This window comes from Helianthus annuus, chromosome 10 (genome assembly GCF_002127325.2).
Source record: "Helianthus annuus cultivar XRQ/B chromosome 10, HanXRQr2.0-SUNRISE, whole genome shotgun sequence".
In the NCBI taxonomy this organism is placed as follows: Eukaryota; Viridiplantae; Streptophyta; class Magnoliopsida; order Asterales; family Asteraceae; genus Helianthus; species Helianthus annuus.
In genome coordinates, this window is record NC_035442.2 from 25,545,174 (window position 1) to 25,617,262 (window position 72,089).

Sequence of the window (72,089 nt, forward strand, 5' to 3'; positions counted from 1 at the left end):
CAATCATCACCACAGTTTCTCAAGATATGGTTAAAGTCAATAAAAAAAATCACAAAAATTATGGGGGGATTGTGAGTGGTTCGACCGTATGGTAGGGTGGTGATTTGATTGTGATTTACACAATATCTTGGATATCTATACAAGTAATGTATCTAATATTTGGTGGGGATTTTTATAGAGAATTCTATAAAAACTAATAAAATATATACATAACTTGATTTATAAAGTGTGTAGAATATTTAACTCTTCTAGTTATAAGACCTTTATAAACAAAGCTAAGAATTTGGATGTGTATATATATATAATTTTTCATGATATGTCGGTTCGGTTTTAACTAATACAAATTGTATACACATGTTTATATACAAGTCCGAGTGATTGTTGTTATACGGCTTCACTAGTTGGTTTGGTTTAGAGCTTGGTTCTACGCTAAAAACAATGATAATATAACTGTATAAGTATTCAAAACGCGTTTGTCAAACATTACCAAGTCTCGATACACGTGCGTTCCGGTTTGACCATTGACCCGAGCTTGACCACATTGACCGGCAGTTGACCAAATTGACCGGCTGACCCAAGACGCCGAATCTGACCCATTGACTGAGTTTGACCGCAGTTGACCCGAACCCGAACCGAGCTGACCCGTGTTGACCCAAACATCGTGGAATGTCGTAAACAAATTTTTTTTTTGAAAGTCAAAATTACGAAAAATGTTGTTGGTAATCGATATTAGTTGCGTACGTTCGTCCGTAGCGTTAAAATCACGTCAGATGCTTCGGTTGTCGTCTCTAGTCCATTTTTCGATCCGATTTCGACTGCGAATATTAAAATTTTATTATGAAGCTAAATATATCATAATATTTCAGTTTTCGAGATAATAAACGAGTCTGATGCTCCCGTTTCATTGCCGGTGCGTTCCCACAGTCGCGTTTTTCGTTCCCGTATGCGATTTGTGACCTTCGAAAGCGTTGTCAGTATCTTGTACGGTGTCAGTTCGTTACCGCGTATCGTTCAGTAGTCTTCTCACAAATCCACATTCACATGCTGTAGAATTTAATAGACGTTCCTAGGCATTATAAAAGCCTAATTGGGTTAATTCATGCCTTAAACACTATTAATTATCGCCTTAAATGTTCGTTAATCATGTAATTAAGAGGCGTTAATCACCGGTTGTCACATTCTCCCCCTGTTGCAGAAATTTCGTCCTCGAAATTTAGTCTATGTCATCTCCTCAAAGTTGTGTCATTCGCAAGTAACAAAGTGAATGACCGCATAATCGAATCAAGACTTATTCAGATTACGTGAATGTAAGGACATATTGCATCAATAAGAACCCAACGGTTCAACTGAGTTTGTTCCAGAAATCGAGGTCAAGTGAACGAAGCGTAGTGATACTATCACCAATGTGAGTAAGTTTACGAGGGTCCAACAAAAGAGGAAATTCAACCAGTGGAATTCCAAATGAACGTTCACTAACTGCAAATCAATTTTTGAAACAATAGAATTTACTACCAACGGAATCTAGCGTTGGTTGTTGTATAAGTGAAACTCGAATTCAACAAACTTAAATAAGTAGGATCATAAAAATGATTTATCAAATCTTGAACCATTAAATGAATAAAATCAAAGTGTTGCAAGAATACACCGAAATGAAATACAACCGATCCTGGTGTATCATTGTCTTAATACATAGTTGCATTAAGACCATTTAAATGATGAGTCAAACAAAAAGTATATATAGTTTCGCATGAACGACTGATCGTGATCAAAGAAATGCTGCAATGAAGTCGAAGACCAAACAAGCCTTTTATGGTTCAAAGCAAATGAAGTGCTTGTTGGGATTATTTCGAATATAATGGTCTCAATCCATCATGTGGAATCTTGAATCGAATATATATTAAGAGCAAGTTCAATCAATTGAACTTGGTTGAAACACAATCCAACAATGGATGCATGTATCAACAAGAAAATTTCGACATGGTTACAATGAAAAACCATGTATGTAGCTTGAAAGGAAATGAGTTTCAACGAGTTCGTTGACCCGGTATCAAAGAGTCAACGTTTTACAATAATACGGTTATCCAAATCACAATGCAAGAATAGACATAGCAAAACAATATTGAACGTTGATATAGCAACAATTTCGAGTGAAGCCACATGCGTAACGAACAACGCATATGTAACATATGGATTTGTCAAGAATGGAGCAATTAAGTGTTCGTTATCATGAAATAAAATCTTCGTGATGCAATGGCCATTAAGGGGAGTAGAAATGCAAAAATCTACTCACTATATGCAAGAAGTCGAAATTTCAACAAAAGAAATGTAAGGACTTTACCTGGAATTCCGAACATAGCGTAATCTCCATTAATGAGGGAGGGGGAGTGCGAAGACATGTGACTTCTTATGCAGTGCCCATAGTTGTGAGTCTCATTAGACTAAACACCGACTGTTATGAAATCTTGTTTAAGCATACCTTAGCAAGATTCGTGTCGTTTGCAGGATCACGTGACTAAGTGTTGCATTGCAATCTGTAGTTCTCCCGCTGCCAGGATTACCATGGTTGTTATCATGCCCGATCATGTTTTCCAAAGGCCTTGCCTCAAAAGTCACGTATGATACACTTCGACTTCCGCTGACGTATAGTTTGAGTTTCATGTATTCGTGTGCACTAGCGTTTCGTTCCACGTAGAATGTGATGTGCTCCGACATCCTTTGACGTATAATTTGAGTTTCATGTATTCCTGTGCACTAGTGTTTGTTCCGCGTAGGTTACCTGCTCGGGTAAGTAAGATAGCATGAACGACAAAATATAATGGTGTTTGCCCGAGTCAATAGTCGCAGTTCCTACGTAATGACCTTTAATGGATTTTGACATAAATTCTCCAAAGGTCCTAGACGCATGTTATCAAAACTCTCAAGGTTTTGCTTACACTATGTAATCGTTCCGTGTATCGTGTATCAAACATAACTCTTGTGCATGTTTAAAATCAAAATAGTTGACTCATTGTTCTTGGCAACGGTTGGAACCCATATTCGAGTCCTAGGCGTTCTGTATGTGTTCAAGTCTTGATATCTAAGTCCCCAGAGGATAGTGAGGTTAAAGCCTAGGTATCTCTACAGAAACCTAATTCGCTGAAACCTATAGCTCTGATACCAATCTGTCACACCCCGAAATATCAGAGCATGGCGTGACTGGACTGGTATCTTCATTGCACAGCGGAAGCAAAAGGCTAAGACTTCTAAACAGTGAACGCCGCTAAGTACTCGAATTCCCATGGGTTCTCCTATTCCAACCGTTCCATAGTTTTGAAAATGCAACCTGAGAAAGAACATGCGAAAAAGTCAACATAAAGTTGAGCGAGTTCATAGTTTGTTTTGAAACGATTTAAAATAAATCTTTTTGTTTACCGGTTTAAAATTTGTTGAGTAAATATAGAAAAAAAAAACATTTTCTCGGCATGATATATGAAAGTTGTGAGTCTAGCCCACGAGAGTCTTTGTAAGTAGGACTAACGCGTCCTCTTATTTGTACATAAGTTGAAAGCGTTGTCAAAGTTTGTAAATACATGTATTATGAGTTTGCGTCAAATGTATATTAAAAACATTTGAAAGTTTTAGTGTTGTAAGTTGGTATGAAAAGCGTCTATGAACATGTTGATCATTAATGTTTCGCGAGGACATTAATATATGCGACGACATAGGAGGTACTCAACCCGCGTAGGCAATTTAAGTGTCGAACTCTCGACGCTGGACACAACAGCACTCTAAGTGGTCACCCATGGACCGTGAGTGGGGCTCGCCCGTACCCATTAGATCTAACCTTTGTTCCTTGGTCCTCAAAAGGATTAATGGCACCTCAGTTACAGCCTATGCTCACATGATCTAAGAGTTCATTCCATAACTTAATCATACCCTAGTTTGACATGTATTTCCCCCCGAAAGTTGTAAACCGAAACGTTGAAAGAAAAAGGGGGACATGGTCTCACTGAGTTGTCTCGTTTTTCGTACGCAGGCCAACCCAGTCCCGTTGTTGCAACTAGGACATTCTCGTCACTAGTCATGAAAATCATGCATGTTTTGTAGAACCGGTATGTTTAGTATAAATCGTTCGTAAACCATTCAAGTACGTTGAAAATCATTTGCAACATGGTTTATAAAATATGTGTTTTCGTTCATCAAAATATTGTTTGCTTTTGCAAAAACTTGCATGTCTTTCCACCCCCGAAAACATATATAAAAATGTAAAACAATAAAAAGTGGGGGTTAAGAACTCACCTTGCCCGCAAAGCATAATAGTCTATATTTCAACCAAACACAAACAAATCCGAAAGCTTGAAATAACCTTGTTGTAACCTACTACAAGTAAAGACCACCTTAAAATCTAATGGAAATACCCTAACATACAAGTTGGTCATGTATAACATTCACCCAACTAGTTAGACTCAATAAGATTACATGTCGTGTCTCAACGCTTTAACTCGATGAACCGTTGGTGTTATAACTTTGTTTTCTAGAATATATATATTCATGGAAAATATATATAATATGGATAATAAAATTATCATAACTCATCCTTGGATTCTCGTATGAAATTCGTGTTCTGGTCTATAAAACAAATAATTATCTTAAGATGAGTTGTAACTCGTCTCGATCGGAAAATAAATATAGACTATTTTTTTTAGAGATATACTATGAAATAAGTTAGTATTTGTGTGAAAATAATATATATTACATTTCCACACCCATATTTCCACAAAATACCATACTTCTAGAAAATGGATATCTCGCTTCTTGAACTCATATAAATATATGTGTCATAAATACATTTGTACATGGTATAGATGCTCATAAAAATGCAACTATATATTTTAGGGTTTTCTAATCGTGGCATGGGATCAAATACAAACTCTTATGTTTGTAAGAACCATAAGAACCAATACATAAATGACAAGTGTTATTCAATTAAAAATTAGTTTAGGGGTAATTTAGACATTTTGACCCTATATATTTATAATTAAAATTAATTATCAAAATATCCTTAAATCCATGGAGATAAATTCAAACCAAAATTTGAATTTTTGTAACATATTCAGATCAAACCAACCTGCAGGAATCACCAATACAAAAAACATAAGCACACCTACATAAACGACATTAGCACAATAAAAAAAGGAACTTCCATTATTAGCACTCTCGTTTCAATAAAAAAAAGGAACTTCTATTATCAACGACCTTAGCACAATCAAAAAACGACATTAGCATAACGTAAGACCATCTACATTATCAGCATTCTCGTTTCAATCAAAAAAGGAACTTCCATTATCAAAGATATTAGTACAATCAAAAAACGACATTAGCACAATCAAATAACGACATTAGCACAATCAAAAAACAACATTAGCACAATCAAAAAACGACATTAGCACAATCAAATAACGACGTTAGTACTCTCTTAACACCACCGTCTGGGCATCCGACGGTAACACCAACAAAACAACATTAGCACAATAAAAATACAACATTCCAACGAATTTATTTCTAAATAGGCTCTCAGTAACAACACAAAAGGGAAAAAAAAAATAACAACATATACTATTACATTACTAGCACAATTTCATTTTTTTTTAATTTTATAAATAACACATATTGTTCTATACTAGCACAATTTCATTTTATTTTATTTTATAAACAACACGTACTGTTACATACTAGCACAATTTTATTTTTTTTATTTTATAAACATATACTAGCACAATTTCATAATTATTACATAATTAGCACAATTTCATTTTTTTTATTTTATAAACAACACATATTGTTACATACTAGCACAATTTCATATTTTTGTTTTAATTTTGTAAATAACACAAACGATTACATAACTAGTAGAAAACAAAATTATTTATAAATAGGCTCCCAATAACAACACAAATGGAAAAAATAACAACACATAAGAATTACATAATAAAACAAGAACATAAGTATAGATTTAGAATTAACACAATACATATTCATATTAGCACATTCTAACTACGTAACTAGCACAATTATAAAACATCTTTTTGTAACTTTTTAAAAAGTCATTTTTATAAATAAAAAAAAAGTATAACAATATGGTACTCATATTAAAGATAAAAAAATACTTGATTTTATGGTATAATTTTTTTCCAAAATTAATGAAATATATAAAAGTTATTTTAGTTTAAAAAACTTGGTGGAATTAGTATTTTATGGGAAATGACTAAATGACTAAAATACCCTAACTTGATAGTATTAATTATTAATTATAGGGGTTTTATTTGTAATCAATATCAACCCTTAATTTAAACTATCAACGACTCAGATCTGTTCTTACGGTTCTTACAGTTAGCACTGTTTGTACAGGATCTCAACCCTTCTAATCGTAATAACTTCATAAATATATAAAATAAATACTTAAAGTATTAAAACGATTTCTTGAACCCACTAATTTAACCAAATATCTATATTTATGACCAAAGGTAATATTTATATCTATTGTTTTTTTTTAACGAGTCTCCCAAAAATAGGCTTTAGTCCATTAAATACTATTTTTAAGAAAATCAAACTTGGGTTAAAAATATATATATTCATCCAAAATATATCATAATCGCTAATCTCGTCTAAAAATGTTACATAATTGATGGAAACATATTTTACACCATAAATCCGTCTAAAGTTTTAGATCCATGTTCTAGTACTTCAGTGACATAAAATAATGTTTTCCAAACCATCTTTACTCTTAATTATCACAAGATTAGCACTTTTAATGTTCCAAAAATTATCACTTTTATTTCAAGTGTAATTTGATGAAGTACACTTTTATGTAGGAACATGATATCTAAAATGATTAAATAGCGTCCAATTAATATATGTATATACTAGTAAAAAAAACAAATACACAACAGAAATGATATATTTTTCCATTTTTAGCAAAACTACATGAAATATGTATGAAACACCAACACCAGATCTTTGTAAATCACTAAGAAAACTATAGAATATTATCATGTATCCTTTCATGAGAACAAGTTATTTAAGTGGTGGTTCTCGTTTTTTTTAACAAGCTTTAGACCATAAACAACTACTTGGGTGAATCTTTATATATAATCCAACTTGTAACATGTAATATAAAATAGAGTTTAGAAAGTTAGACACTCACCTAGAGCAAGCCAGAAGAAGGAAAAGAATAAATTTGAAGCTTGAAATACTATGAGAACACTTGAGTTTAGCTAGATTCTAGAGATTTAACAACAAAAAAAATGGAATTGTGGGGGTGTATGAGTTCAGACGAGAGAGTGAGAAAGGGAGGGTTTGGGTGTTGGTAAATTTTGAACTTTAAAGTGGTATGATCCTTGAAATAAATGAGAATGTGATACTTAAATCCAAAAAATAAAATAAAATAAAATCCATGTCAATCATCACCACAGTTTCTCAAGATATGGTTAAAGTCAATAAAAAAAATCACAAAAGTTATGGGGGGATTGTGAGTGGTTCGACCGTATGGTAGGGTGGTGATTTGATTGTGATTTACACAATATCTTGGATATCTATACAAGTAATGTATCTAATATTTGGTGGGGATTTTTATAGAGAATTCTATAAAAACTAATAAAATATATACATAACTTGATTTATAAAGTGTGTAGAATATTTAACTCTTCTAGTTATAAGACCTTTATAAACAAAGCTAAGAATTTGGATGTGTATATATATATAATTTTTCATGATATGTCGGTTCGGTTTTAACTAATACAAATTGTATACACATGTTTATATACAAGTCCGAGTGATTGTTGTTATACGGCTTCACTAGTTGGTTTGGTTTAGAGCTTGGTTCTACGCTAAAAACAATGATAATATAACTGTATAAGTATTCAAAACGCGTTTGTCAAACATTACCAAGTCTCGATACACGTGCGTTCCGGTTTGACCATTGACCCGAGCTTGACCACATTGACCGGCAGTTGACCAAATTGACCGGCTGACCCAAGACGCCGAATCTGACCCATTGACTGAGTTTGACCGCAGTTGACCCGAACCCGAACCGAGCTGACCCGTGTTGACCCAAACATCGTGGAATGTCGTAAACAAATTTTTTTTTTGAAAGTCAAAATTACGAAAAATGTTGTTGGTAATCGATATTAGTTGCGTACGTTCGTCCGTAGCGTTAAAATCACGTCAGATGCTTCGGTTGTCGTCTCTAGTCCATTTTTCGATCCGATTTCGACTGCGAATATTAAAATTTTATTATGAAGCTAAATATATCATAATATTTCAGTTTTCGAGATAATAAACGAGTCTGATGCTCCCGTTTCATTGCCGGTGCGTTCCCACAGTTGCGTTTTTCGTTCCCGTATGCGATTTGTGACCTTCGAAAGCGTTGTCAGTATCTTGTACGGTGTCAGTTCGTTACCGCGTATCGTTCAGTAGTCTTCTCACAAATCCACATTCACATGCTGTAGAGTTTAATAGACGTTCCTAGGCATTACAAAAGCCTAATTGGGTTAATTCATGCCTTAAACACTATTAATTATCGCCTTAAATGTTCGTTAATCATGTAATTAAGAGGCGTTAATCACCGGTTGTCACATAATATATACACTGAATGGATTCATTATCATCATCAACAGCCGCTCTCAACTCCCAATATCATTATCATCATCAACAGCCGCTCTCAACTCCCAATATCATCATCATCATCAACAGCCGCTCTCAACTCCCAAGATCATCATCATCATCTTCATCGAAGAGATCAACAGATCATCTTCATCATCGATCAGGTTCATCTTCATCCTGTCATTCGATGTGTTTATGTGCTTATATTGTGAAAAAACAGAGCGATGATTCTGGGTTTGATTTTGGGTTCCATTCGATAATTTTGGGTTGATTTTGGGTAACATTCGATGATTTGGGTTGATTTTGAAAAAACAGAGGGTTGATTTCATTCGATGTGTTTATGTGTTTATATTGTGAAAAAACAGAGCGTTGATTTTGGGTTCCATTCGATGTTTTTGGGTTTGATTTTGGGTTCCATTCGATGTTTTTGGGTTTGATTTTGGGTTCCATTCGATGATTTTGGGTTGATTTTGAAAAACAGAGGGTTGATTTTGGGTTCCTCATTTTGAATGTGTTTGAATGTGTTATTTGGGTAACAGTTATTGATTCGATGTGTTCCTCATTTTGATTGAATGTGTTCCTCATTTTGATTCGATGATAACAGTTATTTGGGTATGGAATTTTGGGTATGATTTGAATGTGTTATTTGGGGTTAGGGTTTAGGGTTGAATGGATTTTTGGTTTGATTCTTGTGGGTTTAGGGTTGAATGGATTTTTTGGTTTGATTCTTGTTCAAAATGCATCAAAACAGAGAGTTGGTTTGAATGGATTAGGGTTTAGGGTAGCAATGTGTTTTGGTTTGAATGTGTTTTGTTTTGTTGTACAGAATGTGTTTTGGTTTGAATGTGTTTAGGGTTTAGGGTATCAACTGAGTATTAAGAACTGATCGGATGTACAGAATGTGTTTTGGTTTGAATGTGTTTAGGGTTTAGGGTATCAACAGAATGTGTTTTGGTTTGGTTTGTACAGATTCTTGTGGGTTTAGGGTTGAATGGATTTTTGGTTTGATTTTTGTTGTATAGAATGTGTTTGGGTTTAGGGTTGAATGGATTTTTGGTTTGAATTTTGTTGTACAGAATGTGTTTTGGTTTGAATGTGTTTTGGTTTGAATGTGTTTTGTTGTACAGAATGGCTGCGGATGTAAAGATACGCAAAACACCAACTACGAAGGCGAGAACACTTGACAACCTCCTAGAAGATGGCGCGGTGCACATAAGGAAGTGATTGATATGAATGAATATAACCCTAGTGGCAGATATGTAATTAGCCAGCTCTGGAATTTCATATCTACCGCTTGGGTTATATTCATTCATATGAATGAATATAACCCTAGTGGCAGATATGTAATTAGCGAGCTCTGGAATTTCATATCTACCGCTTGGGTTATATTCATTCATATGAATGAATATAACCCTAGTGGCAGATATGTAATTAGCAAGCTCTGGAATTTCATATCTGCCACTGGGGTTATATTCATTCATATCTGCTACATTCCGAAGTGCACCCGTCAGTAAAGATCCACAATTGCTTGTGGATCTTTGACGTTTTGTCTCTATTTGTATGTTTCGATCTTTTGTTATCGAGTCTGTACGTTACGGTCTTTTGTTATCGAGTCTGTACGTTACGGTCTACGGTCTTTTGTTATCGAGAATTTTATTATGAATGAATATAACCCAATTGCTTGTGGATCTTTGATATATATATATAGGATACATTTAATTATTATATAAAAAATAAAAGAGTTAATTTAATTATTATTAGATTTCTTAAGAAAAAAGCAAAAAAATGAATTTAGGGGCTCAGGTTGATATTTCACTCATACCATAGGGACGTAAAGTGTTATTAATATATGTCAAAAGACGGTCTTACCCCTGCCTCAAACAGTCAAACTGATGGCAGGGACTCAAAGTGTTATGAATTTATATGGTCAGGGGCTCAAACATCCAAAAATTTAATTTAGGGGCTCAAGTTGATGTTTAGGACATACCACAAGGACGCAATTTGCATTTTTCTCAAATGATAATGATGTCTACTAGATTAAATATAATTAAATAAATATTTAATCTTACAGTTATGTAATAACCAACACCTTGTTCCCTTGAGCATCGTGCGAACACCTCTCTAGTGTATCAGTATCATAATATATATTAGTTAGTTATAAATCATAAATGAATGCATGAGTGTAGCAGTGGTCAATTTCATTCGCTTTTGAAATAGTTATAGCAAAGGTCAGCAAGAAAAAATAAACGTCTCTTGGTCACGAGTTATGGCCACCAAGTGTCCCTCTCAAGTCTCATCCCCTATAAATACTGTTTATGCTTCATCAACGCCCACAAGAACACAAGTTTTATAGCTTACGTCGGTCATTCAATCAATTCTTTATCGGACAAATGGCTAGCGCTAAGCGTATCTCATCTTTCATCGTTGATCAACTCTCTGGTGTTGCCAGGTGACACTTTGTTTGAATTTTCTGTGTTTGAGGATAGTTTTTGGTTTAAAACTCATTAGTTTGATTTTTATTTGTTTTTGTGTTCTTATATTGCAACTCTTCAGTTTCATCCGTGGTAAACAGTGATATTATCAAATTTGCTTTTGTGTTTCCAATTTTTTTGTTTTTGTTTTCGGCTAGTGGCATCTTGGGGTGAGATAAGGTTTAGGGACCATGAGATCATAGGTTTGATTTCCACAACGGGTTTTATCCTCGATTTATTGGGTTTCCTTCTAAATTGGTGTATAGACATTATTATCTAATGGATATGAATATGATCGGGTGGTTCCGCTAGTGGCACGATGATACTCCAGTGGTCCCCCAACTCCTCAGAACTTGGTAAATTCAACTCCATTAACAAAAAAAAAATAATAAAAAAATAAAAATAAACACAAAAAATTAACATATACTTATAAAGTTCGGTGATCTAAATTTGCCGTTCAGAAAAAAAAGATATAAAATTCTTTTGGGTTTATTTTATATCGGAATAGGAGGCAAACGAGCAACAAGCTATACCGCCAACCCCTTTTGAATAACAAAACTAAGTATTTTAAAAACAGATGTTTATATCGATGTCAAAAAATCGCAATTATCTAAAGATTTATTGTCAGTGTCTTATTATTGATTCGGAAAGTTTGATTTTGATATGATTTGTGTTTTAATTATTTATAATTACAGACGCGGATTTGCAACAGGGAGACAGGGGAGCGTGAATGGTGGCGTGAAGGTAAGTGGAGGTGCTATGATGAAAAAAGCAGCAGGTGAGGAATCGAAGAAATCGAGTTCATGGGTTCCGGATCCAATAACGGGTTACTACAAGCCAGAGGGCCAAATAAACCCGGTTGATGCTACTGAGCTCCGTGAACTACCGTTGAAACTGAAAAACCGTCGGAACTAAAAGTTTTATTGAGAAATTGATCTTGATATCAATATATGAAGATGAATGAAGCTGATTAGTCTTGTTCACTAGATAAAGAGCATACATGTGTGTGTAGTTCAAAAGTTCTTTATGATTTATGATTAAATAACATTACTATTTTAGGAAGATTTTTAATGTCACTAAATTTTAACAGTAAATTTACATAAAACGTTGTGACCAAGTTTCAAAGGCTAGTCACTATGAGGGGGCGTCTGGGCTCGTCGCCGGCCCTCAACACCATTTCCGGCGGGGCGTCTGCGTCTTCAACGTCCTCCCCAAGACGTCCATGCCTGGCCTCCCCCTTCTCACACACACACGTACATACAGCACACACACACACACACACACACACACACATATATATTAGGCTCATCCTCCATTTCCTTAAGTCCATCCTCTTTGCCCCATCCTCACACCCATCTTATGTGACGGAGCATCCTTTAAGGACTACCCTCCTCCTACACCATAAAAGTCAGAAGCATACCAAAAATATAAACACTTTATGCTGTTCTAACAATTTTTTTTATTTTAAATTTGGTTTTGTATTAATTTTCTCTTTATACACACTTGATAACATTTAAAAAGTTTAATGTTTTATAAAGACATTGACTTTTTTAAAGGAAAACTTCATTAACACAAAAAGACCAACCCGAAAACCGGGCGACACACTACAATGAAACTACATAATTACAAAATTACACCAATTTCCCCGAGATAACTGTTTCAATCTCGACCTATTCTTGACCCAAATGTACCCTATGGAGCGGACTTCACTAAAGATGTCGACTATGTTAACTTGTCTGCCCACTTCTTGCATTCCAAATGCTCCGGCATGTAATTATAAAGATACCTTGAAGAACCTCTTTACTCGCTCCATTTAGACCACTAACTTCGTGCACCTCCAGAATAAAAGAGAACACAGTAAGATTCGGAATCTTGCACCACGCACACACCTTTTGCCAAAGAGCCGAAGTCACCATACATCCGGTAAATAGGTGATCAATCGACTCCTCTTCAAAATTACAAAGTTTGCACATATCATGGGAGACCAAAATATTCCTTCTCCTAAGGGTTGCCATGGTCGGGATTCTTTCCATCTCAGCCCTCCACGCAAAGATATTACATTTTAACGAAACCCACCGGCACCACTTCATCATGAAACGATTACTAAAATACTCTCCATGCTCGATGATATGTTTGATCGCCGCCACGCGAAACCCGTCAGCACTGTTAATTTGTTACCATGCCAACACCACACATCTCTCAACCCTGACAATTGAACCGAACGCATGAGGAAGCTCAGTTGAGCCCATTCGACAAGCTCAACATTAGAGCTAGGGGTTGTTCTCCACTTCCAAGTACGTGCAGGATTAGAAAACGACCGAACGACACGATCCTTAACATAACATTTCTTTTCCGTCTCCAACTGAAACAAAAAGGAAAGCAATCCTTCAATGGCTCGGTCTTGAGCCACGGATCCAGCCAATACTTAATATCGACGACGCCATCTCCAAGTTCCCCTTCACAAGATTTCTAAGGAGGATATTTTGTTGTCACCGATTGCGAAATAAACTTGACGATGTTAACCCAGACGCTATTGTAGTTAGATCTGAACAGGAAGAAACCCAGCAGTTCCCGTGCGAGTGTAAAGACATTGATGATTGAACCGATAATTTCAATAGTTAACTAATTTAAGTGTTTTAACTGGTGTGACAAAGTAAATACTTTCTATAAAGAGGAGGCAAACATTGATAGTTTTTATCTGGATTGCTTAAAACCTACTGATTCATTTATTTCGTTTTTATTAACTTGTATGACATTGTCAATTCGAGCATTCGATTTTATAACATTAGGCAAACAACTTATACAAGCTCGGCTTCATAACTTGTATAAAGGTGATCATTTTATTGAAAATGATTATCTTTTTGTGATCTCTTCCATATGATAATAACAAAATGTGATCAGAGATGATATTTATATACGGTCATCAATTCCTATCTTATTGAGAAGCGAAGAGGCGATCACTATTATACTAGTGAGAAGTTTACAACGATCTCTGACATTTAGAGAGAAGACTAGTAAAACTCTTAGTGGAAGACCAAGAAGTAGATTTGTTAATATCCATCGAAACCACTATATATCATTTGCTTCTATGGTGATTGCTTCTATGTCTTGCTAGTATAATTACGCATCGCATATTTGCTAGTGGATTTATAAGCTGATTACAAACCTCATCAAGATGATTAGTAAAACTTCCATGAAAAAAATATGAAGAAGAAACAACTCCTTCAACCTTGTAGATTCTTACACACCGGTTAACCAAATTACGCTAACTGCCTTCCTCTATATCCAAAGAAACTAAAACTGTTCATAATCACAACTAACTGGTTATGATTTATGAAGATCTTAAAAATGTAGGGTGCTAATACCACTTAGTGATTACAGCTAAACTGTTTATATCAAAATTAACCAACATCATAAGATAACAGCGATCATGTATAAACTTATTACGAATTCAAAGCATGATTCATTGAGAATGATCGGAGTGGCATTCCAAACATACAAGTTTTATTCGAACCGCAAATACTAAACAACTCGACCTCTAAACCGACGAAACAAACGAATTCGATCTACTTCCCCGTACCCCCTGACTCCGATCACTACCAACACCACCATCACAATCCATTCCACACCCACACTGCGGGCACATTTCAAAATTCCCAATCGGAAAACCAGCAGAAGCAATCCCAACCGAAAACCCTAGCTCATCATCAGTAACATAAACCTCAACAATATTCAACCAAAACAACCACACCTTCACACTAACTCCAGTTAAATTCGTTAACCTACCTTTCGAAATGGTTCCTCCAATAGTGGATTTGTATCTTAGATCATACGTACCTTCTAACGAGAAGCTGCAAGTGTCGTTGAAGAACGCTTTGAATTTACCAGTTGATTTGTCCAGTTCGTAGCCGGTGACGCCGATCGGGAGAATGCCTTTTGGGAAGCCGTATGATTCGATGACGTCATAGGCGGTGAAGTTGTCGTCATCGCCGCCGTTAGCGGTGGTGAGTGGTGGTGATGAGATTAAGAGGATTAAGGAAGTGAAGATGATGATTGATGGCATAATTTGGGGATTTGTTGATTTTTTAGGGTTTTGATTTGATTGGATCTTAATTAGGGAGATTTAGCATCTGGAAATAGTGTTAGGCTACTAGCAGAGTCATGTTGATGGATCTTGAAGTAAGTTAGTTTGATTGAAAATCGGACTATAATTTTAGGGGATTTCATTAAATCTAATCTAATTTAAATATTTATATCATGTGACAATTTCTCATTGAACTTCACAATTATATTTTTATTTTTATTTAAAAATATTTTATTTTTATTATTATTATCTATAAATCTCTTAATTTCAATTTTAATATTATATTATTATCCTTATTAATATTAATATTATTATTATTATTATTATTATTATTATTATTATTATTATTATTATTATTATTATTATCAAATCTCTCAATTTTAATTTTAATAATATACCGAGGTATAGTATCTTTTTTTTTTTCTTTTTGTCTTCTTTTTTTAGGCATTATGATTTTTCATTTTGTAACAACTTTAGTTTTTATAATTTGTGTCCCAAAGGTTAAATAATTTTAGTTTTTTTATTAGTTTTTGTTTTACGTTTTCTCGGATTTATTCGTCGTTCGTCACTATTTAGCACAGTGTTTAATAGTAACATTTGGCCCCTCTGGGTTTTTTTTTCATTCGTATTCTGTGGTTACATTTGGTCTTTTAAGTTTTTTACCCCCTCCACTTTCTAATACACATTGTTATAAATTCGATTCCTTCTACGTATTACGTCACGTAAGTCACTTTGTGTTGGAAATTCGTGTTTTTTACGCTTTACCCGGTTTTGGTCTTCGTTCGATGCTACCTAGCATGGTTTTACGTCCCCATCTCCTCAACGTTGATAGCACGTTTTTATGTCCACTGGCCCGCAACGCGGGTAGCTTAAGACTAGTAATACTAATAATAAAGAACCCGGTCCACCAGGTCCCCCACCAACGTCTTCATCTTGGTCCTCCCAAAAATAAATCCTTGCTATCTGTTGTAGAAAACTTGGTCACATTGCAAATGAGGACCACCATTGAGTTGACTTGACTTTAGGTTCTAGAATTTTTAACCATTTAAGATGAATAAAATGTTGTCTTTGGTTTCATGTTTTGGATCATCATGGAGGACCAATACATGCATACATACATTATTCTTTTCCTTTTGATCTTGCTGTCATTAGATTGTACTGCACTAGATACAATATATGCAAATCAAGATATCAAAGATGGTAAAGCCACCCTTGTTTCTGATGGAGAAACGTTTGAATTGGGCTTTTTTAGTCCAGGGAAATCCAACAACCGATACCTGGGGATATGGTACAAGAAGATATCACATGGCACTGTTGTATGGGTTGCTAACCGGGAGCAACCAATCACAGATACATCAGGCATGCTCAAACTCAGCAGACATGGAAACCTGGTGATTCGTAGTGGCGGCAACCCCATGGTCTGGTCATCGAATTCAACGGGTAATAATACTGTGGTGGTGGCGCAGCTTTTAGATACTGGAAATTTTGTTGTGTGGAATAAAAATAAAATGATTTGGCAAAGTTTTGACTATCCAGGGGACACCTTTCTTCCAGGAATGAAAATAGGGAAGGATTTGGTAACTGGGTTGCAGTGGTGCCTGACCTCTTGGAAGAGCCCCGATGATCCTTCTGTTGGTGAGTATAGGAATATACATGACACGAATGGATATCCACAAAATTTATGGTGGCATGGTGAAATTTTACAGGGAAGACTTGGACCGTGGAATGGTCTCGGCTTTAGTGGTTCTCCTGTTGAAAAAGAAAATCAGATTTACTCGCCTGAGTTTATCATGAATGAAAAGGAAATCTATACCGCATACCAACTTAAAAGTAGAGTTCTTCAACGGGTGGTTTTGACATGGGATGGCAAGACACTGATTTTGCAATGGATTGAGCGAATCAAAGACTGGATTGTGTATGCAAACGCTGTAGTAGATATTTGTGATCGGTTTTCTCTCTGCGGTCCTTTTGGAATCTGTAGCATTAACAAGCACCCACCTTGTATTTGTATGAAAGGGTTTGAACCAAGAAATCGAGAGGAATGGGAGGCATCAGATTGGGCGAGTGGGTGTATACGCAAAAAGCCTCTGCAATGTGGGAATGGAAGTGGTGATGGTTTTTGGAAAATTGCAAGAGTAAAGGTACCAGACACACGACGGGTGTGGTATAATGTGAGCATGACCCTCAAAGAATGTGAGATGACTTGCAAAGGAAGCTGCTCTTGTACAGGGTATACAAGTTTAGATATCAGAAATGGAGGAAGCGGATGTTTGTTGTGGCTTGATGAGCTTTTGGACACAAGAGAATACGAAGCAGATCAAGATATTTACATAAGAATGGCAGCCTCTGAGTTAGAAGGTATGCATTTTTTCTCTATAAAAGTGGACCATTTATGTGTTTTTAGCTTATGTGCTAAACTATTATCATTTCTAAATGAAAGGTCTTGTGGACTCTCTGTCCAATTTCAACAAAAAGAAAAGAACACTTATAGTGGTGTTATTAACTTCAACAGCTATGCTACTTCTCTTCGCAGTGGCATATGCCTGTAGAAAGATAAGGAAAACCCCTCACATGAAAGGACAAGGTAACACAAAGGGCATTTAGTGTTGACACTTTTGCATGTTCATTGGATTCGAAGTTTAGATAAGTCATGTAACAAAAGCATTTGTAGGAAACTGGTATGCGCTTGATGCAAAGAATACAAGTCTGCAGATGGAACAACTTGATGATTTACAATGTTATAGTCTACATGAAGTAGCTAGGGCCACAGGTAACTTCAGTATCTCCAATAAGATTGGACAAGGCGGTTTTGGTCCGGTTTACAAGGTAACATCTTCATGCTTCTTATATGGCATACATTGCTTATCCCTATCATGAATCGAAAATGTAAACTCTACAGAATTATGAGGTATCATAAACTCTTAATCATAATTATAATCGTAATTTGTTAGGGTGTGTTGAAGGATGGAAGAGAAATAGCTGTGAAGCGGCTCTCAGAAACATCCCAACAAGGGCTTGATGAGTTCAAGAATGAAGTTATCTGTATTGCAAAACTTCAGCATCGAAATCTTGTGAAGCTTCTTGGATACTGTGCTCATCAAAATGAACTGATTTTGATTTATGAGTACATGACTAACAAAAGCTTGGACTGGTTTCTTTTTGGTTTAGTCACTCTCCATGATTTCACATAGCATCTTACTTTCAAACGTTATATAAAAACAAATGACATAGGACTCACCTTTTGGCAGATGAAACCAGAAGCTTAATGCTTAACTGGCCTCAACGATTTAAAATAATACATGGGATAGCTCGAGGTATCCTCTATCTACATCAAGATTCTCGCCTTCAAGTTATCCACAGAGATCTCAAGGCAGCTAATATTTTGCTAGACGGCGACATGAATCCAAAAATATCTGACTTCGGCCTTGCTAGAAATTTTGTAGGACATGATACCATTACTAAGACAAAGAAAGTGGTCGGAACACAGTAAGAACATCCTCCTGAAGTTTAATACTTTTTTCCCTGAAAAAAAAGGAAGATGAGATTGAACTATAATTTCTAAATTTAATTTTGCTTAACCTGTTTGTAGTGGTTACATTCCTCCAGAGTACGCAGTACACGGGCGTTTTTCTATAAAATCTGATGTATTTAGTTTTGGTGTTCTCGTGTTGGAGATAATCTGCGGGAAGAGAAACAGAGAATTCTTTCATGCAGACCATAGTGATAACCTTCTTGGACATGTAAGTTAAGTTGTAAGACCAGATACCGATATATATGTTAACCGGATACTAGCGATTTATATGTGTTTTGGTTTGATATGATGTAGGCATGGAGACTGTATAAAGATGGAAGGTCCATTGGATTGTTGAGTGCATCTTTACAGGCCTCATGTGTGGTCTCTGAAGTACTAAGATCAATACATATTGCGCTGTTATGTGTGCAGCATCATCCAGAAGATAGACCAACTATGTGGTCAGTGGTTTTGATGCTGGTTGGTGAGGGACCACTTCCTAAACCTAAACCACCTGCTTTTTTCACTGAAGAGAGCTACAATGAACTTGAATCTCTTCCATCAGTTGATGAATGCACAATAACAGTATTGTATGCCCGATAGCATGTGTTCTCAAGCCTATTTTCACTAGATGTTATTGGAATTTTCCCAGATTTTGTTCAGCAAATATTTGACTCAGATTTTACTTTTGAGAGGGAGTTATTAATAAAAGATACAAGACTCATATAACTATGTATTATATTTAAATGATATGCCAACTTGCTACTGCTTGAATATTATTTGAAATGTTCTTTCTCCTGTCTTATCTTACCTTTAGCACCAAACCTAGGTTGGACCATTACTCGAGTATGTATGGTTGACCTTTTTGGTCGATCAGGGCATTTAACTGACACGCATGTTTTAATCGATAGCATGCATGCCGATGGAGCGCAACTCTAGTGTTTGGGGAGCACTACATAACGGTTGTAAGGTTTATGGAGACATAGAGCTCGGTGAGTTAGTTGCACAGAAGTTAATAAATTTAAATCCGTCGGACCCAAGAAATTATATCATGCTTTCAAGTATATACTCTAAAGCGGGCCGTTGGGTTGACTTTTCAAGAGTCAGAGCGTTAATGAAAGACCAAGGTCCTATGAAAATCGCGGGTTGTAGCTTTATTGAACATGATCACAAGATTCATAGGTTTGTAGTGAGTGATCAAGCGAACACCGACATCGAGCGTATATACGCAAAGTTAAACGAGTTAATGAGCAAAATTGAGAAGGTTGGGTATATAGCTAATACCGAGTTTGTTCTTCATGATGTAGAGGAGGACGTTAAGGGCGATTTGGTAAAAAGCCACAGTGAAAAACTTGCTATTGCATTTGGTCTTTTGGTGTATAGTGACAATGTGCCTATTATAATCACTAAGAATTTGAGGATTTGTGGTGATTGCCATAACATGGCAAAGTTTGTATCGAGTGTTGAAAAGCGCGTGATCATCATTCGGGATACAAGGAGATTTCACCATTTTGCTGATGGGTTGTGCTCTTGTGGAGATTATTGGTAATCTTTATTATGATGGCCAGCTCGATTAATCTAAGGTGGCAAAGTATGTGACCCGAGTAATGGGTCAAACGCGAGCGGGTTTTTTCCAGGTCAAAATGTCTCATGGTAGATTGTGTTTAGCCACAAATGCTTTGTTTTTCTTCAACTAAATGTATTTGGAGCAACCGGATAAATACAAATTGGATAGAAAAGATCCAACTTAAAACGAATATAACTTTTCATCTGTTGGACAAAAACGGCCTAGTAAGACGGATGTTAGTAGGGATGAGCATTTGGTACCAAATACCGTCCTGATCCTTAAAATACCGTACCGAATTTTTTTCGGCACCGGAACCTGTATCAACTTTTTGTCATTTTCGTTTCATTTAGTTTGTGCAAATTGAGATCTATGGATCAATTGCAGGTCAATTTTAGAAATGGTTGATTGAATTGAAGTGTTGCATAAAAAAGTCATGATTTATGTGATACGTAAATTCCTTTGTATTTAGCATAATTTATAGATTTTTTTAGTCATATAAATTAAATTATCTTTTCGGTTATTTTAGATATATAGTACGTTGGTTCGTTGTTTTTTCATCTTCAACTTCATATTTCCATAGTAATTCAATGCGTATGATGTGCACAAAATGCAACATATAAATTACATCATTTGTGGCATAAAACTAACCTCTTTTTAGTACTAATGTTGGAAAAAGTGTGCTTTTGTCTTCCTTTTGTATTTTCAGGATTAAATGAGCTCAAATGAACAAAAGAAGCAAAAATGCAGCTAAATCTAACATAAATACAAGAAAAGGAACAAACGTGGCATGCCCGACCTCCGGACAGCATCTTCCCAAAGCAAAACAAGAAGACAGAAGACTGAACACGCCCCGTGCTCAGTGAGCACGGGGGCGTGCCCAAGTGTCAGCAGAAAAGACAAAGTGATAGAAGCTTCTACTGCCCACCACGGGGCCGTGCTCAGCGGACACGGGGGCGTGGTCAACTGTTGCAGACGCATTTTATGAAATTGCGAATTGCACTTAATGAAGAGAGAGAGTCGGATGGACACGGGGTCGTGCCCAGCGGACACGGGGCCGTGCCCAGCGGACACGGGGCCGTGCCCAGGCTTCTGTTCAGCCTATAAAAAGGAGTGCTTGGAGCTCTTGCAACTCATCCCTTGGCACACCACCTCTCTCACACTTCACCCACCACCCACCACTATCACAACACCATCATCCACTACCATCATCCATTGTCCATCATAGAGTGTGTGAGTCGTCTCAGGATCCAAGATTGATCGTAAGAGTTCTTGACAATCAAAGGCCATGTTTGCCTAAGTCTCTTACATCACTTGGTGAAGACAAGTGTTTAGTGTAATACTTTTTATTTTTAATCTTTTGCACTTTTTAATTGGTTTTGTATTAATGATTTTAATTACTAGTTTCTTATGTTGAAGGTGATTCTTCCTTATCGTTTGTCTGTGGTGTCTTGGCATTATTTTACTGTCTATATAAAATAAAAGATTTTAACCATTCATATCTCCACGGTCTATATGGAGGTATGTTGGCTACCTGGTCGGGGGTTAAGGGAACGGTTTGGTAAGACTCTTACCATTGTTCAGTGTATAGATCCTGCAAAGGACCTGGGTCAAATTTAGTAGGACCTCCTTCAATACCCAACGGTATTGGATGGCGGGGGTCCAAACTCTTTGATCCCCTCATACGTTAAACTACTATTAAAACTTTAACCCGGCTACTTAGGACTGTATCCCTGCTGACTCAGACTACTTAGCCGAGGGTAACGTCGCCTTCAAAAGAGGGGCCTACCACATTATGCATTAATAACTTAATTAATTATCTTTCAATAATCCGATCCTTTAGGATTGTATCCTTGTTGACTCAAACTACTGGGTTGAGGGTAACATCACCTTCAAAAGAGGGGCCTACTACAATAACTAAGATAATCTCTTAAACAAGTAGAAAAGTGCGAAAATAATCAAAGGTTACACTACACACGAGTCGGATCCAAGTGATTCATCTTGTCTATATGTTTTACTTTTATTTTCTTTTTCAGCATTTTAGTTAGTTTTATTTTTCTAGTTTAAAAATCTTTTCCTAACATTTTGATTTGATTAGACGTTGAGGATAAACCGGTACTAAAAGCTCTTGTGTCCTTGGACGACCTCGGTATCTTACCAACACTATACTACGTTCACGATGGGTGCACTTGCCCATATGTGTGTTCAGTGTTAGTGAATATCGTGTTTATAGATTTAAAACTTGGCTAAAAAGTATAAAAAAGGCTTAAAATATACACCTAAATTATATACACACTGACACGCATCAAGTTTTTGGCGCCGTTGCCGGGGACACAAGGATTTTAAGAAAGTTAGGAATCAGCGGCCTAATCATTTTTTCTATTTTATTTTTATTTTTTAGGATTTTCTTAGTTTTTCAGCTTCTGCAGAACTCAGCACGGCCGTGCCTGCTGAACACGCCCCGTGCCCAATCATTGGAACTGGCAATCCTGTTTTAAGTCAGACAGTAAACTGAACACAGGGCCGTGCCCACTCAACACGCCCCCGTGCCCAAGATTCAGTTACTGAAAACAGAACCGCAAGATCCCGACGGTTGGTAATTTCTGACACAAACATGAGTGATAATGATACTTTTTTACTTTCGGCACTCTTATGGTACGTGGTGTCAATTATGTGGTGGCGGTCATAAAGAATTAGAATGCTATTTTCTAAACTATAAGCCCCACTATATAGACCCATCGTTTTCCTGTAGCCTTAAGAGGGGCGAAAGTAAAAATAATCCTTATCTCTCCCTCGAAGCGCTCAACCAGATATTCTAGGAGAAATGCTCCTCGACGAACTATTTCAACTAGAAGATCTAGTTCTTAATTGGTTAAAAGAACTTAAGATGGATTTCCTTAATTCATCTCAAGACGATGACCAAGAAGAATTGTTGGGTACGCATTCAAATAAAAACAACCTCGTTGCTTCTAACAATACCTTCCACTCTAGCGAGGACTTGGATGATAGTCGTCCCTGTGCCGATTGTGCCGTGATGGACTCCCCATTGACTTCGTTCGGTGCATACATAGACCTGAGCGATTCGGCATACACCTTCTTTAACGAGAGCCCGGAAATGGGTTGGACTTGTCCACCTACATTTAGCATAGGAATCACCCTCACCGACAACCTCTTGCGTTCTCGTCTTAATCTAGAGCAATTAAGGTATCTTAGGCACTTTGGGGTTGTCCCATCCAGTAAGGAACCGCCCGATCTGGATAAGTTCCTTGAAAATAGACAATCTTCATAATCAGCCTTTCGACACGGGGCCGTGCCCAGCCAACACGCTCCCGTGTCCACCAAAAGATTCTCTTCTGACTTTACGTCAGAATACGGACAAAATGTGTCAGGATCTTGCCTGCACACGGGGCCGTGTCCAGCGGACACGGGGCCGTGTCCAGCATGCTATCGTTTTCTACAAATGCAGCCAAGAATCCTGCACATTTGGACCATCCAGGGACGGAGATTTGAAGGGATCTTCTCTCCTACCATCCTAGGTATGTTCTAAAAGAAGGTTCCAACAACCATCTTGTCCTTTCCTCTTTTATCCATTTCCTTCTTCTTCATCTTTCTCCAAAACCTCCATTAAAGCTTGAGATTTCAAGCTTTATTGTAAGGATTGTTGAAGTTTTGTTCAAGGAATCTTGTTAAAAATAAGTTGCATAACATTGTTTTAAGTTATTATTACTCAAAAAAAGCTTCACAATTTGGAAAAATAACTTAAAACTTCAAGGTTCCTTGATCCAAAATTCTGCAGAAAGGTGAACACGGGGCCGTGCTCGATGAGCACGGGGCCGTGTCCTAGGTACTGTTTCATTAAAATAAGCTATTTTTGGTTTGTTTTCGTAGAATGTCAAGTGAAAACAATGGAACATCTTCTGTACATTCAAGAAACAGTCGAAGAGGGAGAAGGCCTTCCATTGAAGCTACCCTTGTACACTACCTCATGGCACTACGTGAAGCTCTCAATGAAATGACTTCGGTGGAGGAGGTCCTAATAGACCGTATAAATTATCTTACGGTGGGGCTGGAAAATAGTTTTCAAGAAATTAACCTCTTGCACCAGAGGTTAAATATTCTTGTAACACCCCCCATGGAACTAATCCTCCCTCAAGAGGATTGGAACCTAGCAGTTGGAGTCAACAACCCTACCGGATGGGATGACATTCCAGCGGAGCCTCCCCGTGAAAATCTACAAGAAGTCCCGGTGGAAGTTGTACCTCCTCAAACCGACGCCAACGAGCCCGCCTTCCTCCTCCCGAGGGAGATAGAGGAATGGCTCGCCGACGTATGAGGAACCCATGCCCGGAGGAAGGAGATCTTTGAAGCCACATCTAACCGAGAGAATTATCTCTTCGGAAATTTTGCTAATTAGAATAACTTTTAGGCTAGAACTCCTTGGTTTAAGCTTCTTGTGCTCGCTTATCTAAAATGTTAACTTCCTAGGATTATGTATTTCTCTCTATGATTTCAATGAAATGATGGTTTTTATGTTTGAATGGTGTTGTAATGAATAAAACACACTCGGGATGGTCAAGGATAACAAGGGAAACGAGAAACATCACCCCATGCACGAAAACAGGGCCATCCGACAAAAATTTCTTTATTACAGCAAGTTCAGCAGGGGCCGTGTCCGCCCAACACGGCCCCGTGCTGCACAATCTGCAAAAATCTCCCAGTTCAGGTAACTGGACACGGGCCGTGTTCATTGAACAGGCCCCCGTGTCCAGGCTTCTGTTTCTCTTTACTAAATTTTATCACTGGCACCTGAACACGGGGCCGTGTCTAGATTGCCAGTAACATAAAATTTTGCTTTTAACACCCTTTTACACATTCAATCAACCTAAAAACTTATTTTTGGGACACGTTGAGGACAGTGTGTAATTTAAGTGTGGGGGGATGCTAAAACTTTGAATCTTGCAAGTCCTAATTAACAAGCCTTACACAAAACTCTATTGGAACCGCTAATCACCCCAAATTTTTTTCAAAAAAAAATTTTCATTTTTTTTTCTCTTGTCTAAGTTTAAGTTGGGAATTTCAAGTTCTAACAAGGTTATATTTTTACAAGTTTACAACCGATAGCGTCGTGATAAAAAGAACCAACATAAGAAAATTATGAAACGGCATGACAAGCTTAGTTAAAATTTGATTATATATACTTGATCACATAAAAACCCATTCCCACAAAAGTGAGTTTTGAGCCTTTATCGAGCATACAAATACATATCTTTACACTAAATGCTCATTTTTCGTTTTTCTTGTGTGAATAGCTGCTTGGTTCGTACGACTCTAGAACTTGCCACGACAATACATTCCCGGTCCTTACCAACTTAAGCCCGAGTAAGTAAATGATGGAGGCATTAGGACTAACCTTTTTCTTTTTCTACACCATTATTTTTCATTTTTTTTACCACCTACCCAAAATCCCCTAGTTAACCCCTTTGAGCCTAAACCTTTTCATTTCTTAACCCAAAATAATCACCATTTTTACCCACCTAAACCTTTTTATTTTAACCCTTTTCTTTTAGTAACAAAGCTCGGTTTTTCTTATGACTTTTCAAAAAAAAAAGTTGATGAAACCAAATAAACAAACAAGATCATCAAAATTAACCTTGTTTGAAAGAAATGGTTCATCAAAATAAAAATAAAATTGTGGAAAATAAAAAGTCTTTAAAAAACCGATGCTTTTTACGCTTTTCGCCCTTTTTCTAACCACTAACCCAACCACCCACCTTTAGCCCAAGCCTAACCCTTCACCCAAAAAGTCCTCTTGATATTTACAAAGGTATATAGTTAAAAAGGAGGAGGATTGATTGCTTGGCAAGCCTTTGGCAGGAGTAAGTTCCATGCCGCTCTCGAGTGATTCACTAAAAATACACATTCGGCCAAGTGTTGAGTGATTCCCCCGTGAGGTATGTGAACTTGTATATAAATGGAATTTTAAAAAGGCATGTTATGCCCTAATAAGTAATTTATCTTATAAACGTTTTTAATAAATCATGACGAATAGGATTGTAAATAAATAAAAATAAAACTTAAATAAAGAATCTTGAAATCCCGACACTCTATGACAAGTCCAAAAACCTTCCCTTCTACCCATTCTATTTGGGAGTGAAAAAGTCACATTATAAAGAGTTTTGCTTGAGGACAAGCAAAGATTCAAGTGTGGAGGTATTTGATGTGCACAAAATGCAACATATAAATTACATCAATTGTGGCATAAAACTAACCCATTTTTAGTACTAATGTTGGAAAAAGTGTGCTTTTGTCTTCCTTTTGTATTTTCAGGATTAAATGAGCTCAAATGAACAAAAGAAGCAAAAATGCAGCTAAATCTAACATAAATACAAGAAAAGGAACAAACGTGGCATGCCCGACCTCCCGACAGCATCTTCCCAACGCAAAACAAGAAGACAGAAGACTGAACACGCCCCGTGCTCAGTGAGCACGGGGGCGTGCCCAAGTGTCAGCAGAAAAGACAAAGTGATAGAAGCTTCTACTGCCCACCACGGGGCCGTACTCAGCGGACACGAGGGCGTGGTCAACTGTTGCAGACGCATTTAATGAAATTGCGAATTGCAATTAATGAAGAGAGAGAGTCGGATGGACACGGGGCCGTGCCCAGGCTTCTGTTCAGCCTATAAATAGGAGTGCTTGGAGCTCTTGCAACTCATCCCTTGGCACACCACCTCTCTCACACTTCACCCACCACCCACCACTATCACAACACCATCATCCACTACCATCATCCATTGTCCATCATAGAGTGTGTGAGTCGTCTCGGGATCTAAGATTGATCGTAAGAGTTCTTGACAATCAAAGGCCATGTTTGCCTAAGTCTCTTACATCACTTGGTGAAGACAAGTGTTTAGTGTAATACTTTTTATTTTTAATCTTTTGAACTGTGACAACTCGAAATTCCAAGATTCTAATTCGTATTTATTGCACGTTCTTGTAGTGTTTAGTTGATTTTTTTGCACAGTTAATTGCTATGGAATTATAAACGTTTTGATACAATAAAGTGCACTGTGTGATTATGCATGGTTATGTGTTAATTGTGAGAAATTTATTAAACGCATAAACTTAGTGGTGAAACTATGAAATGGTTATGAGATGGTGTACTTGTGAAAAAAATATAACAATAGAGGGTGTAAAGAGTCATTAGTGAAACATAAATAATACTTAACCCTAATCCCATTTCACTAATCACTTTCACAAAAACCAAAGCACGTACTTTTCCCTAGCAATCATCAACACCACCATCATTGGCAAGCTCTTCATCACTTCGATTTCTACATTTTTCTCTAAGAATCGACACAAGGTAAATGATTATTGTTCATTGAATTCTTAATTGCATCAATTCTTGATTCTTGGTTATGTATGCATGAAAAACCCTAGTTTCACATGTGATGTTTCTGTGTTTAAGGATTCAAATTGTTGAGAAACGAATATGAATAGTTGTATGCTCGATTTGATTGTTCTTGCTATGATGAATTGTTAATCATAGGTGGGTTGGTTATGATTCTGCCGTCACTATGAATAAAATTAGGGTCCCACTTTATGGCGGTTTACGAGAGCTTGTGATGGACGAAGCACACAAGTCTCGCTACACGGTACATCCAGGGTCGGATAAAATGTATCACGACATCAGAACTACATATAGGTGGCCTAGCATGAAGGCCCACATTGCAAATGTTTGACTTGTGCGAGAGTCAAGACAGAGTACCAGAAACCCTCAGACTTACTTCAGCAACCCAGGATACCACAGTGGAAATGGGAAGAGATTTCCGTGGATTTTGTTACGGGCTTACCTAGATCTCAGCGTGGGAATGATATTATATGGGTGATCGTGGATCGACTCGCCAAGTCTGCACACTTCCTGGCTATAAAGGAAACGGATAAGTTCTCCACTCTCGCAGACATCAATCTTAAAGAAGTTGTTTCGAGGCACGGGGTGCCCACCTCCATTATTTCGGATCGGGATGCACGATTCACGCCAGAGCTATGGCAAGCGATGCACAAATCTTTCGGCTCACGATTGGACATGAGCACAGCATATCATCCTCAGACGGATGGACAGTCTGAGCGAACGATCCAGACTCTTGAAGACATGTTTCAGGCTTGTGTTAACGATTTCGGCAACGGCTGGGAAAAGCATCTTCCTTTAGTGGAGTTTTCGTACAATAGCAGTTACCACACCAGCATTCAAGTCGCTCCATTCGAGGCATTGTACGGACGTAAATGCCGGTCACCTCTCTGTTGGGCAGAGGTGGGGGATAGTCAGATTACGGGTCCAGAGATTGTAGTGGACGCCACGGAAAAGATTGCACAGATACGACAACGCATGGCGGCAGCACGCGACTGTCAGAAAGCTTACGCGGACAAGCGTAGCAAGCCTTTGGAATTTCAGGTCGGGGACCGGGTTTTACTCAAAGTTTCACCCTGAAAGGGTGTGGTTCGATTTGGTAAATGAGGCAAATTCAATCCACGGTATGTTGGACCATTCGAAATCATTGAAAGAATAGGCCAAGTAGCCTACAGACTAAACCTACCAGCTGAACTCGGTGCAGTTCACAACGTATTCCACGTGTCGAATCTGAAGGAGTGCCTGTCAGATGAGACCCTCATAATTCCTTTTAAGGAACTCACTATCGACGAGCGGTTGCAGTTCGTCGAGGAACCTGTTGAAATCGCGGACCGGGATGTGAAGGTCCTCAAACACAAGAGAATCCCTCTTGTTCGAGTTCGTTGGAACTCCCGACGTGGCCCAGAGTACACCTGGGAACGCGAAGACCAGATGACAGAAAAGTACCCCAGTTATTCGAAACCAATGCAATCACTACTGAGGCTGAAGCTACTACTACTGAATTTCGGGACGAAATTCCAAATCAACGGGGGGATGATGTGACACCCCAGGGAAACCAGTGAACGATATAACTTACCTAGCTTCCTCAGTGAGTGCGTACCAAATTTCGGGACGAAATTTCTTTTAAGTTGGGGATAATGTGACAACTCGAAATTCCAAGATTCTAATTCGTATTTATTGCACGTTCTTGTAGTGTTTAGTTGATTTTTTTGCACAGTTAATTGCTATGGAATTATAAACGTTTTGATACAATAAAGTGCACTGTGTGATTATGCATGGTTATGTGTTAATTGTGAGAAATTTATTAAACGCATAAACTTAGTGGTGAAACTATGAAATGGTTATGAGATGGTGTACTTGTGAAAAAAATATAACAATAGAGGGTGTAAAGAGTCATTAGTGAAACATAAATAATACTTAACCCTAATCCCATTTCACTAATCACTTTCACAAAAACCAAAGCACGTACTTTTCCCTAGCAATCATCAACACCACCATCATTGGCAAGCTCTTCATCACTTCGATTTCTACATTTTTCTCTAAGAATCGACACAAGGTAAATGATTATTGTTCATTGAATTCTTAATTGCATCAATTCTTGATTCTTGGTTATGTATGCATGAAAAACCCTAGTTTCACATGTGATGTTTCTGTGTTTAAGGATTCAAATTGTTGAGAAACGAATATGAATAGTTGTATGCTCGATTTGATTGATCTTGCTATGATGAATTGTTAATCATAGGTGGGTTGGTTATGATTCTGCCGTCACTATGAATAAAATTAGGGTTTTGTTCGTATGCGTAACTGTTATGATGCAAAGATCGTGTGATTGAATGTTTGTCTGAGGTTTGTGAAGGAGTGTATAATAGTCCGAGTTTAATGCCATGTATGTGTGGTCTGAGTTTAATTCATCAACCTAGGTCCGAGTTTTGTAATTGTTTGATGTCCGAGGTTCTTAATATGCATGCCATGGTCCGAGTTTATTAGAGTTTCCCTTGTCCGACCTTTGAACACTAGTGAAGGTCCGAGTTTCTCAAGTAGTTTATTGGTCCGAGCTTTATATGGATGATGAGTCCGAGTATAATGGTTATCATTCTGTCCGAGTTTATTGAATAGACATGTAGGCCGAGTTTATTTAATAAAAAGCAAATGGTCCGAGTATGTGTTGGGCCGAGTTTAATGTGTTTGTTAATGGTCCGAGTTTAATGATATATGTAAGGGGCCGAGTTTATTGATTAACACTTATGTCCGAGTTTAATGGACATCATATGTCCGAGTTTAATGGACATCTTATGTCCGAGTTATTTGAAAATGAAGGGGGGTCCGATCTTTTAATTAGGGGCAGGGCCTGCCCGAGTTTAAAAGGGGGGGGACCCTTGGTCCGACTTTGTTGAATGGACAAGGGAGTCCGAGTTTGTAGAGGGGGGTGGTCCTATCCGACTTTTACCCCACACTTGTCTGATATTGTGTAACTGTATGATGCTGTGTAATTGTTAATTTGAAACAAGTAGCTGCATGATAGATTATGTTAATCCGGTTAAGCCTGTATGACACTTGGATTCCCTGATTCCGTTAAACATGTGAAGTATTTACACTGTTACAGGTATAAAGAGTGTTAACAGTGGCCACTAGAATAATGTTCACGTAAGATTAAACCATGAAATCTGGGATGCTACGCATGAATTATGTGAATAGAATTGACTGCTTGTATGACGTATGATTCTATGTGAATAATTGTGTGCAACGGTATGATTCTGCATGTGTGAACATTATATGTAATATCGTCGTGTACACAATAAACACACAAAGCACCGTTGTTTGAATATCGTGGATTTGTAAACCCTAATGGAACGAATCATGTGCAATATATCCTAGGTCTTGGGTAACGGGCTTAGAGATTTATAAACCCTAGAAGCAATAACATACCGAGCAAACCAAGGTGAGTTCACACAGCCAAGGCATGGGGTTCCCAGGGTGGGAATGGGATTTGATTATTTACTGGTACTTATCTATACGGGAACGTAGTGATGTGATCTGATGAACTATTGTACATACTCCACTGTGAGAACTACTACTAGACTAGTAACACTTATTGAACTGATCTTCGCACACCTGCCAAGGGTTGGCCGCGATATTATGACTGACTTCGCACACCTGCCTTTGGAAGGCCGCGAACTGTAATTTACTATTCTTCGCACACCTGCCTGGTAGGCCGCGATACAAGTAAACCTAGTCTAGAATATACGGGATGAACATCCCCCTATTATCTTCGCATACCTGCCTGGGAGGCCGCGATGGAAACTATTACGATACACGACATAACGAACGAACATACTACCACTCACACTATACTATTACTGAACTGTTAACTGTGAACTCGCTCAACTAGTTTGTTGATCCTCTGTTACATGCCTTGCAGGTCGTTAGATAAATGGAGCTTGCACAGGGAGGAGCAGGTCATTGTGGAGATTGGATCGTGGATGTTAAGTTATACTTACAACACTTGAACTATTTACATACATTGGATATCATTATTACGCTTCCGCTACTTAAATTATGTTTTGTTGGAACATCAATCGTATTGAATAATTGGTTTACATTTATTATACTTGACATTAACTACATGTTCGATATGATTGGTGGCTTGATCCTGGTCAGTCACGCTCCCAAGCGGTGATACTCCGCAGGTGGATTTTGGGGGTGTGACAGATTGGTATCAGAGCCATTGGTTATAGAGAACTTGGTTTTAATATGGGAAAACGTTTTTATTAAAACCAGACTATAACCAGAACAGTGCTCTCAACGATCCACAACGACGCTTCGCTCCACGTGCAAGACTCGACATCCTAGGTAATAAGGTTTATGTTTATTACCTGCTTGCTAGAACTGCATAGAACTTTGCTCGTAGTATGCTTACATTACTTTGCTCACTACTTGTTATTGCTTGAGAACACCTACGTGCTTACACTTTTCTATCATCGCCCTACTCGCGAACCACTCTCACTTACATTACTTTTACTATGAAGATCATGTCTGGACGACTTAACATAACTCAAGCCCAGCTAGAGGCTCTCGTTCAAGCTCAAGTTGTTGCGGCACTTGCAGCTGCTCAAGCAGGTCAACACGCGCAGCAGCCTGTCTGCACATTCAAGAACTTCATGGACTGTCGTCCAAATTCTTTCAGTGGCACCGAGGGGGCAGTGGGACTCCTCCATTGGTTTGAAAAGCTAGAGTCAGTATTCGAAATGTGTGAGTGCCCTGAGGCTCGCAAGGTCAAGTACGCCACTGGCACTTTGGAAGGAATCGCGTTGACTTGGTGGAACGCGCAAGTACAGATCTTAGGGTTGGCAGCTGCTAACGCCACACCCTGGAACGATTTTAAGGAACTTATCAAAAGGGAATATTGCACGCGTGAAGATATTCACAAGTTGGAAGATGAGCTGTATAATTTGAAAATGGTTGGGTCAGAGATCGAAGCGTATACTAAACGGTCGAATGAGCTGGCCGTGCTGTGTCCAACTATGGTAGACCCTCCGTACAAGCGCGTTGAGATGTATCTCAAGGGATTGGCGCCAGAGATCCAGAGCCATGTGACATCGGCCAATCTTGACAACATTCAGGCTATTCAGCGCCTCGCCCACCGTATTACAGATCAGGCAGTGGATCAGAACAAACTGCCAAAACGTGTCAAGGCTACCACTACTGCTGTCACCACTTCTGCTACTCCCAGTGACAACAAGAGGAAATGGGAGGGGGATTCCAGCAAGGGATCGGTTACTGTTCAGTCTCAGCAGCGCAAGACAAATGACTATCAGAACTCGAGTCAGCAATCATCTGGCAGTCAGGGGCAGGGTGGATATCGGGGAATTCACCCATTGTGTAATAAGTTCAACCGACACCACAGCGGAAGATGTCGCAGGGAACAATGTCAAAGATGCCTCAAGATGGGTCATGAGGCAAAGGATTGTAGAAGCTCTCGGCCAGCAAATCAGAACCAGCAATTCCCACCACCAGCTCCACAGAACCAGCAGCAGCAACCACAGCGTGGAAACCGGGGATGTTTCCAGTGTGGGGCAGAAGGTCATTACAAACGCGATTGTCCTCAGTTGAACCAGAATCAGAACCACAACAATAACCAGGGCAACGGGAACAACAACAACAACGGGGGAAACAACAACAACAATGGCAACGAGGCAAGAGGTCGAGTTTTCATGTTAGGAGGAGGAGACGCAATGAACGCTAATTGAACTTATAACTTATCTTGGGTTTTCATTATTATGTTTACGCTACTCAAACAAAGTTTGGTTTGAACATTAATCGTGTTGGGTTTTATGAATTATTTTACCTATTATATTTTATGTTTGGTATGATGGATGGTTTGATATTATTGAGCGCACCTGCCGTTTTTATGGACCGTATGAACAGGGTGTGCAAACCCTATTTTGACAAGTTCGTTATCGTTTTCATCGACGACATTTTGATTTACTCCAAGAGTCAGGAGGAGCACGAGCAGCATTTGCGTCTTATTTTGGAACTTCTTCGAAAGGAGCAACTGTACGCCAAGTTTTCTAAATGCGACTTCTGGATACGTGAAGTCCACTCCTTAGGCCATGTAGTGAACAGGGATGTGATCCATGTCGACCCATCCAAGATAGATTCGATCAGGAACAGACCAGCACCGCGTACACCGACGGAAATACGCCAATCCTTGGGCTTGGCAGGGTATTACAGACGATTCATTAAAGACTTTTCGAAGATCGCGCAACCGCTTACTATGCAGACACAGAAAGGTGTCACCTACCGTTGGGGAGATTCCCAAGAGACCGCTTTTCAGTACCTAAAGGATAGGCTTTGCAGTGCACCTATTCTCTCACTGCCGGAGGGCACAGATGACTTCGTGGCTTATGGTGATACATCGATACAGGGTCTCGGATGTGTATCGATACAACGGGATAAGTTAATTGTTTACGCCTCTCGTCAACTTAAGATTCACGAACGGAACTACACGACGCACGATTTGGAGCTGGGAGCTGTTGTTTACGCGCTTAAGATATGGCGACACTACCTGTACGGTACCAGGTGCACAATTTACACCGATCACAGGAGTCTCGAGCATATCTTCAAGCAGAAGGAGTTGAACATGCGTCAACGACGATGGGTCGAACTGCTTAACGATTACGAATGCGCTATTAAGTATCATCCAGGCAAAGCCAATGTTGTGGCCGACGCCCTCAGTCGAAAGGACACCCTACCTAAGCGCGTGCGAGCGCTACAGCTTACTATCCAGTCCAGTCTTCCTGCACAGATACGAAATGCTCAGGTTGAAGCATTGAAACCCGAAAACGTCATGGCTGAAGCCTTACGCTGTTCAAGGCAACGATTGGAACAAAAGGAAGACGACGCCTACTATGTAACGGGGCGTATTTGGGTCCCACTTTATGGCGGTTTACGAGAGCTTGTGATGGACGAAGCACACAAGTCTCGCTACACGGTACATCCAGGGTCGGATAAAATGTATCACGACATCAGAACTACATATAGGTGGCCTAGCATGAAGGCCCACATTGCAAATGTTTGACTTGTGCGAGAGTCAAGACAGAGTACCAGAAACCCTCAGACTTACTTCAGCAACCCAGGATACCACAGTGGAAATGGGAAGAGATTTCCGTGGATTTTGTTACGGGCTTACCTAGATCTCAGCGTGGGAATGATATTATATGGGTGATCGTGGATCGACTCGCCAAGTCTGCACACTTCCTGGCTATAAAGGAAACGGATAAGTTCTCCACTCTCGCAGACATCAATCTTAAAGAAGTTGTTTCGAGGCACGGGGTGCCCACCTCCATTATTTCGGATCGGGATGCACGATTCACGCCAGAGCTATGGCAAGCGATGCACAAATCTTTCGGCTCACGATTGGACATGAGCACAGCATATCATCCTCAGACGGATGGACAGTCTGAGCGAACGATCCAGACTCTTGAAGACATGTTTCAGGCTTGTGTTAACGATTTCGGCAACGGCTGGGAAAAGCATCTTCCTTTAGTGGAGTTTTTGTACAATAGCAGTTACCACACCAGCATTCAAGTCGCTCCATTCGAGGCATTGTACGGACGTAAATGCCGGTCACCTCTCTGTTGGGCAGAGGTGGGGGATAGTCAGATTACGGGTCCAGAGATTGTAGTGGACGCCACGGAAAAGATTGCACAGATACGACAACGCATGGCGGCAGCACGCGACTGTCAGAAAGCTTACGCGGACAAGCGTAGCAAGCCTTTGGAATTTCAGGTCGGGGACCGGGTTTTACTCAAAGTTTCACCCTGAAAGGGTGTGGTTCGATTTGGTAAATGAGGCAAATTCAATCCACGGTATGTTGGACCATTCGAAATCATTGAAAGAATAGGCCAAGTAGCCTACAGACTAAACCTACCAGCTGAACTCGGTGCAGTTCACAACGTATTCCACGTGTCGAATCTGAAGGAGTGCCTGTCAGATGAGACCCTCATAATTCCTTTTAAGGAACTCACTATCGACGAGCGGTTGCAGTTCGTCGAGGAACCTGTTGAAATCGCGGACCGGGATGTGAAGGTCCTCAAACACAAGAGAATCCCTCTTGTTCGAGTTCGTTGGAACTCCCGACGTGGCCCAGAGTACACCTGGGAACGCGAAGACCAGATGACAGAAAAGTACCCCAGTTATTCGAAACCAATGCAATCACTACTGAGGCTGAAGCTACTACTACTGAATTTCGGGACGAAATTCCAAATCAACGGGGGGATGATGTGACACCCCAGGGAAACCAGTGAACGATATAACTTACCTAGCTTCCTCAGTGAGTGCGTACCAAATTTCGGGACGAAATTTCTTTTAAGTTGGGGATAATGTGACAACTCGAAATTCCAAGATTCTAATTCGTATTTATTGCACGTTCTTGTAGTGTTTAGTTGATTTTTTTGCACAGTTAATTGCTATGGAATTATAAACGTTTTGATACAATAAAGTGCACTGTGTGATTATGCATGGTTATGTGTTAATTGTGAGAAATTTATTAAACGCATAAACTTAGTGGTGAAACTATGAAATGGTTATGAGATGGTGTACTTGTGAAAAAAATATAACAATAGAGGGTGTAAAGAGTCATTAGTGAAACATAAATAATACTTAACCCTAATCCCATTTCACTAATCACTTTCACAAAAACCAAAGCACGTACTTTTCCCTAGCAATCATCAACACCACCATCATTGGCAAGCTCTTCATCACTTCGATTTCTACATTTTTCTCTAAGAATCGACACAAGGTAAATGATTATTGTTCATTGAATTCTTAATTGCATCAATTCTTGATTCTTGGTTATGTATGCATGAAAAACCCTAGTTTCACATGTGATGTTTCTGTGTTTAAGGATTCAAATTGTTGAGAAACGAATATGAATAGTTGTATGCTCGATTTGATTGTTCTTGCTATGATGAATTGTTAATCATAGGTGGGTTGGTTATGATTCTGCCGTCACTATGAATAAAATTAGGGTTTTGTTCGTATGCGTAACTGTTATGATGCAAAGATCGTGTGATTGAATGTTTGTCTGAGGTTTGTGAAGGAGTGTATAATAGTCCGAGTTTAATGCCATGTATGTGTGGTCTGAGTTTAATTCATCAACCTAGGTCCGAGTTTTGTAATTGTTTGATGTCCGAGGTTCTTAATATGCATGCCATGGTCCGAGTTTATTAGAGTTTCCCTTGTCCGACCTTTGAACACTAGTGAAGGTCCGAGTTTCTCAAGTAGTTTATTGGTCCGAGCTTTATATGGATGATGAGTCCGAGTATAATGGTTATCATTCTGTCCGAGTTTATTGAATAGACATGTAGGCCGAGTTTATTTAATAAAAAGCAAATGGTCCGAGTATGTGTTGGGCCGAGTTTAATGTGTTTGTTAATGGTCCGAGTTTAATGATATATGTAAGGGGCCGAGTTTATTGATTAACACTTATGTCCGAGTTTAATGGACATCATATGTCCGAGTTTAATGGACATCTTATGTCCGAGTTATTTGAAAATGAAGGGGGGTCCGATCTTTTAATTAGGGGCAGGGCCTGCCCGAGTTTAAAAGGGGGGGACCCTTGGTCCGACTTTGTTGAATGGACAAGGGAGTCCGAGTTTGTAGAGGGGGGTGGTCCTATCCGACTTTTACCCCACACTTGTCTGATATTGTGTAACTGTATGATGCTGTGTAATTGTTAATTTGAAACAAGTAGCTGCATGATAGATTATGTTAATCCGGTTAAGCCTGTATGACACTTGGATTCCCTGATTCCGTTAAACATGTGAAGTATTTACACTGTTACAGGTATAAAGAGTGTTAACAGTGGCCACTAGAATAATGTTCACGTAAGATTAAACCATGAAATCTGGGATGCTACGCATGAATTATGTGAATAGAATTGACTGCTTGTATGACGTATGATTCTATGTGAATAATTGTGTGCAACGGTATGATTCTGCATGTGTGAACATTATATGTAATATCGTCGTGTACACAATAAACACACAAAGCACCGTTGTTTGAATATCGTGGATTTGTAAACCCTAATGGAACGAATCATGTGCAATATATCCTAGGTCTTGGGTAACGGGCTTAGAGATTTATAAACCCTAGAAGCAATAACATACCGAGCAAACCAAGGTGAGTTCACACAGCCAAGGCATGGGGTTCCCAGGGTGGGAATGGGATTTGATTATTTACTGGTACTTATCTATACGGGAACGTAGTGATGTGATCTGATGAACTATTGTACATACTCCACTGTGAGAACTACTACTAGACTAGTAACACTTATTGAACTGATCTTCGCACACCTGCCAAGGGTTGGCCGCGATATTATGACTGACTTCGCACACCTGCCTTTGGAAGGCCGCGAACTGTAATTTACTATTCTTCGCACACCTGCCTGGTAGGCCGCGATACAAGTAAACCTAGTCTAGAATATACGGGATGAACATCCCCCTATTATCTTCGCATACCTGCCTGGGAGGCCGCGATGGAAACTATTACGATACACGACATAACGAACGAACATACTACCACTCACACTATACTATTACTGAACTGTTAACTGTGAACTCGCTCAACTAGTTTGTTGATCCTCTGTTACATGCCTTGCAGGTCGTTAGATACATGGAGCTTGCACAGGGAGGAGCAGGTCGTTGTGGAGATTGGATCGTGGATGTTAAGTTATACTTACAACACTTGAACTATTTACATACATTGGATATCATTATTACGCTTCCGCTACTTAAATTATGTTTTGTTGGAACATCAATCGTATTGAATAATTGGTTTACATTTATTATACTTGACATTAACTACATGTTCGATATGATTGGTGGCTTGATCCTGGTCAGTCACGCTCCCAAGCGGTGATACTCCGCAGGTGGATTTTGGGGGTGTGACATGAACTTTTTAATTGGTTTTGTATTAATGACTTTAATTACTAGTTTCTTATGTTGAAGGTGATTCTTCCTTATCGTTTGTCTGTGGTGTCTTGGCATTATTTTACTGTCTATATAAAATAAAAGATTCACTATTCATATCTCCACGGTCTATATGGAGGTATGTTGGCTACCTGGTCGGGGGTTAAGGGAACGGTTTGGTAAGAGTCTTGCCATTGTTCAGTGTATAGATCCTGCAAAGGACCTGGGTCAAATTTAGTAGGACCTCCTTCAATACCCAACGGTATTGGATGGCGGGGGTCCAAACTCTTTGATCCCCTCATAAGTTAAACTACTATTAAAACTTTAACCCGGCTACTTAGGACTGTATCCCTGCTGACTCAGACTAATTAGCCGAGGGTAACGTCGCCTTCAAAAGAGGGGCCTACCACATTATGCATTAATAACTTAATTAATTATCTTTCAATAATCCGACCCTTTAGGATTGTATCCTTGTTGACTCAAACTACTGGGTTGAGGGTAACGTCACCTTCAAAAGAGGGGTCTAGTACAATAACTAAGATAATCTCTTAAGCAAGTGCAAAAGTGCGAAAATAATCAAAGGTTACACTACACACGAGTCGGATCCAAGTGATTCATCTTGTCTATCTGTTTTACTTTTATTTTCTTTTTCAGTATTTTAGTTAGTTTTATTTTTTTAGTTTAAAAATCTTTTTCTAACATTTTGATTTGATTAGACGTTGAGGATAAACCGGTACTTAAAGCTCTTGTGTCCTTGGACGACCTCGGTATCTTACCAACACTATACTACGTCCACGATGGGTACACTTGCCCATATGTGTGTTTAGTGTTAGTGAATATCGTGTTTATAAATTTAAAACTTGGCTAAAAAGTGTAAAAAGGGCTTAAAATATACACCTAAATTATATACACACTGACACGCATCAGCGTACAATTTCTTTATGATCAGTATATACGTTATTTTTTTCTAAAAATAAAAAAACATATCATTTCTTAACACCGCGAAATTCACGGGAATTAGCACTAGTAAAACATATATGTACTTCAAAATAAAAGTTGTTATTTATCTTATAAGTAGAATAAATAATAAAAAAGATACACTTTGTTAAGCTAAACGCCTCAAACTCGATCTTAGTGTCACGCCCCGCAAAATTTCAACTCAAAATTTCAGCATTCCGGAAGTTTCCGGAACACTAAGGAAGCGTCTAGGGCTGCCCGGAAGTCTCCGGAACAGCATAGACAATACTGGAACGTGTTGGCACTCTTAGAAGGTCCTAGATCAGCATTCAAAATGCTCGGAACAGTCTAGAAATGGTTGTATAATTCTGCCCAAAAGTTACAGCCAAAAACTCTCTAGAAGACTCATGAAAACACTTGGTAATGCTAGATATTTTGGCAAGAATGCTCTAGAATTCAACTCATAAATATCTTGGATATTATGCAAGGAATTCTCTAGATTAAGAATTCTCTAGAACTAGTAGTAAACTAGTATAAATAGGTGTTAGAGCCTCATTTTGAGATCAACCCTCATAACTTATTCATAACCCAACTTCTTGTAATTCTTTATTTGTAAACTTTGTTCAAATAATACAAAACCCATCTTTGTTGTAGTATTGCACTACAAAATCATACTTGTAATCCTCAAAAACAAAGACTTTCGCTGCTATACATAACTAAACTCATCCAAAAAGCTGAACTTAGAAGTATTCTAAGTGTCGCACGAGAGTTCAAGAATAACTCCGTGACATTAGGCTATTTTAAGTTACACTAAAGCTCATTTACACCTTATATGTTGTGCTCTAGTGATATAATGAGATAGATAACAATATTGTACATAACTGCCTTGTATATTAAAACTAAAGCAAATTTTTTTAATGATTCGATTCTAGTATTAATATACTTAGAATTTGTTATATTTAACATCCCTCTTATCGGATGTCCCTCTATAGATATAACTATAGCATAAAGGAGTTGAATTTACACTTTGTTTACTTATTATTCTATAAGTAATGACTTACAGGTTTTTACATCTTTTTTGGTTTGGCTTTGGCCATACTCTATTGAAAAAAATCACATAGTGGTGGCTCTTCATGCCTTAATCAACTCATTTCTTGCCTCGATTACGAAAACTGTCTGCAAGAAGAATCCAACTGTTGTACCCCTTCAAATTTAGTGATAAAAGTCTAACCCATAGTGCTTATTAGTATCATAAGTAATCATGGTACTAGGATTGTACAAAGATGATGAATAGTTATGTTAGGTGTCTTGAAAATGATACTTGCTGTTTCATTACACAAATCAGGCACAAGTAGAACGCAACATGGATAACTAGAGTAGTTATTAAGTTTGATTCATCTTGAATTGTTGGTGATAACCAGTTGGTGCGTCGTGATCTCATAAGTAAAGAGTGATTGTGTTGGTAGTTATTAAGGTAAAAGGCTATTGATAGACCAGTTGGTCTAGGAATGAGATTAACATTACTTGTCATTCATCTCATCTTCTCTTCATTGACAATCTAAGCATTCATTCTCGACCCTGCCCCAAGGTAGAGCTGTAAATGAGCCGAGCTGAGCCACTTCCTCGTTTATCTTAATGAGCTTAAATATTGAGCTCGAGCTCGGCTCGTAAAAAACTCACACCAACTCGTTTATATATTATATAAAACAAAACTAATTTTATATTTGAGAATAATGCCCGGATAGTCCCTGTGGTTTGCCTATTTTTCACCTTTAGTCCCTAACTTTCTAAAATTAAGCTATAGTCCTCAACTTTTGCAATTTCGTTCCCGGATAGTCCCTGGCGCGGATGGAGGTTAGTTTTCTCAGTTAAGTGGATGTGAAATGACCAATTTACCCTTAATGTAAAACAAAACAAATTAATTAAATACATCAACAACAACAACAACAACCATACCCAGTAAATCCCACAAATAGCAAAGCTACTTATAGGGTCTGGGGAGGGTGGGATGTAGACAGACCTTGCCTCTGTCCATAGGGATAGAGAGGCTGCTTCCGGAGAGACTCTCGGCTCGAAAACGAACAACAAACCAACACACCACATCAAAGCATATAGAAATAAGAAGTCCCTCGTACCAAGAAATTGATCCGAGTGACACAATATAATGTAAATCATGTGTAATAGCATGCATACAACATCATTTGGGCATAAACACAAGAAGGCAATCAGCGGCGACTTTTCCACAACAATCTCACCCCATCCCCTTCTCTCTAGTGTCTCTCTACTCTATCTCTACTCTCTCTCTTTCCACAACAACCTGAAGCAAAGAAGTTTACCAAACCCACCATTTTGCAACCCAAAATCTTTTCCATTCAAACCAAAATCTTCGAATCCAAGTTTAACAAGACAACATTTGTAAAGAAGTTTACCAAACCCACCATTTTGCAACCCAAATTCAATTCCATTCAAACCTCAATGATCACACTAAACCTAAACATCCAAAGCAAACAAACAAATCAACATAATGTTCAAACATCGGCGACTTTTCTGAGTCGGAAATCGTCTTCCATGGACCAAGTGAAATCGCCAGCGAAAGCTCCCGTTTCCGGCCACAGAGGTAAGTCCGGCGAAAACCACTGTTTAGTTTGGTTTCTAGATTGGCGGTTTTGATTCATGATAGATTTGATATTCCGCTGAGAGGGATTGGTTTTTTAAGGGTTTGTGTGGATTGAATAGATAGAGAGAGAGGGGAGAAAGATAGACATAGAGGGGAGAGAGAGATCTGAGGAAGAAACTGGTTATGTCATCGGAACCGATGTTGTTTGAAGTTGTAATAGTCAGACAACAAGTTGTAATAGTCAAAACAAAAATTGATCCGATGTTGGTTGTGGCGGAGGGTGGTTGTGGCAGTGGTGATGATGGCGGCGGTGGTGGTTGTGACAAGGGTGGTTGTGGCAGTGGTGGCTGAGTGGTATGGCGGTGAAAGGCAGCGAGTAGAGGTGTTGACAGGCGGTGGGGATGAAGGTGGTGGTGGTGGTTTAGAGAGAGAGAGGGGGGGGGGTCTGAATGTGGTGGTGGTTTAGAGAGAAAGAGAGAGAGAGAGGGGGGGGGTCTGAATGTGATATGTGCATATATTATATATTTTATATATTTATTTAATATATATATTTTGTTTTTATACTGAAGGGCATGTTAGTAATTTCACAGCTACTTAACATCAAAAACTAACCTTCATCCGTGCCAGGAACTATCCGGGAACGAAAATTGAAAAGTTAGGGACTATAGCTGTAATTCTAGAAAGTTAGGGACTAAAGGTGAAAAAAGACCAAACCACAAGGACTATCCGAGCATTTAACTCTTTATATTTTTACACACATGTATATGAACAAAATTAAACAAGATTTTTAACATACACAATTTTGGCCAAAATGTTTTGCAAACCATTTTTTAGATACAAAATACCACAAAGGTGCCACTAAATTCAATTTGTGTTGGTATCCAAAGTGTTAATAGAAAAATGAACCAACTTTAGCACTAAGTAGACAAGTTTGTTCCAAAAGAACCTTCCAGTCATTGATTTTGGGGTGTCCGCTAAAAGGCAACACATGGTGCCAACAGTCCATGTCTGATCAAACTAACGAAAACTTTATTTTACACTTTCTGTATGCACTGGTGTCGGTTTGGGACCAAACTGATAGTTTAGTTTGTACTGTCACAAGCCCTAACAAAGATATATACGCAGATAATGAAACCTCACCTTGATGATCAAAAATTATGAGCTTCTAACCCAAATTAGCTGAGAAAAACAAGCTCCAAATATTCAACAGCAGGATACGTAAACCAACAACCTAATCACCATATAACCTAACTAAACACCGACCACCAGAAAAATGCAATAACCAAAGACCGACTAAATATTGGTTGATTGAGCATCCTGCTGTACTAATTATAGAAAATCACAAAACTAATCACTTTTTCAGATATTTATGCTTCATTATCCATGTCAGGGAAGTCTTACAACTATAACCATGTTCATGTATACCCAAAAATGCCTTGAAGAGTACAAAAAAGACCCACCTTTTACCCATTCTATGTGCAGAGGTGTATAACTTTTCACATTTATACTTTATTTTCCTGTATGTTTAAGTTTCTTATAAAGTGGATCAGGTTTGTACAATCCAAAACATTTACAACACGCAAACATATAGTGGATACGTGAAATTTGTTTACACACAGCGTACTCATGGCTATGGAAATAAAATCCTGTCTGGCATGAACATTACTATCACCGTATAACTATACTAATAGTCTAAAAGTCAAAATGAATGGTTACTATCACGACAATCTTGAAAAAAGAAATACCACAAGAAGTGGCCTCAAAGAGTCAACCCTACAATGCCTACACCAGTATCATTTACTCGACATCTCTATAACTAAACACAAAATACCTAATTACCTAGGCTAAAACAATAAAAAAAATTAGCAATAAAGTTCTACCGACTTCTGCAATCTGCACTTGGAAGTTCAATGTTGTAACCTGTAAGCACTCAACATATCAGAGATGCTTTATACAAGTGTCCGGCAAAAACTTCGCTATAGTACATACCCCTAGTCTTTAGTGTTCTAAGGAATGCAAATGATGTACACTAATCAATAATGCCACCATTAACCAGAACTTTTATTGAAATCATATGGAAATTGGAAAACTAACCTGGCATTTGATCAAATCCAGGATGCCTTGTTTTGAGACAATCATAACACACAAAATCAAGAAAATTGTAGAATTCTTGTGCCATAAGAGCAATTAACTTTGCTATAGACATCCCTTGCATCAAACAAGCATAGCATACACTTATTCAGCAAACAAAGAAGATAAAAAGTACAAGAAGTCTGCATATACTTATTACTTTGATTCAAAGCAAAGCAACAACAAAACCAAAAACAAGCACTACAATCCCCTTATTAAATCATCAAATCCATCAAACTTAGTGCTTCACTGTATGGATGATATGGAGGAGAAGCAGGGGAACTGATGAATAGCAGATCAACTCAGTGAATCCAGACACTCCGAAAAATAGCTGGTAGAAACTGTTGTAGGTGAAGCAAATCAATCCTGTTTTCATGTAAAGAAAATAGAACAGCAAGGCAACACCGGATATTATCGATGCAGCGATTCTACTGAAAATCGAATACATGGAATTCGACTGCGGCTTGTAAATCGAAAGATGAGGCGATAACGGCCGAGCATGACTAGTTACGGAACTCGCAACTGACGGAGTTGCAGCAGTAGATAATCTACTGGAAAATGATAACATCGACGGGATCTGTGACTTGTAAACACTACCGTATACTGAGAACGGGTGGATATTGTTCAGAAAAGAGTAAACCTGATTCGATCGAAATTCTGAAACCCTAGGTGCCGGTTTCGTCGATTCTGCGCTTCCTTTGTTCATGATAGCAGCGGCGCCGGCGGTTGCACCGCCGTGTGGTGCGGCGGCGAGTCCTCGCCTGAAAAACAATATCAAAACGTAACCGTCAAGCAATTAATCAAAATTGAAGCACATGAATCGAATATATGAACGTAGTATATTCAGATCTGTCTATATGCATACGTTACATGCAAATAACGATAAAACGAAACAGATTTAGGCCTGAAAAACGATATCGAAATGTGATCGTTAAGCGATTGTGTTGAAAATTGAAGCAAATAATAAGATAACATGTTCAGATCTGAGTGTATACAACTGTTATACGCAAGTATTGAGAGAAAGTGTAACGGATTTAGGTTAACTTACTTGGAGATAACGACGGAAAGCTGATCACCGAAGAAGGATGAGAGACGTTTGGCGTTTGAAAAGGAGCGAGCCATCTTTTCGAGTAGCTTCTGGTTTGAGAGATTGATTTGATCGGAGATGCTCCAGAAAGTTCGATCGGAGACTGTCGTTGTTACGACTTACGAGGTTGGTTGAAGAGATTGGGGATTGGGGAGGAGGGTATTCTAAATGGGCCGGATATGAAATGAAGCTTTACAGTTAAATGGGCCGGACTCAGCACGCATTATTGTTTTTTACTACTTTTTTATGAAGTAAGTGTCATTTTTGTGTTTGTAACTTGGTTATATTTTACGGTTTTTTTTTTTTCCTGTTTGGTTATCGTCGTGGTTTCGATCTGAACCGGTTATAACCAGTTTCAAGCTGAACTTGTGGCTTCAAATTGAACTGGTTATAACCGGTTTCAAGCTGAACTTATATGACCCAAAAACCACATACTTCCTTGGGAGAAGCTCATCCGAAACTAGACTAGAAAGGCCTTATTTCGTTTCATTCATGTTCTTCATTTCCTTCTTATCGAAAAAAAGGGGATTTCTCATTTTCTCATATTAGATATTTTTCTGCGCCAGGTTTGACAAAACCCAAACTAGTTGTCTTGAAAGTAGAAACCGATTTGTGCATCCCTACTAAAGTGTAATGCAAGACTAGAAAAAGAATTAAACATGAGAGGTTGTTTTTCAGCCCAGCCCAGAGCAACTTCTGGGTGGGCAACTTCTTTGGGCCCAAATCGAATTAGGGCCAGAAAAAAAAATTAATGTTTCTATATATATATATATATATATATATATATATATATATATAGGGTAAGGATAGTGTAAAAAGGGCCTAAAGTGTGAGAAGTGTATTATAACACTATATATAATACTATATAACACCATATAAACACTGTATAACAATATGTAACACCATATAATACCATATAACACTATGTAACACTATATAACATTATATAACAAATATAACACTATACATCTATCATAGACATGCTATCAGACAACCTATAGTGTTATATTTGTTATATAATGATATATAGTGTTACATAGTGTTATATGGTATTATATGGTGTTACATATTGTTATACGGTGTTTATATGGTGTTATATAGTATTATATATAGTGTTATAATACACTTCTCACACTTTAGGCCCTTTTTACACTATATATATATATATATATATATATATATATATATATATATATATATCTAAAAAAGTTCTGTGTGTTGTTTTAAGAAAAATCTTAAAGGGCTTTAGATTTGTGATTTTGTGACCCGATTTCCTTGGATTTGAATGTACGGAGATTTGCGAATAGGGCCTAAACTTTTTATCTCGCATAGGGCCTTTTTTTGTGATTTTCGGAGACGCCCTGCTCTTTTTGCATACAGGTAACTTTCATAACGACAACAATTAAGATTATATACAAAATATCCGATTATAGTTGTAACCGGTTTGGGTTTAGTCAAACCTTGTCAACAGCGGATTTTGGCTCAAACCTGGTCAACATGAAACCAGATTGTAAGAGGAAAAGGACCAGTTCGGCTTGAAACCAGATTATAACCAAACCGGTTTCCAAAACAATTCCCGTTTTGGTTAATGTTGTTTTTGTTAATATTATGAATAGTAATGTTTCAGTTGTGTTATAATGTCTGTTGTATTTAGTAGTGTTGTGTTGCTTTTGTACCATTTGAACTGTATTTTGGATTGGATTGAGGAAGATTACTGTGTAACAGTATAGGGGTGTCAATCTTGTTGGATTGACGGGCTGCGGGTTTGACAGGTTGAAGTGTGCAACCATCAACACAACACAACTCATACTATTATTCGTGTAAAAAGTTTCAACCCTAAACCGCACACACGTAAATTCTGGTCAACCTGAACATGGCCCGTATAACCCATTATTTTAAATAAGTCGATGCATGTTGACGAATTAAAAGTGGGTTGATGGGTTGTAAGCAGGTCATCTGTAATGTGTTTAATGGTGAGTATGAGTGTGACAAGTTGATAATGAAAAATAAAACAAAAGTAAAATTATAGAAGTTTTTTGTCTAAATAGTAGATACTATAACAGGCCAACCTGAACCCAACCTGTTTTCAAAAAGGATCCTGGATCCACCAGAACTCTGAAGCTGTTTGGATGTGCTATTTACCTCGTGAATCAGTTATGAGATTGAGGTTTTAATTTTCAGATTAATCAGGGTCTAAACAGTTAAATACGGAGAATTATAAAAGAAGCAGTTGTATGAGAAACCTATTATTGAGATAAATTTAAAATTAGTTCTGAGACGTAAACTGCTAATACATATAAGGAAGATGGTAAAATTGAATGAAGTTGTGTATGACTTTGATAGTGGACGTTGTTTAATTAAGATGACAAGATAGCCAATGGTGAAGCTTGAGTTTTCCGACTTGGGGGGGGGGGACGTTTATACCAAAAAATTTCTATACGGAAGCTACATATATAACACTACTGACCGAAAAGTTCCCCCCCAGTCCCTTCTAACCTGCGCCACTGAAGATAGCTGCAGTAGTTGAGACAAGATCGCCTTGAGGTTTACTGAGACTGCACGAGCCCATATTGAGAAGGCTGGTAGAGAATGTTTGACCTTTGACCAGCAGCTTGCTTTGCGGGCTTCTCTTGGCCAGAACACGGTAGTATGCTATTCGTTCCCCAATTCTTGGTATATATGTTACATTTTCATGTTAAAAAGTCATTTACCTTACCTAGTTAATCTGTTTGCAGTCCAATATACTCACTCTTATTTAGTGTTGGTGAATAGTTTTTAACATAAACTTTATGTATGCAACATCATCTCATAAAAGTATTTGGCTACAACTAGAGTTTTGCAAAATGGACAAACATTTTGTACAAGTTGGTGTTGACCGAGACACTTTCCGTCCTAAGCATTCATCAATGGTGGAAACTGTTTTTTCATTTTTGACGATTAAGTTTATAAATCCTGTTTTATGCTGCTGTTATTTTGATTATAATGTCATCAAGTTTTTATATCTGGGAGTTTTTTAGTTATTTACAGTTTTTCATAACTTTTTGATGGAGAAATAAAATTTGATGCTTTGGTTACTATTCGCTCAGGGCTACAATGTTTTGTTCGTGTAATCTTTTCTTAAATGGTTTCCACAGTGAAGCATTGTGGTCTTCTGCAGATATGGTAAACATACAGCGCGTAGCAAAGTTCCTCGCAGGGGAACTCTCTAACTTTGATGCAATGCTCCTGGGGGGCACTTGGTAAAAAAAAGTTAAATATATACCTTTTATCTGGCAAAAAGCGAGTGATATAGCATATATATGTGAGAGCCAATCGTTATACTTCTATGGTTATATATATGATTTAGTATCTAACGACGATTAGGAAGCTAGGTTTCATTCTCTTTCCTCCAAGTCGGACGTGGAGCTTATTGGAACAAGGGGTCGCAATGGTGACAACTATCAACAACAGGAGGCAAGCCGGGTTGGAGTCGCATCTATGACAAGCCAAAGGAAGCCGCCTCAGGCAGTTGTAGTGGTGATTCTGAAGTTAAAAGCGGGGGCGAGGCTCAGGGCCCTAATTGGCTTTCCGCCAACCCGACTTAGGGTCCCGGCCTTGTGTCAATAGCCTATCACCATCTGCATGCCTCGGGTCCAGTTAGATCGAAAAGGCATAGGCGCATTTTTCAACAGATCTAAGACTTTGACCGGCAAGCTGGTTAACGGTGGCGACAATGCGTTTGGCAATGAAACCAATGGTGAACTAATGAAGCAGCTTTGGTGAAACCGCCAGAATCATAAAAATAAAAATTTAAACATGGACCAATGAGATATTGACACATGGACTAATAAGATTAAAGTACTATTGACAAATCTTACAAATGTATGTAATAAAAATAAAAATTTAAACATGGACCAATGAGATATTGACACATGGACTAATAAGATTAAAGTACTATTGACAAATCTTACAAATGTATGTATAATTATATCTAGGAATTGCTAAAATGAAAACCACCTCTAGTTGTAAGAACCATAGGAACCATTTTCTAGCATTTAGATCAACAAGATGAATGGATGAGATTAAAAGTAAGAAAAATTAATATTAAATACATTTTGTCTTATTATGTCTTTAATTTTTTAATCCAAAAGGGTAGTTTAGTAAAATAACACTTTTTTGTCTTTTTCTCTTTATTATTTTTTAATTACTTTTTTGTTTTATTATATTACTTTTTAGTTTTATTATATTACTTTTTATTTTTTTAAAGATTTTTTTATTAAAAACAATTTTAAATTCAGATTTTTTGAAAAAAACAATTAATTTTGGCGCCAGTTTTTTACACGCCGTTTTTACGTCCGGCTTTTTTACGCGTCGTTTCTTTGACGTGCCGTTTTTAACGCCGTTTTTTACGCGCCGTTTTTTTAACGCGCCGTTTTTTAACGCACCATTTTTTTTGCCCGGCTTTTCCACGCGCCGTTTTTACGCTCGGCTTTTTCACGCGTCGTTTTTTCAACGCGCCGTTTTTACGTTAACGTTTTTTTACGTTTTACGCGCCGGTTTTTTACGTTAACGTTTTTTACGTTTTACGCGCCGCTTTTTTACGTTAACATTTTTTACGTTTTACGCGCCTGTTTTTTACGTTTTACGTTAACGTTTTTTTACGTTTTACGCGTCGCTTTTTTACGTTAACGTTTTTTTATGTTTTACGCGCCGGTTTTTTACGTTAACATTTTTTACATTTTTACGTTTTACGCGCCGGGTTTTTACGTTTTACGTAAAACTTTTTACGTTTTACCTAAAACTTTTTACGTTTTAGTAAAAACTTTTTACGTTCTACGTAAAACTTTTTACGTTTTACGTTTTTACGGTTTACGTTAAAAAGTTTATGGTTTAACTTTTTTTTAACAAAAATGTTTTTACGCAAAACCGAACGCACCCAGAAAATCGCACACTCGGGAGGTGTCTAAGATAGTTTGTTATCGTAATCGACGCCTCAAAAAAAAAAAAAAAAACCAACAAACAAAAATAAAAAAAACGAGTGGATTCTTGAAAAAAAAACGAAGTTTTGGCTCAGATTTTCCACCAAACATTCGAACCTGTATCCCAGATTCAAACCTGTATCTAGATTCAAACATATTCAAACCATTCAAAAGGGACAAGAAACATCATTCAAACCGATTCAAAACTGTATCCGGATTTAAACCTGTATTCAAGGAACCTGTATTTAGATTCAAACAACCGACCAAAAACAGTGACACCCCTCCTCACCCCACCCCACCCCTCCACCCATCATTCACCTCCGCCGCGCCGCCGACACACCGCCCCCTAACCCCACCACAACAATCCCCCTTCACCGGCCACCGCCACTGATCTCTGCACAAAACCCCCATCGGTCTCCCCACAAAACCACCACCGCCTCTGCACAAAGTCGCACCAAACCACCGACCCCACCACCGCCTCTGCACAACTCGCACCAAACCACCGACCCCACCGCCGCCTTCCGCCTCTGTTTGGGGCCACCGGTTCAGATCTGAGCAATCATAACCCATTTTCTAACCACTGCCGCCACACCCCCGTTCAGATCTGAGCAACCCCCATAAAGTTTGACGGTGAAACGAAGAGAGAGAAGGTAGGAAGAGGGGGGTAGCCGGTGGTAGTAGGGATCAGATGGTGGTGAATCAAAAAAGGACAGAGAAACGAACAGTGGTTGGTGGTTTTGGCATAGTAGGGGCGGTGGTGAACGGTGTTTGGGGGTTGGGCTCTATTTTAATGAGAGAGAGATGAATGAGATATGTAATTGTAAAAATGGAGTTTGATTATAAGTATAAAAAGAAAGAGACAAGATAGAGGAGAGAGGTAATAAAAAAATTCAAACATTTAAATGAAGAGAGAGAAGGGATTTGACATTTGAGGTAAATGACCAAAATACCCTTTGGGTTGTCATGTTCTGATTGGTTGAGAGTGATTCTCGCGGTTCTTACAACTGAAGGTGGTTTTCATTTTAGCGGCTCCCATTATAGCTAAATTATATAGTTGTATCTATATTATATAGATGTTTTAATGTGTAGTTTAATTTATGATTTTTCTTATAATACACGTCTTAAATGTTATTTTATACCCCTCAAGCCATGTGTGGTTTCCATTCTAAGGTGGCGCCAAGTACGTAACACTTTTTTTTCACGCCTACATGACCACTACGCCATTTATATGCCACGTAGGCATGATGTGTTCACTTGCACATTCACTTGAGGGGTGTTATGGACTTATGGTTGATGAAAGGTGAGTGATGTGATTTTATTGGCTAATTTAATAAAGACAAAAAAAAAAAAAAAAAAAGCATTCATGCTTCACGCCGTATTTCCAACCGCATTTCCCCTTTCACATTCAAACCACTATGGCGGGGCGCGGTATTCATGAGAAAATGATGCCTAGGTGGCACTCGACGGACCATAACACTTGTCTTAGAAACAACTAAAAACTTGACAGAAAATACATGACCCAATCTACTAAAAAATGAGTCTTTTGATCATCACCTCCAAGTTATATAGCAACTAAGATCATCATGTATGCTAGGATGTAAATTTTACTAAGGCATACAACATGCTGGGAAACCTATGGAAGTCAACACAAGTTACATTGACATTTTCTGAAATAAAAAGGTTTCTTTCAGTAGCTTTTTTCACTGGTCTACGCGACAAATTTGAGACAGCGCGTGTCATTATGAATGGTCTGGCACCGGACAGCACAAAAACGCATCCCACACCTTACACATGTATATTTTGCAGAGAAACCACAAACGGTGCAAAAATGACGGCGACATGTGGAGCTTGGAGGCCCAACTGCTGCTCTCAAATATGAGGGTACATGTGGGGGTAACGATTCCAGGTTTGCCTGTTTCATATATAGCACTATCAGATTTTGGATTTAAACCAAACAAAACATACATATTTCATTACATATATAAGTATATAACAATATATTCATCTCACATCATGCAAGAGCTCAAGGAACGTCCGCGGAGCTTTCTTTGCCGTCTCAAGTGCTTTGGCTTGGCGAGTTTTACGTTTGGTACCTTTGGAATGCTTCTTATGAAACACTGCAAATACGATTAACAATGGCAAAATGCATACTTGAGTATATATTACAAAATTTTCATGTGGTCAATTCGAACTCCTTTCATAACTTTTAAATGTGTCCATTATTAATTTCCCCCAAAATGGAACCCTAACTCATGGTTTTCCTACACAAATGATTCCACTAAATGATTCAATTTTAAAAGAAATAAAAATAAGGTACACGGATGGTCCCTGTGGTTTACCGAAATTTAGGATTTGGTCCCTAACTTTTCAAAAGTACACATATGGTTTGCACTTTGTAACGCATTTAGTCTTTAACTTGGACATGCTAAAACCTTTAGATTTGTTGGTTGGAAACTAAATGCGTTACAAAATGCAAACCACAGGGACCATCTGTGTACTTTTGGAAAGCTAGGGACCAAATCCAAAATTTTGGTAAACCACAAGGACCATCCGTGTACTAGACTCAAAGAGATAAGAATGAGTAAAATCACTCACCTAGATCATCATCTTCATCAAGGGAAGCATCCTCATCATCGTTAGGTTCTACGACTTCAGCTCCAGGATTATCATTCTCGAGCGCTTCAAGACGAGCGAGAATTGCCTGTTGTAAACACATTTAAGTTAACCGAATCACGTGACACTGAAAAATTAAAATAGAAATCAAATGACCTGAGTTCGATTATCAGTGCTGGCAAGTGCAGCTGCCATTTTAGGCGCAACTTTACGAGCTCGAGTAGACATGCGGCGGGATGCATCGTCATCCATTGCCGTAGAGATGAACCTCAACTACAATTACCAAGCAGATAGTGTTCGAGAACAATGAAATCTGGCCTACAAAGGACCTATGGTGGATTTGTTTCTTGTTAGCGATTCACTATGAAAAAATGAAAACTGTAAAATAAAATATTTACACTATACATATTAGCCTCAATTTTAATATCAGATACATTACTATTCAGTATAAATTAACTCGTTAAATTTCGAGTTGATTTGCTTGTTCACGTTCACTAGTATAGTTTTTTTGTTGAGCTTGAGTAAAATTGTTGCTTTTACAAAACACAACAGGACAAGGAAACCACAGTATATATACTACCAACAAAGTCGACTCAATTACCCAAACACGAACAAAGACCTGTTAATAAACAGGTTACACGAACACAAACCGGTTTAACACGATTACTACTTTTATAAGAGATACTACCAACGAAGCAAACACAGAAGATATTACCAACGAAGTCGACGAACTCGCAGTAGCGGAGAAAAAGTTTTTTTCTAGAGGGGTTACTTTTTACAGTGCCTAGTTTTCTAGCAACACGACGTTAAAATTTTTCGAGTCGGGTCGGGTTTTTATCACTAAAGTTTCAGTGAGAACAACTAAAATCACTAAGGTTTCACGACTACCTTCAATCAAGAATCAAGTTTCATGTCTTATTTGGGGTGAGCATAAATCGAGTAACCTGAAAAACTGAACACCCGGATGAATTAAACCCAAAACCCGGACCGAAAACGATTGCATTGGGTGGTCTTCAGTCCCATGTTTTATATAACTCGGTCTTGGTCCAGGGTAAAAAACTAAAAACAGTGAAAAGACGATTTAAGAATGCCCGGCTCGAATTAAACCAATGATTACCTCAAATTGAAAGAGGAGAATACTCTAATCAAATCATTCACTAATGGATTTCGTTTTGCTTATGTTAACATTTACCCATTCAAAACTTTGCCACTACAACACAGATTGAAACAACATCTGTAACATTCAGTATTCACATGGTGCATTCTGGTCATACGGAAGGATCGAGATTATTTAACTTATAAAAACATCAAGCAGCTCGTAACTAAAAAAGGCAACATCTTTGAGATGATACTAATCTTGCCTATTACGACTTATCAATTAGTTTTGCTAATGATGCTACAACATACAGTTCACTGGGGCATTTTATCGAACAGTTGGAGTGCATTAGTGAATCAATATTCAATAAAAAAAGAACACATTTAGCGGGTCGATTCAGCCCCAAACTTACAAGTTATACACCACATAATTAAACTAAACAAGAACTAAACAATCCCAAAAAAATACCTGAAATGTAGTATGAAACTAAGTCTATAACATACAATTCAGGCATTTCATCAAACAGTTGGAGTGCATTACTGAATCAATAAAAAAGAATACATTTTGTTGGTCAATTCAGCCCCAAACTGAGAATTTTCACACCATGTAACTGAACTAAACATGAACTACACAAGAACTAAACCATCCCCACCAAAAAATACCTGAATTGTAGCCTGAAACTGATGATGAACCGGTGAAATGTGTTGCTTCTGGGTGAGATGATGGTGAAACCAGAGACGATGGAGTGAGAACTGGAACCCTTAGTTGAAATGAAAGATGGTGAAATCAGAGATTGAATCAGAGATCGAATAATAATTGGTGTGACGAATTTAGGGCTGGGATTTGAAGGGAAAAAATTAGGGCTAAATAAAAGAAAAGGGGATAGGAGAGTTTCGAACACGCGTCCCTTTTGTGTTATTTATTTATTTTAGAGTAAAGTGCAATTTGACACCTTGCGGTTTGGTTCAGATTACATAATGACACCTTATCTTTCACTTTTTGCGTAATGACACACTATGGACTATGGTGGACATTTCATCACAATATGCACCCAAAACGTTAATTTATGGTCCCAACCACAGTGTGCTAAACTGTTATCTGGACCAAACCATAGGACTGCAGAGTGTGATGAAATAAATGTCCACCACAAGGTGTCATTATGCAAAAAATGAAAGGTAGGGTGTCATTAATCTGAACCAAACCAAGGTGTGGCAAATTGCACTTAGGGGTTGTTTGTTTACCTCTTATTGAGGCTCTTAATGGTTCAGACCTCTTACTGGTTCAGCACTTAATGGTTCAGACTGTTTGTTTCACGAGCAAATGTCTGAATGGTTCAGACATTTGCATCTAAATGGTTAAGATTTATACAAAGTTTGAATGGTTAAGACCTCTAATCTGAATTGGTCAGACATTTGCCTCTGAACGGTTAAGCATTATACATGCTCTTAATGGTTCAGCACTTAATGGTTCAGACCTCTTACTGGTTCAGCACTTAACCATTCAGATGTTCCAAACAGCCCCTTACTCTTTATTATTATTATTATTATTATTATTATTATTATTATTATTATTATTATTATTATTATTATTATTATTATCTTGAAACTTAAACTTCATTAGAACCAAACCAACCCATAAAATAGGGCTGCCACAACTACGCACTTATATAATTACAAAGTTATACCATTCGATCCACGACAAAGACCTTTTTTTATATCTACTATACTAAACCAAATAAAACCGATAGATTTTACCTCACTTATAATATCTTCCACTCGAACTTGTTTATTTTTGAAATTAAGCTTGTTTCTTGCTCGCCATAAGCTCCAACACCCTCGCCATAACGATTCCTTGACACATTTCTTTCGTTGCTCCTTTTAACCCAACATGGTTGTGTATCTCCAATATTTCTCTGAATGAAATCGTAAAAAACGACACCACCTTGCACCATCTACTCACATGAAGCCAAACATGGGTAGCAATGATACAAAATGAGAATAGGTGACTAATCGTTCTTATCCTGGGTCTCACAATGGACAAACAACATCTTCAACATCTATGTTCCAATTTCTCAAAGCCACCGCCGTGGAGATTTTTCCCATTTCGCCCCTCCACGCAAAGACATTACATTTCAAAGGAAGACGCTTACACCAACTCATAACATAGTTATTGTTATGATTGGTTCATTTGGAACGATTAAACTTTTTTATAAGCCTTTCATCTAAATTATTTATATTGGTCAATTTTAAAAAAATATATATGAGGTCAACTAGATTTTCCGTACTATACGCTCTAAATTCAATGGCTTTGTTCGACCCCAACCACCACTAAATAGCCCCGCCCCTATGAACTCAGGTTTAATCGATTAAGTAGAGACGACGTAAATTCAATGGTGTCGTTTGACCCCAACCACCATTATATAGCCCCACCCCTATGCATTCAAGTTTAATCGATTAAGTAGAGGCAACGAAGTCAAGTTTAATTGAAGAGGGGGGGGGGCAACAATGGGTGGATTAATTGATTTCTAGAGAGGCAATGAACTCTGGTAATCGATGGAACTATCAAAGTATGGAACAATAGTCGAAAGGGTGTAAGATGGAGGTGACAAACAAAATTGGAATGATGCGGTTAAGGCTAGGAACGTAGCCAGATTTATTTATTAACATATTTAATAACTAAATGGGTTTAAAAGTGTTATAAATGGGTTGGACAGTCGTAACTTCTTTAGACATGATTTTAATTGTGTTATAAACTTGTCGACTTGCTTATAACACATAACTTGTTTAAGTCAAACCCAAATTTGTTTAACTTCTTGTCTCACAGAATTCACATACTAAATTCAGATAATTTTCAACAGAATTCACATACTAAATTGAGATAATTTTCATGTAAAACAAAAAAGAATATAGAGTATTGAATCGTTTATATGTTACACCTTATTGTAAAGCTAATTGACGCAAAACATACATTCTAACAGATATAATAACTTTTGTTAAATTGTTTTTAATAGACACAACTTCCTTTTTCCAAAATGATATCTCTCATTTTTATATTTAAGGCTAAATTGCACTTTTCGTCCTTTATGTTTTAGGGTTTCTGCAGACGCTGTCCTTTAAGTTTAAAAATTACACTCTATGTCCTTTATGTTTGCAACCTATAACGAGCTGTGCCCTTTCTCATAAACCCAGTTATCTTTTAATGTTAAAACCCCTTGTCTCTCTCAACTTCAAACATGAGGGACCTTTTATGTAAAAAAGTGAAACATTAAAAAACAAAACAAAAGCATCAGCCGCCGTCTTCTACATTTATCCGGCCGGCAATTTCGCCGGATTCCGGCAACTCCGGAACCCCATTACCACGCTTTTTCGGTCCGTTTCTTTCGCGATAAACATCATCTCCATCTTATAACAACTTAACAACGAAGTTTCAGCATGTATCTCGTTACTTCGATGGTAATCCGGTAAGCACTACCAATTCCGCCGAACCCGGAACTTCGTCTTCGTTCATGAAGAACCAAAATACCAGTGATTCGATTAAGAAATAAGAAGAAAAAAATGCCCCTGTTTTGTGATTATAACGTAGACGAAAAAATCGGAATCGAAACAATAACACAAGACGTTATTGTCGTAAAAGATTACTGTCCCTATCAATTGATCAAAGGAGAATCAATTAAAGAACCCAAAACCGTTACAGAAGATCATAATCGGACAAACCGTTTTCTAGTGAAGGATTCCAGACGAAACAAAAAATCAAACAGTGGATTATAGAATCACGATTAACAGTTCTAAAATCTCAATCCCTTAACTTTTACAAATCGAATACACAAGAATCATCGTGTGAAATCAAATCATAGATATTTTCTTGAATCTCTGTTTCGAATAAAAACAGTTCGAAGAATACAAATTGGAAACAAAAGTTTAATTTGTTTAAGTATGCTGATTCGAAACAACAAAACAGACAGAAAGATTTTGATTTCAAGAACAAACAAGACGTTCAATATTCCGAAGATCAGTGGATCCATAATTCAAAACGAAACTGAAGTTTTCCGTTAAAACCATATTCGATAAAGGGAATTAAACCATAAACGAATCTGATTAAAGGAATTAGAAACGATCAGAATTATAAGAAAAATTATAAGAAAAATCTGATTAGGGAAATCAGATTAAGTGAAAGACGAATTACAGAAGAACAGGACGATTTTTGTTTTGTTTTTAAATGTTTCACTTTTTTTACATAAAAGGTCCCCCATGTTTGAAGTTGAGAGAGACAAGGGGTTTTAACATTAAAAGATAACTGGGTTTATGAGAAAGGACACCGCCCGTTATAGGTTGCAAACATAAAGGACATAGAGTGTAATTTTTAAACTTAAAGGACAACGCCTGTAGAAACCCTGAAACATAAAGGACGAAAAGTGCAATTTAGCCTATATTTAACCCATCCACCGTTTTTATGGGCATAGGCATTATTTACCACAATGGGCTTTATTCTTTTCATCGTCTTGACCCCTCTTGACCCAACTTTGTCTCTTTTATTCTAAATTGTTTTTACCGTTTTAAAATTATGCTTTTGGATCAGAAACACTAGTTACACTGAATTCTAAATTGTTTTTAGATTCGTAATGGGGATGTATTTGGGTGTTTTTAAGCCTCAAAATGCCCCTCCACGCCGAGGTGACCGCCCCCAGGGCGTTTTTTTCGAAAAAATGGATGGGCGTTAAAACGCCGGAAAGTTTGATTTGTTTGAGATTTTCGACCATTACACAACGATAAATAAATAAAAAAAATATTCTTCTAATTCCATTTTTTATCTATAAAAACCCCACCTCAACCCCCTTTTATACACATTTCTCTCAGTCTTTTAACCATCTCTTACTTTTTTATAAAAAAAATATTATGCATCCATTCCGCCCCCTTTTGATATTCTGTCTCGATCTAGCAACCCAAATTCATGTCGCCCGAACACCACCCAACCGCTACCATCTTACAATTACCAAGATATGGACCCGATATGATGGAGTACATGCAACTACTCAACATGCCCCCTAATACTTTCAAGGTCCACACGTTTTCGTATCGAACGTGAACATAACCATGGGCGGTTATCAAGAAGAAAACGAGCCCAAGATCGACATGGTGCCGAAGAAACAACCGGTGCCGAAGCCGAGGGCAGTTCTCAACGTGGAAAACACTTCCATAAAAAAAAGATCCTAACGCTCCACGTGCGAGAAGAAGCTATCTAGCTTGGACAAAAGACGAGGAGAATACGTGGCTCGACATCTCGGAGGGATCCGGATGTTGGTAAGAGTTATTTTTTAGTAGTATTCATTTTTATAAATTGTATTCATTTTTTAAAGTAGTTTTTATTTTTATTTCTGGTACTATTTTTTTTAAAGTATAATAATATATATGTGGTATTTTTTGTAGCCAACTATCAAACGCTACCTCTATTTCGATAAAAATTCGAGAAACTTTCTTTAAGGAGATGGGTAAAAGTGAATATCTGGATAAAGATACGTTATCAAGCAAATGGAGCGATATAAATTCTAAATGCCATGCTTTTTAATAAGTTTTCCAACACACGAAGGATAATTGGGGTAGCGGTCGAAGCGATGTGGATATATTAACTAAAGCGTTGGAGGAGTTCAACGTAACGAGAGGGGTATTCACGTACATGAAGTGTTGGGAGCTACTACGTGGAAGTCTTAAATGGTCTAACGTACCAATCATGACGTCTTGTAGTAGGTGTAAAGCGAAACGGTCCAAAACCTCATTTTCGGTTGATCCGGAAACACTTACAACCGATGCTCGAAACGCCAATTTAAATAATCCTATTAATATTAATGAGGATGACGAGGATGAGGAAGTGAAGTTGCCCCGACCACCCGGTAGAGGAAGTTGGAAAAATGGGGGGTAGGGCGGAGTCGTCTTCGACGGGTGTCGAAATGAAACAAGATTTTGAAGAGATGAACCGACGACTTCAAGACATACAAGACCTTGGCCATAGGTGTTTGGAAACAATGCAAGAAAGAAACGCCGAAAACAAAAGGTTCGTCGCGCTACAAGAAGCGAGGCAAATAGAGAAAGATATCGAGTTTATGTCTAAACCAATTGATCACCTTCAAGGAAAATCGTTTCTCCTAGCTCAAATGCGTAGGCAACAAATCCGTAACACAGACGAACTTTAGATCTAGATTTTGCATTTTCGTCTTTAATTTTTAGTATTTTAATTAGTGGTAATGTAATTTTTATTTATTTAATGAAATATTTTTTGCTTTAATTTTCAAAAAAAATAATAATAAATAAATAAGTAGGTAGTCACTCCAAAGAGTATTATAGGGTATTATACCACTTCACCCATTTTAACTTAAAACTTCATAATACTTTTTTACTGACTAAACTGCCACATATCAAATCATAGGCTTGAAACTAACCCACCACTTCACATTAGTCTTATCGTTTTAAAATTATGCTAGTTACATTGAAAGGAGCACTAAGTAGAGTGAATAAACCATAATATCTGATTGCTATAGTTTTTGACTTTGAAAGAACTATTAGTCTGCTACAATGATGAATAAAACAACTTATAACAATCCAAAACATAACATCATTAAAACGTACATGATCATTTATTGGCTGAAATTACATGTTAACATCATAATTCATAGTTTCATTAAATTAATACCCTTTTTTTTTTGCAACAATTAAACATAACAAAAGCATTACACTTACAATAATCAATCCAATTAGGTTTTACAACACTTGTGCTATTAACAAAGGAACATAAAAGGCTATTTATCATGTATTCCTAGACCGGTCCTATTTCGACCCGACCCATTTTACCTCTTTCACGACATTGCTAGATCCGTCACTACCAACAAACCCAATGCTCAAAGATCTCAATATGTGTAAACCGGATATAACAAAAAGAGAATTTCAAAGGGAATACAAATAAGTTATTATAGTTTTCAAACAATCAAAGGGAATACAAATAAGTTATTATAGTTTTCAAACAATCAAATGAAATCTTTTGAAATGCTACATTGTTAGTGTACTCTCCACTCACAAAACATGCGGAAGACCCACCACTAAAAAGCAATATCCCTCTCACATATGGGTCCGTTTAGCCATAGGACCCTATAAATTTAATTCACAACCCAGCGTCATACGGCACGCCTGTCTGGTTCAACCACGCATCACCGACGATAAAACCCGACACAGTAAAACTAACTGCATCCGTCTCATTAATAACATGAAACCCGGGCCAGGTAACTCTCTGGCTAGTATCCGACCCCGGCCCGGAGTTATTAAACTCGGCATAATACGAAGTATTCAACGCAAAGTCACCCGACCACACCGACCACCCCGCGGGAGCAATCAACGAGTCCATAAACGACTGCATATACACCGTCCGAGAATACTCCTTCCACGGTCGACCCAAATACGTCACAGTCGTCCCATTACTCGCCGCCAAATCATCAGCTGCCCGAATATTACACTTCTGGATAGATGTACCCGTGTTCTGACCCGGGTCAGTTCTTCCTTGCGCTGTTATGGCATTGAACTGACCCGACATCGGCAACCGGGGGTATAAGTTACAGTTTTGGAGCACGGTGGCCGCATTACCGAATATGAAGTCAACGGTGCCGTAAACGTCACATTCACGGTAGAATTGACGGAGGGAGTGTGCGTATAATGTGTCTTGGTACCCTTCGAAGCTGCATTTGTAGAATGTCGATAAATCGGCCCCGCTTCGTAAGGCTACGGCTTGGTGTTTGATCGCTCCGGCGGTGTTGCGGATGGTAAGGTTCATGGCGACGAAGTTAGGCGCCACCACGACTGCGTAGATTGGAAAAAAAATATTAGTTTGGTTAGATGTTGACTTTTGTTATTTCAGTTATAATATAATTAATTTGATTATTATGTCATTATTGGAATGATATATCGTTTTATTTGATAACCAAACACTCATAAAACATGATAAAGCAAAATAACTTACTAAATGTGGCAGAATTGAAGGTGGTCCAGCCATCAACAACACTGCGATTTCCAGTGATCACCGTCTGGTTAATACCATCACCAATCATCATCAAATTCTTCTTGTTCTTAGGAATATTAACATACTCCTCATAAACTCCTGCAGTCACATAAACCACAAAGTATCCAGCCGTAGAAGGACTAGTATTGTTGGGAGCAAAGTTAATTGCATCGGTGATCGTCGTAAAGTTCCCCGAACCGTCTTGACTAACCACCACCTGACTACCGGTGCCATCTACCTGAAGAAGCTTTCTCCGACCAACCGTTTCGGATATAGCTTCCAAACCTTTATGTTTATGTGAAACCCTATTTTTTTTACTTTTTTTACTGCCCCATCCTTTGTTAACAAGAGCTAATGAAACACTATATAACTTGTTATCATTTTTAATAGGGGATACGACGCCGTCTTTGGAGGTCCAAGAGGCAGCATTTGATTGTAAACCATCAATGCATGTTTCGGTGTTGGTTAAAATGGCGCTAAGGATCGTTTGTATGTCTTCAGATTTGGTATCCGAAAGCGTGGTTTGGGTTGTGTTAACGGTGGCGAAAGCGTTTGAAAGGTACTCTAGGTTTAGTTTGGCCAAGTATTGGCAATCTTGGAGTGCACGGACGGTTCCTGTGGTTAACCCTGGGGAGTTAGAAAGGTATTTATCGATTGAGTTTGCGAATTTCGAGGCGGCGGTGATTGATTTACGGATGGAGAGGCGGCCGTAGTCGTATATGGTGGCTGAGGAGTTGTTGATGGGGAGGGTGGTTTGGCAGAAGGATGGGTAAGGGGTGGATTGGCAGACTGTGGAGGAGGAGGAGGGCGGTTGAGAGGTGGCGGTCGTGGCGGCGTATGTGAGGAGAATGAGGATGGAGAAGATGGTGGTGGTGGAAGCCATTGATTGAAGGTTAAGAGTTAAGATGATGGTGAAGTAGATGAGAAGGGTTAGGGGTTTATATACACATGCTAAGGTGGAAGTCAACGTGTGCATGGGGGGTGCTTGGTTAGGAGGAGAAGAGACAAAAGTTGTCACCATGTTGGTGTGTTATATTCTATCATTACCTTAAATATTATTGATTGTTTTTATAGGAATAATTGACATTCCCCTTTTATTTATGATAATTTCATGTATCTTGTACTTAATTTCAAAGGTGTATTCATGTTGTTTCACTATATATGTTAAGTAATTTGTATCTTGTACTTATTTCATAGAATCATAGGTTTATTGGTGTTGTTTCACTATAAATGTAAGTCTAATATGGTTGATTCAAGTTCATTAAGAATTTAAGATACATATATACTCTTGCATTGAACATATCGCGAGTTCAAATCTATATGATATAAGTTGTGATCAAAATTTGGCCCGAAAGATTATGTAGCTATGTATGCAATATACACGAGATGATAATTGAGATGAATTATTTGTTTTCTATTTTTACATCTGAATTAAGATGTCTTGCGTTCTTTTGATTATCGTTTTTAAAATTGATTTGCAATTTAGCTTCGCTTAAGTTTTACTTTCAAAATTAAACTTATTGATCGCATTTCTTTTTATAATATTGATCACTTGCTATCTGGTATCTATACATGTATATATTTCTGTTAAACATTCTTCCCACAATCCCACTAATATTGATATACATATAGATATCGAAAATATTGTGGATATAAATATATATTTCCGGTGAATGAATTGGTAGATTGTGGATGGTCAACTTAGGAGTGGGTGGCAACCACAGTTGGTTACATGTAATTAAGCATTTGCCACTTAATATTTAAGTCTATTACTATAAAGACTAAAGATTGTTGTTTCACATTACTATATAATTTAATTCATCAAAGTGACCCGTCACCAGCCATTTTATGCATTTTTTCAACACATACACGTTTATGAACCTTCTTGTAAACCCGAATAATACCACATTGGGGATATGTTCATATGGAATCAATGTTAAATAAAGAATCGTGACTCTTGAGAACGGTATAATTCATTTGTGTGTAGTGCTTGACAGATATAATCGAAGCTGAAATAAGTGAAGTGTTTACATTATAATGACATATATAATAGAAGTGCTTACTTAAACAAAAAATTTAACTTGGGTTAAGGCAAAATGACATAACGTGCATTTTTTTAAACATTAAGTACAAAACTTATTAGTTTTAGCGTCAAAAAACACCGACTGAATGTAATTTACTCTTATATATATCACAAAGCAACATATATAATTGTTTTTGTAGTTCATAGTGTATTTTACTTCAAATTGGTTATGTATTGAATGTTCACTTAATATAACAAGACTAGTAATTGAGTGTGTTACGTTCCGGTCAATTTAAACATGTCATTCTTTTTTTATATTTGTTTATAAAATATAAAGGATTTAAAAATTTTAATAGATAACCATGCATGAACTTTTGTATTTCCAATCACATTCTTTATGAATGTCTACAACCTTCTTGTAGCCAAGTCCAAATACAGAATCTGATGCTAATCCGAAATGAATAATTGAAATTTTAATTTTTTAGTGCTTTTAGTTCCATAACAAAATCAAATATCCTAAGAATATCGGTGGTTAGGCAGCAAACATAACCTTTTGATCTTTTGTTATGTTTGTTGACTTATGCAAACTCGCATGATCAATGCTTTGAAAACTGTAGATTGAAAAAAAAAAAACCATCAGCCCCGTCAGTGGCGGATCTAGGATTCACGCCAAGCCGTAACGTTTTATAAATAAGCCGTAACGAAATCGAAAAAACATCAAATTTTTCCAAAATTTACACTAAAAACGTCAAATTTTTCCGAGCCAAGCCGTAACGGAGGTTACCCCGCGGTTAAGGCTAGGTCCGCCCCTGAGCCTCGCCTCAGATTGTTTTCGATCCAATCGGCTTAGTATTTAAAACCTTTCGACCAACAAAGGTAAGAAGGGATTAGTATAGGAAGATTTCAAATCACTAGAGTTAGAAGTTTTTAATACTGTAAGTTTCAACCGATTATATAATATTTATTCAATTCATGTATTATACGTGTTTATTCAACCCGTGCAATACACGTGCTTTTTACGTATATAACTTTTCATTACTTAGGATATCAAATTACGTTTATACAACCCGTGCAATACATAGGGTTCTAATCTAGCACTTAATATAAATCAAATATATAGTTTTGTTTAGTATTTTTTCTACGTATCGATATTTTTTTTCCTCAAACACACTCAAAACTCACAACAAACAAAGTGAAAATTTCTAAATGCCATATTTATGGGTTTTGTGTTGTGTTTCGGATAATAAGGCTTTGATTATCGAATGACTAACATTAGTGTGTTTTATGTTGATTATCATGTTGTGTTTTATATTCACAATTCAACGATGGTGTGTTTGAAGTTTTTATGGACTGTTAGGGTTTGAATATTGTGTTTTAGTGATCTTCAACCTGTTATTTGTGGGTTTTGAATGCGTTTTATGGCTGAAATTGTGGTGTTTTATGATTTTGTACACTTTGTAGGAAGAACCTCACCATATATATATATATATATATATATATATATATTGGAGAGTTCAAATGAGAAGAAATTAAAAATTAAGAATAAAAAGAATAAAGGGTATAAAGGTAATTTGAACAGATCATTTAATAAGTCTATCCTTTATTTTTTGTTATTCAAATTAATGAATGTATAATCATTTAATGACTCTATCCTATTAAAAAATGTGCATCTTACATAATAAAAACAATTTTGCACATGTTCCTACATATTCAACTTTTCTTACACCATAAACACAACATTTCCTACACCATAAAAACAATGTTTGGGTGTAGGCAACATAATGTGTAGGACCCAACATTTTTTCATAAATTTGTGACACATAATAAAATATGTGTATGACATTAACACTTTTTAATAATTTTGTCACTCCTAATAAAATTGGTGTAGGACCTAACACATTAATGGTGGTGAAGAAAAAATTATTGTGCCATTAATGAGACTTTAGTAACTCTTGATAATATTTATTAGTATTCTACATAAAATTGTCTATCATACCCTTATTAATTAAAACATTAATTAAAAGAGGACAAAAATGATATCTTGATTCACAACCATTGATCACAAAAATATAGGGCTTAGATTAATTTATTTTTCTTCTTGCAAGAACATTCTTCTCAAATGAACCTCCCCCTATATATATATATATATATATATATATATATATATATATATATATATATATATATAGGCAGGTTAACGTACAATGGTTCTTATCGTACAAAATGTACGCGATCATTCCAGCCGTACGATCTGGTGCGAATTCACTCTTGAACATGCGATTTTACTGAAAAAACCAACATGTGAAATTGTTTTATATACCAATATGCGATTTCATCATATTTACCAACATGCGAAATTGCTACAAAAAAAACCAACATGCGATTTACAACATGTTTTTTTATAACATGCGATTTCACAATCGCGTACGATAAGCCCTATTGTACGTTACACCTTTCCTATATATATATATATATATATATATATATATATATATATATATATATATATATATATATATATATATATATATATATACAGGGTCAGGATTTAGAGAAAAGAGGGGAAAGTGTGAGAACAGTGAGAACGATTATGGATCGTCAGATCAAAACAATCTATGGACTAGATTGGCGCGGTGGCGTTATCGTAAATAACACCAATTCTATTAAGTGGATGCGCTTCATTAAGGGTAAAAGAGTCTGATAGTAATACAAAAACAAAATACACATGAGTTACGGTAGAAATAATAACCTACTGAACTAATAATCAACAAAAATATATATGGTTTGTCAATTGTCATGGAGTATCGAATTGCACATTTGTATTCATATAATTTCAATTGGATCTCAGTTTTTTTTAAAAAGCTTGTTGTAGTGATGAACGTTTTATCAATAGCCCAACCCGACCCGGTAACGAATCGAACCGACCCGATAACCGGACATCTTGTAGATTATTACCCGAAATAATACCGAACATAACAGGGTCAGTTCTGACCCATTTTACACTCGGTTTTGGTTACGTATTAGGTCACTACCCGAACCTAAATCTAATGGAAATCTTCAACTCCAGTAAAGGGTGTTTTGACTTCCAGCATTTGTTCAATACCATCTAGCATCATTTTTTTGGAACAAATAAATTAAAGTATTGCATCTGTTTAATGGAAAAGTGCAATATTTGATGATCAAACTGTCAACTATGCTTGTAAATCTCATATATAAAAGCTATACATTGTTGTTTAAGACTTTAGGTTATCGTATGATGTTGGGATTCGACCCAATATAGTTAGTAAACTATGTGTTTTTCGGTCCAGGCTATGTAATTCGGTTCTTCATAATTCCCAACATCGAACCGACCCAATACCAAAATGACTACAGTAATAAGAACAGAACAAATACCTGAATTACTGTATTAGGGTCGGGTTCGGGTACTATTCGCTTCGATTATCGGGTATTTTCAGGTCGGGTCTCCTATTGGTCACCCCCGGCTTCTGGACTGCTGCTGGTTGGTTCTTTCTAGGTTGTTTTGACATTTTCGTTGGGTATGTTAGGCGCCAAGTTGGAGCATAAACTTATCAGGCGTATTCCGCCATAAATCGGTGAAACTGGCTTTAGTTTCATTCAAAACCTGGCTAGACCGACACATGCTAAATTTTTTTAAAACTTCAAACTGGGATGACAAAAAAGTATACCCTGCTGATTTCTTAGCTAATGCGTAGCGTTTATAAGAATCATTTACACAAGGCATCTGCAAAATGTAGCTATTGCTAGCAACACAAACAACACATACACATGTACACCTCTAAAAAATGCTGTCCTACTGGGCTCCAAATACACATCTGCAGGTGTACCATTATAACCTACTGGACTACATGTTAATGTAACTTATAGCATATATCACAAGTCAATATAGTCCACGTGAATGTCGTCTATAGAAAAGGCATGGATAAAGGACAAAACTTAAAAAAAGTCAAATACTTCACTTGTATGTGTTAAACACATATGCAAACAAACTACAAAAACACGTAATCTAAAACATCAACCAACAGAATGTCTAGAAAAAAAAACCGAATGTTGATAAGCTTTACGTAAACTATTCTTCACTTACAAAATCATCGGACCCAGACTCTTCGGTTTCATCATCATCGTAATCTAAAAAAGCGAATGTTGATTATCTCCTGCTCGTTCAGAGCTCCGAGCAATTAACATCTTGGCTGCAACCTCTGGCTGATCGTTCGTATCTATCAAAAGGGTACCCTCTGTCGTAAGTTACAAATCTTAAATGTTTTCAAAACAAAACAAACCATAATACAACTATCTATTAAACTTACAACGACACTGGACACTGAATTGTATAACCAGTTGTTTCAAAATTATACCTTAAAGATGACCTGGTGCTCGTTCAGTGCTTCGAGGAATTAACAAATTGGTTGCAACATCAGGCTCTGACGGTTCGTATCTGTCACAAATTATACATCTTAATAATCATAAAAGCTAAACAAAACATAACACAGGTATGTGTTCGAAATCCTGTTAATTAAAAGTTATGGCTTAGATTACTGGGACAAATAAGCAGACTTACGAGTGACACTGGATACAAACTTGTATACACAATTGTTTTAAGATTATACCTTGCTGTTGTTGTCCTGTTCGTTCAGAGTTCTGATGCATTAACAAATTCGCAGAAGCAACATGCTGATCGCTCGTATGTGTCATAATTAGTAAATCTTCAGTGGAACAAATTCGCTGCTCAATTGCTTGTTGATGATCTGAAGAACCAAGTGAATGATGGTTGACGATCTGCAGAACGAACCGGAAGATATGGAGTATGGACGCAGTATTTTTTTTTTGTTGATGGATTGAATTTGAATTTGATCGACATATTGAAGAGTGGGTGGTTATGATCTGATAACTGCCAGAAAGTAATTAAAAAGAAAATTATATATAAAACTATAAATGTTAAAAGACGATCCTACCCTTGTGTATTAGTTAAGAAGATCTATGGCCAGGATTTGTTCGTTTTGTTCATCAATTGGGAAGTGTTCACAAATGAACCTAGCCCTATATATATATATATATATATATATATATATATATATATAGGCAGGTTAACGTACAATGGTTCTTATCGTACAAAATGTACGCGATCATTCCAGCCGTACGATCTGGTACGAATTCACTCTTGAACATGCAATTTTACTGAAAAAACCAACATGTGAAATTGTTTTATATACCAATATGCGATTTCATCATATTTACCAACATGCGAAATTGCTACAAAAAAACCAACATGCGATTTACAACATGTTTTTTTATAACATGCGATTTCACAATCGCGTACGATAAGCCCTATTGTACGTTACACCTTTCCTATATATATATATATATATATATATATATATATATATATATATATATATATACAGGGTCAGGATTTAGAGAAAAGAGGGGAAAGTGTGAGAACAGTGAGAACGATTATGGATCGTCAGATCAAAACAATCTATGGACTAGATTGGCGCGGTGGCGTTATCGTAAATAACACCAATTCTATTAAGTGGATGCGCTTCATTAAGGGTAAAAGAGTCTTTTACCACTCAAATTCAAAACGCCAACAAAAAATGATAACACGCCATTCAAAAACAAATAAAACGCCAAAAATTAGTGATAAAACGCGTTGGAGATTACAGGAAGAGGAAACAACACAGTAACTGAAATTCAGTTATTAACATTTATTAGAAGAAATTCCCTCCTAAATTACGCGCCAAAAACATCATTATATAAACGACGTTAAACATCGCTTCCATAATCACATCAATCTATCATTCTGCAAAAACATCTTTTTTACCAAAAACGCCAAGTTTAACCAAAACGCCAAAAATGGCAACCATCGTTTGGTGGAGATACACTCTGGCAATCAGGCGAGTCGTCCCTTACGTTTTGACAAAAGAAGGAGGGTGTATGTTAGGACGATCAAGGCAATTTTGAAGATGGAAGAATAGGTACAAAGGGGTATCCTATCGCTTGGCATCGCTCAAGATAACGAATGTCATGAAACACATAAGCTTATGAAAACATTAACAAGGAAATTTGGACCAATCAAAACAGATGGAAAATCAGACCCAATCATGACATCACGGCGTTTTGATGAGGAAACAGGCATGGTGACCGTTATATGACATCGGAGAACAGGAAGACTACCTGCTTGAAAACATCATGACAAAGCAGGGGATTGGGTTCATGGAAGAGTTGCACAACGTCACTTGTTTGAACACAGACATGGACTCAAAAATGGCGTTGATGCACGACATGTTCAAATGGAGGCTTCAGAATCTTCAACACCAAGAAGCCGATGAAAGTGAAGGTGAATGGATGAAAGCCTAGATGAAGACTCCGAGGAAAAAGACGACGGAAGTGATGGATACTTCTCGGATAAAGTACCTTCTGACGAGGATTTTAATTTTTTTTTTGTTCGTTTTCTTCTGTGTAATCTTTTTTTCTTAAGATAATTAAATGCTATATTTCTCCATTTAGTTGCAAAACGCCAAAAAAATACTACAAAAAGTTATTGCTTACAAAACACCAAAAACAATAAAAAATATTTTTCATGTTTAATATTTTCTCTGTTATTATATTTTGTCATCTTGGTCTACATAACGCCATTTAAAAAAAACGCCAAACTTGGAAGATGGAACGTCTATCACCTTAGAACTGATAAAGCTGAACAAAACAGTAAATACACACAGTAACTGAAAAGACGGTTACTTTACTACTATCATTTATTATAATAAAAAATCCTGCCTAAACTACGCGTCAAAAAACTCCTATAAGAGAGAGGTCTCTACACAATGAATTGATCACACCCAGAAAACAAATGCCATGCTCCCTAGAAACCACTCACTTTAAATGCCAAAAAAAGGTTAAAAAACCACAGATGGCAAAGCTTTCACTAAATGAATTATTCTTTGAGGTGGGTATCTCTATAAGCTTTTGCTGAATGAGATGGGCAAATATTCAAGAAAAAGAGACTGATGACAGTGATATGTCATCTTGTGAGCTTTGTTCTTGATGACTATATGCATGGCATGAAGGGATCAATACCAGTGTAAAATGCTATTTTAGACTCCATTATTATAAATAGCATTCAAGCAGGAGTTAATCTTCAATAACATGCCACCAAACAAGAATATCACACCAAAAAACAGGATGTCACTAACAAGCTTCGTCTAAAAAGACGGGCGTTGTTTTGGTCAAAAATCACACAAGGATAATGTAACCAAACTTTATGTATTCGGGGTATGATGCTTGGTTAATTATGAAAATAAAGGATCACTTTCGTGATAGAGATGCAAAGACACAATGATTTATACGAGGAAAAAGCCCTTGATCAATGTATGATCTCCGGCATAAAAAACCTCGGGTGATGGCAACTACCGATCACCAACTTCAATATAAGAAAAATATGATTACAACTTCGGATAGTAATGAGCTGAGTACAAGGATCACTATTGTTTCGAGTGTCTAAGTGTGTGAAAGTTGTGGTGTATGTCGTGTGTCCTTTCTTCCAAATGATGGAGAGTGGTATTTATACAAGTGTAGGTGACCTATTTTAGGTAAAAGGACTAATTATCAGCTCATTACCCCTTTAGAAATAAAAGACAATCTAGCCTAAATTGCCGCCCATACATCAAGCCAAGTTTCCATATCCTGTGCAACGTCTATCTCTGATTATGCTCCTGCCATAATTGTGAAGACGCGTCCCTTGATCATGATGCTAAGAGCGTATCCTGCTAGATATTCCTGCAAAATAACATTGCATTAAGTGAAGGTGACCGTTAGCATGAGGATCCTTTGATGGTCCATGATCCTGATCCTGAAGTCCTGCTGAGGATCACTGTCTGCCAAAGAAACAAGGATCACTGGTTAGGATCACGTGTA

The 72,089-nt window shown here is 37.5% G+C and overlaps 7 protein-coding genes across 10 annotated transcripts; 3 read left to right on the top strand and 4 right to left on the bottom strand.

Moving 5' to 3' along the window:
* Positions 1–10,907: 10,907 nt before the first annotated feature.
* Positions 10,908–12,205, top strand: LOC110884291 (protein SENESCENCE-ASSOCIATED GENE 21, mitochondrial). Its single transcript, XM_022131994.2, has 2 exons — positions 10,908–11,089; positions 11,807–12,205. Exons 1-2 carry the CDS (start codon positions 10,956–10,958, stop codon positions 12,024–12,026), a joined length of 354 nt encoding a protein of 117 aa, XP_021987686.1. The 5' UTR covers positions 10,908–10,955; the 3' UTR covers positions 12,027–12,205.
* A 2,320-nt stretch (positions 12,206–14,525) lies between these two features.
* LOC110884289 (uncharacterized protein At5g01610) lies at positions 14,526–15,315 on the bottom strand. The gene has a single exon (XM_022131993.2). It carries the CDS (start codon positions 15,172–15,174, stop codon positions 14,650–14,652), a length of 525 nt encoding a protein of 174 aa, XP_021987685.1. The 5' UTR covers positions 15,175–15,315; the 3' UTR covers positions 14,526–14,649.
* Positions 15,316–16,252: 937 nt separating this feature from the next.
* On the top strand, positions 16,253–19,430 carry LOC110884288 (G-type lectin S-receptor-like serine/threonine-protein kinase At4g27290). 3 transcript variants are annotated; one of them, XM_035978636.1, is made up of 8 exons: positions 16,253–16,635; positions 16,732–17,553; positions 17,636–17,779; positions 17,867–18,021; positions 18,147–18,357; positions 18,444–18,681; positions 18,785–18,935; positions 19,022–19,430. In XM_035978636.1, exons 1-8 carry the CDS (start codon positions 16,272–16,274, stop codon positions 19,307–19,309), a joined length of 2,373 nt encoding a protein of 790 aa, XP_035834529.1. In that variant the 5' UTR covers positions 16,253–16,271; the 3' UTR covers positions 19,310–19,430. The 3 variants fall into 3 exon arrangements, with proteins under 3 accessions (XP_035834529.1, XP_021987684.2, XP_035834528.1); XM_022131992.2 differs by having other exon boundaries at positions 16,253–17,553; XM_035978635.1 differs by having other exon boundaries at positions 16,253–17,553; positions 17,729–17,779.
* A 198-nt stretch (positions 19,431–19,628) lies between these two features.
* On the top strand, positions 19,629–20,255 carry LOC110881015 (pentatricopeptide repeat-containing protein At5g40410, mitochondrial). Its single transcript, XM_022129404.2, has one exon. It carries the CDS (start codon positions 19,629–19,631, stop codon positions 20,253–20,255), a length of 627 nt encoding a protein of 208 aa, XP_021985096.2.
* A 24,050-nt stretch (positions 20,256–44,305) lies between these two features.
* LOC110884287 lies at positions 44,306–45,598 on the bottom strand. The gene is made up of 2 exons (XM_022131991.2): positions 45,398–45,598; positions 44,306–45,110 (listed from the first exon to the last, which is right to left on the bottom strand). Exons 1-2 carry the CDS (start codon positions 45,469–45,471, stop codon positions 44,588–44,590), a joined length of 597 nt encoding a protein of 198 aa, XP_021987683.1. The 5' UTR covers positions 45,472–45,598; the 3' UTR covers positions 44,306–44,587.
* Positions 45,599–51,919: 6,321 nt separating this feature from the next.
* On the bottom strand, positions 51,920–54,978 carry LOC110884286 (SWR1 complex subunit 6). Of its 2 annotated transcripts, none has more exons than XM_022131989.2 (5): positions 54,766–54,978; positions 53,164–53,280; positions 52,990–53,095; positions 52,405–52,511; positions 51,920–52,306 (listed from the first exon to the last, which is right to left on the bottom strand). In XM_022131989.2, the coding sequence occupies exons 2-5, from the start codon at positions 53,257–53,259 to the stop codon at positions 52,103–52,105; spliced, it is 513 nt and encodes a 170-aa protein (XP_021987681.1). In that variant the 5' UTR covers positions 53,260–53,280; positions 54,766–54,978; the 3' UTR covers positions 51,920–52,102. The 2 variants fall into 2 exon arrangements, with proteins under 2 accessions (XP_021987681.1, XP_021987680.1); XM_022131988.2 differs by having other exon boundaries at positions 53,164–53,336; positions 54,766–54,977.
* Positions 54,979–61,033: 6,055 nt separating this feature from the next.
* LOC110884285 (probable pectinesterase/pectinesterase inhibitor 41) lies at positions 61,034–63,036 on the bottom strand. The gene is made up of 2 exons (XM_022131987.2): positions 62,099–63,036; positions 61,034–61,938 (listed from the first exon to the last, which is right to left on the bottom strand). Exons 1-2 carry the CDS (start codon positions 63,018–63,020, stop codon positions 61,250–61,252), a joined length of 1,611 nt encoding a protein of 536 aa, XP_021987679.1. The 5' UTR covers positions 63,021–63,036; the 3' UTR covers positions 61,034–61,249.
* Positions 63,037–72,089: the final 9,053 nt, after the last annotated feature.

Excerpts from the sequence above, each read along its gene's own strand:
- LOC110884291 (XM_022131994.2), top strand. The coding sequence starts at position 10,956 with ATGCTTCATCAACGCCCACAAGAACACAAGTTTTATAGCTTACGTCGG. Across the intron at positions 11,090-11,806 it reads CAACTCTCTGGTGTTGCCAG|ACGCGGATTTGCAACAGGGA; the intron begins GTGACACTTTGT and ends TTATAATTACAG.
- LOC110884289 (XM_022131993.2), bottom strand. The coding sequence starts at position 15,174 with ATGCCATCAATCATCATCTTCACTTCCTTAATCCTCTTAATCTCATCA.
- LOC110884288 (XM_022131992.2), top strand. The coding sequence starts at position 16,272 with ATGTTTTGGATCATCATGGAGGACCAATACATGCATACATACATTATT. Across the intron at positions 18,358-18,443 it reads CTTGGACTGGTTTCTTTTTG|ATGAAACCAGAAGCTTAATG; the intron begins GTTTAGTCACTC and ends ACCTTTTGGCAG. Across the intron at positions 18,682-18,784 it reads AAGAAAGTGGTCGGAACACA|TGGTTACATTCCTCCAGAGT; the intron begins GTAAGAACATCC and ends ACCTGTTTGTAG.
- LOC110881015 (XM_022129404.2), top strand. The coding sequence starts at position 19,629 with ATGGAGCGCAACTCTAGTGTTTGGGGAGCACTACATAACGGTTGTAAG.
- LOC110884287 (XM_022131991.2), bottom strand. The coding sequence starts at position 45,471 with ATGGCTCGCTCCTTTTCAAACGCCAAACGTCTCTCATCCTTCTTCGGT. Across the intron at positions 45,111-45,397 it reads CTTTCCGTCGTTATCTCCAA|GCGAGGACTCGCCGCCGCAC; the intron begins GTAAGTTAACCT and ends ATTGTTTTTCAG.
- LOC110884286 (XM_022131989.2), bottom strand. The coding sequence starts at position 53,259 with ATGGATGACGATGCATCCCGCCGCATGTCTACTCGAGCTCGTAAAGTT. Across the intron at positions 53,096-53,163 it reads GCACTGATAATCGAACTCAG|GCAATTCTCGCTCGTCTTGA; the intron begins GTCATTTGATTT and ends TGTTTACAACAG. Across the intron at positions 52,512-52,989 it reads TGATGAAGATGATGATCTAG|TGTTTCATAAGAAGCATTCC; the intron begins GTGAGTGATTTT and ends TCGTATTTGCAG.
- LOC110884285 (XM_022131987.2), bottom strand. The coding sequence starts at position 63,020 with ATGGCTTCCACCACCACCATCTTCTCCATCCTCATTCTCCTCACATAC. Across the intron at positions 61,939-62,098 it reads CTTCAATTCTGCCACATTTA|TCGTGGTGGCGCCTAACTTC; the intron begins GTAAGTTATTTT and ends CAATCTACGCAG.